Source organism: Micromys minutus, assembly GCF_963924665.1.
Source record: "Micromys minutus genome assembly, chromosome: 15".
Lineage (NCBI taxonomy): Eukaryota > Metazoa > Chordata > Mammalia > Rodentia > Muridae > Micromys > Micromys minutus.
This window is the reverse complement of record NC_137984.1, coordinates 17669334-17741422: the sequence shown is the minus strand read 5'-3', so window position 1 is coordinate 17741422 and position 72089 is coordinate 17669334. Positions and strand designations below refer to the sequence as shown.

The following is a 72089-nucleotide window of genomic DNA, read 5'->3' as shown; positions in this document are numbered from 1 at the left end:
AAATATTAGCTAATGTTTAGTATGTATGCTAATCCATATTCTTGTGACCTCATGCATCTGAGATGAACTTGGACCCAAGGAGACAGCACCAGGGAGCAACTCATACAGTAAAGGAACAGCTCAGACTCGCTTCAATGAGAGCCTGCCTGTACAACTAAAAGAAGCCTTCATTGCATGGAAGTTATATAGACCCTCACAACCAAGCAAGGAGAGTTCCAGGTTACAGTCCTTAAAGCAGCATAAGAAGACAAAAATAAACTTACTGAAAAACATATGATGTCTCTCAGCATCAGACCCTCCGACCAGCAGATCATACCTGAATATCAGCTGTGGTGACTAACATGATCCTATCCTATAAAATACCTCTCTACTTCTCTAGATTTGTGTTCTTAAAACAAAAGGCAACTGTGACAGAACAATACAAAGGCTGCTGTGTTATAGCAACTTGGATGCTGGAGACTGACTATGCTAGGGAATTGGGGAGGACTTGTAGTAAGAGTTGTTGAGCAAGAGTCAGCCCACAGTCATTACTCTTGTTTGCTGGCACATGTGCAAGTTGAAATTTGCAAATAGATTCTTACAAAACAAACTGATATTCCCAGTAGAGAGGTGGGTGTGCACTTGCTTATTTGCTTATTTGCTCAGATTTATGTTTCCAGGGCTTTTCATAAATCAGTGAATATTCACTGCAACTACATGTGACAACTAATGAATATTGTGCAATTTTAAACAACTGACCCTAACCCTTGTACTTAAATATTAGGTGAGCTAGAAGTAACATGTGACTTACTAATCCATTTGTCCTCTAAATGAACATAGCTTGCTACAGTTTGGAATCATTTTCTTCTATGAAAATATTGAGTAAAATGGTTCAATTTTTAACTGAAGTACAAATCTCATTTTTAGATAATGCTTGTAAGTTTTTAATTGTTCATCTTATATTCTACCTTTTACACTATACTTTATACTTTACCTTTTACTTATACACTACTGCGTATGAAAAGTAAATTTGGGTGTTAAGAAGAAACTGCTTGTCTAGCACGTACCACGTACTGGGTTTAATCTCCAGGACCACATACACCGAACAAGAGAATCACGAGCAAGAAGCAAGAGAATCAGCATTTCAAGGTTGTCCTTAGATAATCAAAGTTCAAAGCTGATCATATCATCAAAATATCAATACTTGCCTCAAAAGAATTAAATATTTTAAATGGAATTAAATTTTTAAATTTTGTGTGTTGGTTTCACTGTTAACTTTTCAATTTTTGGCCAAAATTTTATATATTTTAATGTTTGTCTGTATTGAGATAGGGCCACATATGCAGGCTGGTCTTGAAACATGTACCCAAAGGAAGATTTGGATTGCTGATCCTTTAGACTGTCCCTCCTGAGCACTGGTATTATGGAAACCATAAAGCCCATCAAAGCTTTAGAATATTTTAGAAACAAGTGGGTTTGGGGGGCATTTAGGAAATCCTGTCAATAGTTGACAAATTAGCTGAAATTTTTCATAATTAGTTATTTTATTAAAATTAAGCTCAAAATATTTGGGAAGTAAGTTAATTTTACTTATAAACTATGTTTAGTTTTTATTTTATCCTTTGCCCAAATATTCTAGAACTGAAAAACAATATACAAAAATACCCACCAACTCTTAAGTCGTCTGTTTTTATATGGCCTAACACTTTTAATGATATAAAACTCATAGTTTATATTTAGTCACTTAAAAATGGCTTTGTGAAAGCTGACTTTAAATGTTTAAGGCTTTGGTCTTAAGTGTCATGTGTCGCCCTTCATACCGCTCCACCGCCCTTATGATGTTCAGAGATGGAATGAAGACTCTCAGCCTCCTGTAACCAGCTTCTGGGGCCCCAGAGTAAGTCAGTCATTGATGTACAGTTGTGGTGTGTAGTTTTACCTACTGCCTTTGCTCCAGGATGGCTGAGCTCCCAGCTCCCATCTAGTTTCCCTTTTACTTTACCTGCCTTTGCTCTGGGAGGTGACCATGCTACCAGACCCCTCCTGAAACCCTTTAATCCAAACATAAAACACACACACACACACACACATGCACACACACCATTTGTTCCTTTACAATTTGCCTTCTTGGCACAATTGTTGGGTGCTACTATCTCCTGCCTGGAAAAGTGTGCCCTTATCAATTTCTTAACTCAGTCTCTTCCCCCTCCCCTAAACTGCTGATAACCCCATCTGGCTCCCACCAAACCTCCGTGACTACCCACGTGTAGTAGTGGCCCAGGCCTCAGCTCCTCCTCACATAGATGCTGCATTCTTCTCATTCCAAAGCATGATTAAAAAAGCAAAACAAACAAAATAACTCCTCTCCTTCCACACATCCCTCAGTCTGCCTCCAGCAACTCAGAAGCCCATCTTCACACAAGCCATGACTCCCTTGATCACCACAACTGCCCTATGAATTATGTATAATTATTATTTTGATTTCACCATAAAAAAGTTGGGGCTCTGGAGAGACCTTGAGCTTGTCTAAAGACAGATAGGCAGGCACTAAAACAATATGAGAATTTCAGTTTTTATAGCTAAATCTGAACCCTTAATTCCCAAATAAAATTTCTTTGAGATTCAGTCATGTTTTCAATATATACATGCATATGTACATACATAATGAAAATGTAATTTTACTTTATTACAACTTTATTTGATTTTTCGTAAATTTACCCAGTGTTCTAAACTATTTCAAGAGGAAAAACTGTACTTTAAAGCAAAACAACAAAGTAATCGATGTTTAGAATACAACATATCACAAACGTTAATACTTATTGCTTACTATCAATTAAACTTTTGAGCATGACTATGTATACCCTTGACCTCCAGAATGTGGTAAATTCCTCAGTGGCTCTGGATACTGAAGTATTTTATAAGGACTATCATGTTTTGTTCTGCAGTATAAAATGTACGTGAGGTTAGAGGGAAATGAATTACTTCTCTAAGTTATTTTTAGAACAGAAAAAAATGAAATTAATGTTCCTTTGCTCTAAGAACAAATTAAAAATACTCTACCTATATATCAAAATATTACTAATAATGCCATGGGCCTTGAGGCTGCTGACACTGTGTTTTTAGGTTGTCAGGTTTGCAAACAACCCCTAAAGAATCCTCTGCCCCTTGACTCTGTATTCAAACAGGGAAATGAAATTCAGCATGTTTGCCTACTCTTAAGCCATGTTCCACTCAGCCAGGCTCACCTACTTGATGTAGTTAGAAAAACACCTGAGGAAACAGGTATGGGAACGTGGAATCCTCACAAGAGACAGACTGCTGAAATCTTTCCACAGAAGAACGAACAGTGCATAGTTTGTGTAGGTTGATTTGGTCAGGAAGGTGTATCACATTAGAAATACTACAGATCTCTTCCAAATCTGTGGAGTGGTCGTTTCCCAACAGAAAACTGAGATTTGGTGCTGGGATTGTAAGAAAGATAGGAGAGAAGCCAGGAACACAGTCCCTAAACCCAGTGTACAATGTGTGTTCCCTTACTATGCTGTTACCTGTGTAGTACACATTATTTTGGCTCCATAAATTTATTAGATTGGCTTTAAGAACACATTTACTACATATAACAGTCATAGACCCCACACCCCACAGGCTCAGGTAAAAATACTCAGCTTTTTAAGACAAACACTCCAGAAAGAGAATGAAGACAGACAATGCACCCATGTAACCCACTCCTCAGCACTCACCCAACTCTGAACCTGGTTTTTCACATCACCTTCATGGTCTTCCTGCTTTATACACGGTAGGCCATCAATAAATACTTGCTCATTGATGCAGAAAAGACATTTGTCAATAAGATAATTCATTTTTGTTCTCATTGTTGGCCATTTTATTCTTAGGGGGACAAACGGGATAATTTGTAGAAATATGCACAGAATGCAGCAGAATCACAGAAGGGGCAAAACTTATTTAAACGGCACTGGTGTTCCTTATTATTTTCCAAAATGTTTCATTTCCTGAACTCTATGTGTGGAATCAATCCAACTAAAGTAATATGACCAGGAACAAAAACATCAGATTACAGCTGATAGAAATGTGAGGAGGGAAATAGAGATTCCAGACTAGTGCAGACATCTGGCCTGCTGTGTCTGAACTATTAAGATGTTTGAATACTGTTGCAGCCTTTGAACATGGCTCTCCCAGCACTCAAGATGTTGAGACAGGAGGATCATGAGTTCAACGTCAGCATAGTTTACATAGTGAGATCCTGTCTCCCGGGTCAGGGGTATGTGCTGAGGTGGGAAATTTAAATGAACCGTATATGGCTCCACTCATGTTCCATGAATGTTTAGAGAGCTTATTACCTGAAAATACTAAGAAAACTCTCATTAGAGTTAAATGAGACCTGGATTGTTGAACTTCAACAAGTCCCTTAGAAGAGCTTGCTAACTCTTTCTCCACCTGATGGGTTTGAAATTCTTTTTACTTACGCTCTTCTAATCTGATGTGGTAAAATATGACCAATTTTACTTGAGACCCTCTGTCATACAAAATGTTAACTTTACAATTGTTCCCATTTTACTCTGTATCATAATGTTATGAAAATGGGATCTTTGTGTTTTTCCATTTAGATCTTGAAAAGGTACACATGTGTGGATTTAGGAATAGTAAACTTAAACTGCACCACTGTTCATGACTTGAGGCATTATAGCACCCATTAAATCATAACATCTGTGATCACCATGCTGTGATTGTACAGACCATCCCCGAATCTGTAAAATTCCAATATGCAAAACTAGTAAAAGACTGGGCATAAGTAGCTCTCGGGCTTGGCAATTCTTGAGTTTGATTCTGCTTGGCAATAGTTGAGTTCTTAGCAATGCTTTTAAATCTGACATCTCTTACTGCTCTGAATGCAGGTGGTGATACTTCCCTAAATGCTGCAGTATAGAAACCTTACCCCGATAATACTCTGGGCTAAAGGAGAAGACAGAAAACAAAAACAAAAAAAAAAAAAAAAAAAGCATCTAATGTGGGAATCGACAACACTTCATTTTTATCATCAAACTAGTAAGATTTGTCATTGCTGAGTCATGGTAGTTATTTATTGCTAGTCTCAAAGAATTTAGAATAAATCTTACAGACTCTATTCTGAGTATGCGGAGATGTGTGTACAATGCTACATTTGTGCAAAAGAAAAAAATGCATTCTTTATGATGGGACTTGTGAAGTCCCCATCATGAAGAAGTTTTCAGAGTGTGTGGTGGAGAATGAGGGTTGCAACACCAGTTCACTATGTAAAAATTTCAAAACACAAATAAGCTTAAAATACAATTAAAAAAAAAACCAAATACTATTTCACAGAGTGTGAATATATCCAAAAATCTCATTATACCCCATAAATACAAAAATGTTTATCAGTTAAAATATGCATATTTTAACTTAAATATATAACATAAAAATTCTCAAATTTTTCTGACCCCCAAAATATTAAGATTTTCTTTATTGTATTGTAAAATTTTATACGTATGTATATGTATGTATTTATGTATGTATTTATGTATGTATGTATGTATGGTGGGTTAAAGATACAGACAGAGGAAGCTGGAGAGATGGCCCAAGGGTTATGAAAAAGCACTGGCTGCTCTACCAGAGGACTCAGATTCAATCCCAGATCACATATACTTGCTCACACCATCTCTAACTTCAGATCCAACACTTTTATCTGGATATTGTATACGAGTGGTGCACAGACATACATGCAGGCACTCACACATATACACAAAACAACAAAAATGACATAGAAAAACGTGAGTGAAGAGAGATGCAGAACTCTCAGTTTGCAACTATATGTTATAGACCAGTAAGACTGTAGAGATGTTATATATTATTATCTTATTCTTTTGTAATTCACTTGTTTTATTTGTCAGTAATTTATGAATAATATTCTATATAAAAAGAATGTTGATTTCTTTAGAAAAACAGAAATATTATAAAAATATAGTTTCTTTTTAATCCCAGGTATGGTATAAGCATAAATTTTTTTGTAGCCTATGTTAATAAGCGTTCAACACCTCGTCTAACCTATCACCCATCAGAGGTAATGGAAAAGAAAAGTTATTAGGATATAGGCGAAGTGAACCTATTTAGCACTAGGTCATTCGGGGCAAGTTCAATTTTCTTTGTCAGCAGTTCAGTCCCATAGCAAATACTAAATACAGATCAGCAGCTACAGATCAGTCTTCTTGGTTGGCAGACACCACATACATGAACCAGCTGCTGTAGTTCAATCCTGAAGAAATCACAAGGCTCACCAACCAGCCTGAGGCAAGCTCAAAAGAGCCAAGCTGCTGCAGGAACTTCAAGAGCAGAGTTTCTCTCTGGTGTCATCACTAGTGGAGATCAACAACACTATGTAAATCGAACCAATACATGCATGTTGTTAGCAAAATATAGTGAAACAGAGCAAACCAAACCAATGTTCTATCTCCCACTGTCTGTGAAGTCATATTAACTAACATTCTATCATGTGTTCTTTGACATGTCTACTATGGCAAAGTATCCTTTCACCTGTGTCTGCCCCAGACAAGCATTCCTTCATGTGTCTGTTCCAGCAAAACATCCTGTCACCTTATCTGCTACAGGAAAACGTTCTTTCATGTGTCTATTTTAACAAGACACACTTTCACTTGTGTGTCCCGGCAAATCATCATTTGACATAATTAACTTTACAAAGAAACAAGAAGTTTCCACTTCAGTGTATGGTCGTAGGGCTGCTTCAAAGAAGGTGATTACAGTTTGCCTTGTGCTCTAGCAGGAGAATGGTTTTGCCAACTGCAGATAGTTTCTGCATGTATGAGACACTTGGAATTTTTGGGACTTTTCAGAAGATATATAAATGATAGAGATCCGTTGGGACGGGTGATTGATGGTTAGATGCTATTGGTTGGGAGTTGGTGTAGATTTTCAAATAGTCGTGTGTGAAAAGACAAAAAGACGGAATTAGATATCTTGAGAAAGAAGATCAAAATCTCCCCAAGGTACTTGATGCCCTTAATCAGCTGGAAGTAATCTAAAGGGAATGATGCCCTATATGCCCTCTACCTTTTTTTCTTCTACCTAGTCTTAGGAGGCTGAAAGGGTACAATAATGTGGAAGAAAAGGGAACCCATAAAGAAGCCAAAGTCTGGCTACATTTCTATATCAGTTAGTACAGTTCTACAAGTCTAATTTTTAATAACAAATTAGTTTTCTTTTTTGGGGGGGAGGCGATGTGTGGACTGGGAAGATGGTTCTGTAGGTGAAGTATTTCCAATACAACTGTGGGGTGCTCAGGTAGGATACTCAGTACCTATGCTTAGCATGCATTTGTAACCCCAGTTCTGCAGAAGCAGAAACAGGTAGATATAGGCTTATATTTTCCAAAACCTACTTTAATAGTGGTTCTTAAAGCTTCACTCAAACTCCCCCTTCTAGCCCATTGTTCAAAGGTAGGGAAGAAAAGATGGTAAATAGGACAAGGGGATGTAGACCTGTTTATAAGTAATTCTTTGGAGGTGGTTTCAGTCTCTGTTGTTAGGATACCAGTAGTCCAGTTCAGTAGTGTCAGGATACCAAACTTAAATGAGTAGCATCTGCAAAATCCTACAGAACCTGCCAGACCTCCACCAAGTCAACACTAGTCAGCAGGATCAAGCAGGACCAGCCAGAACACCAGAAGTTTTCTGCCTTGCCTCCCTCGGTGGAGTGAATATCAGCAAAGATTCGAGATCAACAACTGTCTAGACAAGCACCCGATCATTGTCACTGAGCCCTATTTATACTCTCACCAAACGTCACATGTCCTCTCATGGGTCTTGCCTTAGCAAATCACCAAATGAATCTGTATCAACGACACAACCAGAAATTTCCACTTCAGGCAGGTGCCTGATGCTCACAGGACAGTCAACAGGCTCTGAGCCCAATACTGAGCTCCAGGTTCAATGATAAGCCCTCTCTCAAAAATCAAGATGAACAATGAGAAAGACGCTCAGCATGAATCTTCAACACACACACACACACACACACAGAGAGAGAGAGAGAGAGAGAGAGAGAGAGAGAGAGAGAGAGAGAGAGAGAGAGAGAGAGAGAGAGAGAGAGATTCTATCAGAAGAGAAGATAAGCTATGATTTATTCAACAAGTCTCTTTAGGACATTTAGACATTCTCATTGTTACCAACACTTTCTTGCAGCAGTGAATTCGTTAAACCACAACCCCCCCAAGAGCACTCTGGGTTCCTGAATGAAAAACCTCTAAGTTTTTATTTAATCTTTGTTGCCCTGTTACCTTCTCGGCAGTCCTATAGGGCTGCATTCCCTTTCCACCTACATTGCTGGACGGTTTCTTTCCTGCAGCTCTTACATCTGACCCCTCTGCCTCTGAGGCATGGGGATTCTTAGCTTCTTCCCCACTCTCTCCCTGTCCCTTGCTGTTCAGTCTAAAACTCCCACCCCATTTCCCTGCCCAGCCATTAGCTATATGGCAATTCTTTATTATCAATTTAAGCCAGCTGGGGACAGGGCCCCTCGGGTCTGGAAGTGCAGCTTTTGTGAGCCAAAATAAAACAAAGCATTAGAACCAGTTCTCAGTACTTTCCTCTTGTTTGGTCAACTTCATAGCGATAATCTTGTAAAATAAACAAACAAACCAAAACACTGAAAAATGGTATGGTTGCTTGATTTTGTTTTCCGAATGTACAGAATGATATAAGAATATGCACATATGAGTACAGGGTATGTGGGTCAGTTGATAAAGTGTTTAATTTGCAAGAATAAGAACTTGAGTTCAATTCTCCAGAATCCATGAATAGGTCACTTGAGACTTATGATTGCAACCACAGCATTGTGGGTCCTTAGGGTTTGATGGCCAACTAGACTAACATGTTAGTAAACCCCAGATGGATGGGAGATTCTGTCACAAAAAAATAAGTTGGGCAATTCCTGAGTAGCACCCAAGGTTGTCCTCTCATTTCACCTGCACACAGAAAGAGAGGGGGAAAGAGAGGCAGCGGGCATTAATTTGAAAGTCAAGCCTAGAGAATCAGTGTTCTTCCATAATATAATCACCCTTTATGTTACTCAGAGACAGTCAACCAAAGTATACCACTTTTTAATGAAGACCATCTGCTTATGAAAAATTAACATGGTAGAATAGCATTATTTACCTTTCCTAAATCTCAAAAGCAAACACATCCATAGGCTCATGTTTGACCAACTGTGCAGGTAAAGTTGGTGGGCAGTAGGGTCCCTGTCACAGCAGGGTTTTAGGAACTTTATCCCCTGTAACTCCTTATATATACTCCTTCTTTGTTCCCTGCTGCAAACAATACCTTTTGTCCTTTCTTCCATCCATATTGTCTTCCTTGTTAAGTCACTCCTAGATGACTTGGCTCTTCTGAAGAAGACACGATTTGGAACGCCAAGGATCAGAAAGTAACTGCGAGCAGTGTTAAGATTCTAATAGTGGTTTAATATGTAGATAATCAAGAGAAATTGAAGGACAGAAAGAATTCTGTAGGTCAGAAGTCACACAAGATTCACCTTGTGCTAAAGTCAGTCATCAGCAGGATAATTATCTTGGCTGGCTCTGGGGTTGCATCCTTTTCTCTGGCTTCTCCAGATCTCGAAGCACTCCAGATCCACTAGCATTCTTTGGCTCATGCCTGGCTTTTTCCATCTTCAAGGCACATGATACAGCTGAGCCTTCTGACTTTACCTACCTTTCTCTAACCATAGCAAGGAAAGCCTGTCAGCTTTTAAGATTCCTGTAGTTGCATTGACTAATCTATCTGTATAATCTGTATAATTCTAGTATCTCAAAGTATGAATCTTTATTTCCATCTGGAAAAGCAATTAAAGTTTATTTTGGTTCATAGTTTGAAGAGATATAGTTTATCGTAGTGGGAAAAGTGTAGTAGTTGGAGCATGGGTGCCAAGGACCAGCGTCAGGTTAGAGAGATCCTGAGGAGTATTTGAAGGTTCTTATGAAGTGCAAGCTGATGGTTCCTGTGCTCTGCTCCCTGACACTCTAGATTGCTTGGCTTTCTGTAAACCAAAGCCCAGTCTTTTATTTACCTATCAATTTAATCTTCACCCCAGGTTCCCTTTTGATTAGCCCACAGATCAGCATTTTATAACTGTAGACCTTTAATTATTTTCTTTCATAAGCTTTTCTACTATTTTTATTTTATTTATTCACATTCCAAACATTGCTCCTCCCATCCAGCCTTCCCTCCCACAGTTCTACATCCCATTCCTCCTCCATTTTGCTTCTGAAAGTGTGCTTTCCCCTCCCCTCTTCCCTGGGGCCTTGGACACATCTCTCCAGTTGAGGCCAGATAAGGCAGTTCTGTTACCTATGTGCAGGAGGAGAGGGGAGGGGAGGGGGAGGGATTGGTGCTGGTACAACCAGCATATGCTTTTTGGTTGGTATATTAGACTCTGGGAGCTCCCAGGGGTCCAGGTTAGTTAAAACTTTTGGTCTTCCTATGGGGTTATCATCTACTTCAACTTCAATCCTTCCCCTAACTCTTCCATAGGGGTCCTATGATGATAAACCTACATCTGAGTCAACTGCTGATAGAGTCTCTCAGAGGAGAGCCATGCTAGGCTCCTGTTTATCAGTACAACACAGCATGAGTAATGGTGTCTGGCTTTGGTACCCACCCATTAAATGGATCCCCAGTTAGGCTGGTCATTGGACAACCTTTCCTTCCATCTCTGTTCAATTTTTGTCCCTGCATTTCTTTTAAATGGGAATAATTCTGAGTAGGAAATTTTGATGGTGGGTTGGTAACCCCATCCCTTCACTTGAGGTGGTGTCTTTAGGTTTCTTCTCCCAACTGTTGAGCTTTTTCTACTAAAATCACCCCCATTGACTCTCATATATCAGGACTCTCTGACTTCTAGAGGGTGTCTCCAGACCCCCCCCCACATACTCAGAAGCTTTGTATTTATTAATTCTTTTTGCCCTCTCGACTTCTTTTCTGTTCCCCAAACATACCTGATCCTGCTCCCCTTTCCTTTCCATTACCCCCTTCCACTCTGGTCCCTTCCTCCTTCTGTATTTAAAGGTTATTTTATTTCTTCTTTTAAATGGGATTAAAGCATCCTTGAGTCTTTTTTCTTGCTATACTTCTTATAGTCTGTGGGTGGTATCATGAGAATTCTGTGCTTTTTGGCTAATATCCAGTTGTCAGTGTATACATACCATGCATGTCCTTTTGAGTGTCAGTTACCTCACTCAAGGTAATATTTTCTAGTTGCATCCATTTGCCTGCAAAATTCATGATGTCCCTGTTTTTAATAGTTGAATAGTATTTCATGGTACAAATGAAACCCCACATTTTTTGTATCCATTCTTTGGATGAAGGACATCTGGGTTACTTCCACATTCTGGTTATTAAGAATAATGCTGCTATAAACATAGTGTAGCATGTGTTCCTATGGTATGGTGAAGCATCCCTTGGGTATATACCCAGGAGTGGTATAGCTGAGTCTTCAGGTAGAAATATTTCCAATTTTCTGAGGAATCACCAGATTGATTTCCAGAGTGGACAGCATTTTATTTAACATAGCAGTTGAATTCAGAGATCTGCCTGCCTTTGTAAGCACAAACAATAAACTTAGCTGGGTGGGACCCTGCCCTGCAATCACCATTCCCCAAATCTCTTTATCTCCGTTTCCATTTTAAATATTTTTCTGACAAGCTGGTTCATAACGCAGCAGCCTCTGTTTCTTTCAGGTCTGCGAGGACCCTCATATAGTTTATATTTCATCCTTATATTTTTCATACTTGAGAAATTATAATTCTTGAACTCATGTTTTCAAAGTTCTTCCCCACAGATTTAAGGGCTTTCCTGGAGGCCACAGTGTTTTACCATTTTGCCAAGAACATTAGACATACCCTTGCCTCCCAGACTCCTGCTGTCTCCAATTATCATGGAGTTATTATTGTTGGCAGAGAGGACATTCCCCAAAAACCTTGGCAGGGAGAATAATTCCCAATGGAGGAACATAAATTGTGTCCATTATTATACAAATAAACCTTGTGTCTAGAAACCATCAATGCTCATGGAGGCCTGCACCCTGCTTACTCTGCTCCAGGGGCAGGGACTATGTCACCCCGTCCCTCCCACCACTGCCACAGTCAGGAAGCAGCACTGAATGCCTGTGCTCAGCTCACTTTCTCCTTTGTATTCAGACCAGTTCCTCAGTCCATGGAACGGTGCCCCCCACATTTATGGTCACTGGGTATTCTACCTCAGTTCATCTAGTTTAAACATTCCTTCACAGATAGGCCCGGAGGTTTGCTTCCATAGTAATTCTGTATCCCATTAGATTGTTCATCAGGATTAACCATCACATCTGTGAAGCCCACCATTTCCAGATTCTGAGGACTAGAATAGAGGCATCTTTCTGGGCTATTTATTCTCCACAGAAGAAAGCCACAGTTTCAGAAACCACTGCTAAAATGGGGGTATAAGCTCTATTCTGTGCTCATTCCTAGGCCTTCTCTGGACATGTGTTCTAAAAAGATTCCTTCTGCTCTCAAAATTAACACCTGGCTTGCATAGCCACAGCCCAATGCCTGCTATTGATCAATGCATTGATCAAGCCCAAACTGACTTTAACAGTCATTGTTAGGGATTGCTGTTTCCCTGATGAGCAGATGGCTTCAAGCGTGCTTATTCTACACCTTTGGAAAATGGTGTCAGAAGCATCGGATGATTTAGACTTGTACTGAAAGTTAAGAAGGTGCTACATTACACACCATGACGATAACACCATAGAAGGACTGGGGATTGACCTGTGCTGTCTCAGTCTTTAAACTCATGCAGAGGTTTCTCACCACCCTCTTCTGACTCTCCTGCACATCCTTTATCTACTAGCTATGTACCTTGTTGATGGAGCCAATCAATAACTACTCCCATGTCCCTAGAGGGAAGAAACATTACACCATCAACAACAGGGTTGACTTTTGTTTCTGTAGAATCTTTAAGACCAGCACCCTTGGTAGGCACATCATGAAACCATGTGCCCCCTGGAAAATCTTCCATCATCTTAAAAATTACCATTCTGGATATCTGGGAAAAAAACATAAAGTAAGATAATTCTTAAATACTGTAAGGGTTCCATGCCATCCTTGGGTAGTACTTCTACTCAATGCAGAAAATGTATCCTGCTTCCATAATACTATTAAATTTATCAGGTTCACTCCACTTACTCTTTGTTTCTGGATGACTACTGTCCTTCTGAGTAGAGGCATACACTGGGCAACTGGCCTCTGGACATCTCCCTGGTCTTCTGGCCATGTGCCTCCCAGTTTCTTATGGAGTAATCATTGTCTCTACAAAAATCCTTTTGTGGTGACCTCCGACCTTGGTAAAATGCCAGTTGACAATTTCAGGTCACTAATAGCTTGCATCACATGGAGAAACCTGAGGCAATCCTAGCAAACACTAACCCCAAGGGCAAGAGATGGGCACATACTGAAATTAAAGCTTGCCACACACCATTCTTCTATTTCTCCTGTTAACCTCTGCTGAGTCTCCCTCTATGAGATAGTAGCTGAGGTAGAGGAGAGACACTATTGTTCTGCTAGTCTGGAAGTCTAGAGAACAGGCTGACAGTGATAAAAGCTGAGACTTCATATGTATGTGTACATATGTATATATATTTATGCATGTGCATGTGTATGTATTTGTGTATGTGAGTATATGTTCTTAAGTATATATGTGTATACATGTGTGAATGTGCACGTCTGCACTGTGCACTTTTGTGTCTTATGTATACTTGTGCATTTGATCATGCATATGTATGTATGCATGTATATTTGAGTTTGTATATGTGCATGGGTATGTTCTACAAATCTGTATAGCGTTGTATCTGTATGTGTGTTCATGTGTATTCATGTATGTGTGCATTTATTTATGTGCCTTCTATGACAGTGTAGTGCACTGTGGAGCAGCTACCCATGGCAGGACAAGGAGAATCTGAATTCCCTACAGCCTGTAAGAGCACCCTGGACTTGTGTCTCTGATGGTAGAGCAAAGATTTGCTGTTTAAACACATATTAATAAAATAAAAAAATTATACTTAATTTCTTTATCTTTACTACTTAATCTTTTAAAATGTGACCATACACCGAATCACATGCAAAAGATTACATTTAAGAATATTTTTCTATTTAAAAAATTAATACATTTTATGATTTTCACTATTTGCCATTCTCCTTCAAAAAAGTTTTCAGACATTGTCATGTCAGAAAAGCTGTCACACTATTTTGTGTCTCAGTGTCCATCACAGCACCAGACACACAACCAGGATGAAAGACAGTCGACTAAACAGATAGCAAATATTATGAAACAGTCATTGTTTGCTTTCCATTAACCAATAATGTATTTACGCTGGTGCATTCATTCTCAAATACTCATCCAGCAATGACATCATCTGAGCGCTGTGACAGTTTTGAAGTTACAGGCATAAAATAAAAAGACATCTGCCTTCAAAGAGCTGAGCCCAGAACAAGTAGGAGCTGTAAAAACAAGAACAGCAGACATGATTATAAGCCAAACCCATTAGAGCAGGGATGTAGCTCATAGGCCCTGGGTCAATTCTCCGTGTTGTAAAACAGAAAGGAGAGGCGAGCAAAGTGGTAACGGGGAGGGGAAAACAAAAAAGAGTAAAGCCAGCAAAGCTGGCAGAAACATGTCTCAGAGAGCAGGAGGTTGACTGGCTGACTGCAGAGCCACACAAGGCTAGCTGTCCATGAAATGTCAAGAATTGTGACCAGGAGGGACCTGACCCTCCAGTGATGGAGGAAGATGTTCAGACTCTTGTTATCAGAAGTTGTAACTCTCTTAGGGTTCTGTTGGTTGGGCCTAAGAAAATACATGTGGAGGAGAAACCCCACCAACCCTATGTTCTGGTGTATCACAATGGTCAGCGCTGACTGCAGGTATAACTTGTAGTCATCTTCTTAGATTCTAATTGATGATGAGTAGTTCAGTAGCATAATCCCTTCTGTGTCCCAGACAGACCCAAGCTTGTCCATTTTTCTCTGCAAGAAGGCAAGTGAGCAACTTTAATTAGAATCCTAGTGTCCTCTACATCTCCTAACAAATCTATCCTTGCTTGCTCCACTCTGAAGGTTGGCATCTATGTGTTACCACAGACTGAATGCCTCTGCTCTATGAGAAGAGAGATTATCACCTTCAGACACTGTGTGACATTCCTCAGCCATGTGCCGCCATCCTGCCTGGGTGATGTCACTTGAAGGTGAAGAAATAGAACAATGGCTCCTTGTTCTCTCTGCTGAGCTTGGAGGCAGAAATGACAGCCGAGGAAGGCCAATTTTACCTCCACAGTATAAAGTGTGTGGACATTGGTCCAGCTGAAATGTGTAGACACCCAGCTACACCCAGTTCTTCCTCTTTTGGTTCTCTCCTTGCCTTGCCCAACTCATGAGCATAGAAATAAATTAACCAAACTTTGCAACAGCAAGATAGACCAGAGCTTTAAAATCCTTAAATGACAACATAGTAAGGGTTGGTGGTGTAGAAGTGACATACAAAACAGTGTTCCTTATTTCAGTTTTCTGTCTTTGATGACTTTAAAACTGGTATCGACAAGAGTTAAAGCACACTAACTTCTCTCCAGTGAATGAGCAGGGCCACTTGAACTATTTCCGATTTAAATTTTAGATTCAAGATGTCAAATTGAAAACCCAGTTTTCAGGTTCATGGCAGCTCCTAAAATTCCAGGCTATGAGTCTTGAACTTCTAGGCTGAGGGTCTGTTTGTTCTTCTATATGGTCCCTAAACACCCTTCCTAAGTAGCATTGTTCTACATCAGACTTCCTAATCTGAGATTGGTTTTCCTCACCCACTGTTGACCCTGGATTGAGTGGAAAATTCAGTTCCATGGGCTTAGCCACAGTTTAGTTGCCCATTTGGAGTAAGGCTTTCAATCTTCTTTCTATTTTATCTTATTTCATTATTTACTTTAGTTACTTCCTCTTGTTAGGAAAAAGGTGAAGAGAGTAGGGGTTGGGGGATATGCTCCAGGAAGTATGGCAAGCCATGGGGGTGAGACGGATGCCTCTGGGAGACCCCTGCTGGGAATGCCTTCCCCCTAAGGGACCAGCCACATGACAGTATAGTACAGAATAGAGTTTATTCAGGGCATGGGGAGGGGAGTTAAGAGGGTGGTAGAGGCAGAGAGAGAGGAGTAGAAAAGCATAGGCCAGTCATGAGCATGTGGAGAGGGAGGGAGGAATTGAAGAGGGGGAAAGTAAGAGCAGGAAAGCAAGAGGGCACGAGGCCAAGAGAGAAAGGAGAAGGCAAGCAGCCCCCTTTTATAGTGTCAGGTAACTGTGGAGTAGGTATACCTGGTGTTGCCAGGTAACTGTGGAATGAGGTTTACAGAATCCCAACACCTTTACTTTAATTCTTTTATTTATTTAGGCTTTTTGAGTCAGGTATTTATGCCAGGCTGGGTATAAATTCAGTCTGTAGCTGGGGATAGCCTCGTTAGGTGTATACCAACATGCTCAGTGACATCTTCTTTTAAAATTAATATACTCAAAATGTATTAATGTGTCTCTAGCTTTTTAATGCTCTGAATTTCTTGTACATTTATTTGAGTTTATTGTTGTTTACATTTTTAATTTTTTTAATTTTTACTGTGGAGATATGGGTAAACTTATATGGCCACTGGCATTATTAAACAAGACAACTTTTGAAATTATCCTTAACAGACAAATGCCTGTGCTCTCTACACTGAAATCTACATTTGGAGATTATCAGTAAAGAAATGTTAAATAGCTGCTCATAGCAATATTGTCTATGGCAATAGAAAAAAAATGAAAGATTTGCGAATCTCATATTTGAATGGGAAAAAGAAATGGGAAGAAATGGACATGACTGCACTTAGGTATTGTGAAGGAGAAAGTTTATTATAGATAAAAGGAAGGTCATAGCCAGAGGCAGTGTGAACATGAACAGATGATCTGGGCCATGTAAGGAAGTAGGAGAGAGCGGAGAGCCAAACCAAGAGTCCAGAAGGGTGAAGAGTAAACAAATAGGCCAGGTAAGGAAAGTCAAAGGATCATACAGAGAAGGGTATCTGTGAGGGCAGCCCAGGCCCTGAGCTGGACAACTTAGGGTAGGGGGCAAGGTATGCCAGCCGAACCCTCCAACAGGTAGATACCAAGAGAACCTGGAGATCAAGTCTGCTTTGGTATGTTAAGTAGGCACATCAGCCATTTGTCCCAGCGTTTGAGACCTAACAACATAGTGAGATTTGAAACAGTTTGCCATGAACTCCTCCCTTTAATGAAGTGGTAAACATACACTAAACACAGAAATACTCAAGTTTTACAGAGAAGCTGCTGTAGAAGGAATGGAAAAGGCAGCGAGGAGACATGCTGTGTGCTCCTTACACATTTTTCCTCCTCTAGGAAGCCCTGACTGCTTCTTAGACATGCTGAAGACACTGGGGGCAGAGTATATGCCTTGCTGTGAGATCCTGTCAACAGTCAGCATGTTAAAGGGGCAGCACTGTCAAGGGACATGAAAGGAGACGGAGCACACGTGTGGTATGAGTGCATACAACTGGATAAGCATCTTTAATTCAGAAAATCAGAGTGGTAGTAGATTTAAAAAAGAATGCTTCACCAGTCCCACAGTCTCATTTTATAAATACATCTGCATAAGAGAAATGCAGTTTTAGCATGATGGCTGCTTTGCAAGGAAGTTACCCTGGCCTCCCCTGGCACTGCCATTGTAAAGTGGGGTTCCACGTGGTACCCATGCTTCAGGTCCTGGTGTTTTGAACAGTGCCTCATGGACTTGGATTTCCATTTGTAATCTTGTCATCCACATACTCAGCGGAAAAAAAACTCTCAAGGTATAAAGTGCAAACTAAAGAGACAGCATGGCCCATATTCTTGTTTTATTCTCAACAGTTTCTCCCTTACATTAAAGTGCAGAAAATGCAGAGAGTGTCACCCCTCCCAAGCAGATGCATTCACTGCACATAACAAGGCAGACAGGCCGGCTCATGGGACACTTACCCTCTCTTAGTACTTGCTAAAGAGCCCTTATGCCCCTTCTAACACCTCTAATGTGATTCACAAAGGCTACATTCCTCCTGAGTGCACACTGCATTTCTGTTATAGAGTGCCTCTAGCCATGTTCTCTAGTCACATTCAAATTGGATGTGGGGTTTAAATAAAACTTGAAATATGTAGATTTATAGTAAGACGATATGTGATTGAACAGAAGAGAGATAGGTGGAGAATGGTCAAAGAGCAGAAGTGGAGACAGAGAGGGATTGGAGGAGAATCAAGATGGAGCTCACGAAGGAGGATCTAGATCCAGGTGGCCATAACTGGCGATAGGTAGATATGAATATTTTTAAGGGTTTCTGTAGGTCATTTTATCTCATATAGAAGGGCAGTTTGTATCTTTGTCCATTGGAGGTAAGTGTGTTGTGTAGAGGGTTTCTGGATTGAGAATTTAAAATATAAACCTGCTTGAAAACCTACTGGGCTTTGGAATCATTTTTGTGCCAAGCAGCGGAGGAACGGAACATGACGGTTTGGTCGGATCCACCCGGGACAGGAACAACAGGGCAGAGTGAACCACATGGGAAGGGAGCCATGTGAAGAGTAAGGCTTGCGAACCATGTGACAGAGTCCGTGCCCTTGGCTCCACACTAGAGTAGTGTCCAAGGAGTGAGACCTTGGGGGCCGATAAAGGGATAAACCACATCATTTTAATGTTTACCTCAACAGAAATATATGTGAAATAATATGAAAACTTATAAAACTATATGCAAACTTAAAATTCTATGAGAGGGGGAAAATTCTTATTTTTATGTCACCTGACATACAGTATGTACAGTAGGACAATTCATTTTGACCTGTTTTTTTTCTTCTCCAGTTCCTAATTTTGCTGATATCCTCTTTCCATCTCCCCTTCCTGCTCTAACTTTTAAACAGAGTCCCTTGTTTCCTATCTCCACAAGTAGCAGGGGCTTCTTAAATACAGTATCTCCTTTTGTATCAACTTCCCTGAGTCAAATCCGCATTCGACTGGTGTCTAAATATCTTGATTAAAGCCTCGCAGATGTGCTAGCACTCTTGTTCTTTTAATTTGTTTTTCAAGACATGCTCTCATACTTAGTCTTAAGAGATTAATATTCCACCCATCCACCTTTCAGAACATTACCGTCGGTCGCTATGTACTGAATGTCAGTAGTGTTACCTAGTATCAGAATCTAACGAGAATCGGGCATCAGACAGTTCTTGGCTCCTGTGACTCACTGATTGGCTGCATGCACGCATGCAAATGTAACAGGTCGTGTTGACTACGCTTCTCAAGCACTGTGGTAATCGTATGAAATATAAAGTGATGTAAATCGGCGGGAGTAGCTGATAGAACTGTGCTGAGATGTCCCCCTAAGGAATCATGTCATGTGATAGACCTACTATAAAGTTTTGTTGTGGGGGAAGGGAGAGGAAACCTGGAAAAGGGATAGAGGAGAGATAAAAAGAGAGAACAGAGAAGGACAGGAAGAAAGAAAAAGAGAGGAAGAGAGGCCAGCTGGGAACATGAAGGAACACAAGGAAAGAGTGAAGGAGAAGGAAAAGCAGAGAAGAGACGAGAGGACAGGGGAAGAGAAGAGGGGAATGGAGGAGAGAAGAGAAGAGAGGAGGAGGAATAAGAGAGGCTGGTATAGCAAGTAGTCCTCCTATGCACTGCTGCCCTGGCTTGTACGTAGCAGTGTTTGATGATGCAAGCTGTTGCTAGGTAGCTGTTGGGCAGAGCCAAGCAGAATTGTCTGTAAGCCAATAGTAATTGCTTGAAGAAGGATGCCTTCTGCAAGATAACAGGAAGTATATGAATCTACTTTGATGCCACCACCATCCCACTTTTATGGCCAGAGAATGAGACCTGGGAGTGCTGAGAAATGCGGTGGTATTTGCTAGCTATTTTACGTGATACATCCTCCTTCTGCCGTGGCCACTACCGTTAACTTCAACTTTAAAAGTACTCGATGATCAGGGAACTGGAGATGGAGCTCAGTAGTTAAGGGCACTGACTGCTCTCTCAGAGGCTTTGGCTCCATCCCCGGCACCCACAGGGTGGCTCGCAACCTTTTGTAATTCCTTTGGCAACACCCTCTTCTCTCAGAGGGCATGAGGCACGCAAGTGGCGCACAGACATACATGCAGGCAAAACACCTCTACACATCATCGTCGGCATCATCATCATCATCACGGGTAAATAAATAAATAAATAAATAAATAAATAAATAAATTTTCAAAAATTCCTACAACAGTGCTCAAAGCTGCCTTGCGAGTCTCAGTTATGGGTCAGTTAGGCAAACCTAAAGGTCTCTCAAAGCAGGATACATTTATTTGGAAAATCGAAATTCCTGGACTTCCGGGCTACAAAATTATAACCAAATTCCCAGAAATATTTTATGTCTGCTTTCTCTAATTCTAGAAATGTCTTTTTAGGAGTAGAACTGTGTGGATGGGTGGGTGGTTATGTGAATAGGACTGTGGGGGTGAGGGGCAAGAGGGGTTAATGTGAAGCTGAGAGACTTGGAGCTCTGACTGCAAGGTTTTGGTCTGGCAGAGAAAACTGAAGAGCCCCTGCTGAGCCTAAGACCATGAGTCAACAGGAGCGCAATGTACCAGACAGTAGAAGCATTGGAGAGAGTAACCCTTGGCGATGGTCTGTGAGAAAGAAGCCTTCAATAAATGAGCCTCTGGCATTCACCTACATAATCGCTTCCAGACCCTCGTTTAACCCAACTCAAGCATAAGTCTCCCTTCCATTTGTAGAAAACTTGAGGAAGAATTGTGTAGTTACGGGGCCCCCCTCCTAGCATTGAGGGCAGGACTTAAATCCACTGGTTTCTACCTGAGGCCACTCCCCTTAGTAAACTCTTCCCCATCCCCTACCCCATGCCCCAGGGGAGGCCACACAGGCTGTTTACTGTTGATGAACTTTTTCTCAACCTCTCTCCTCCCTGGCAGCTGCAGAAGCAGGGTCCCCTGGGATCTGTGTGGCACCCGGAGGACTGTGTGGTACCAGAACAGGTGGCAGGCTGCTCCCTGAGGAGGAGGATGGCCAGGAGATGCACCTGGAGGCAGGAGGAGGGAAACAGATGAGAGCAAAGAAATTACAAGACACTAAGTGTGAGCTGATTGAGTTACTAATGAGCATCAATGAGACAGTCCCTGGGGGTCTTAGCGATATAGAGGAAATGCTGTCTGGAAGGAGCTGGGAATCTGCACTGACCAGAGTGGTTTTAGCTGCCTTCCCTACTTTTCCACTTGCCTGTCCTGCATCCTCCGAGAATAACAGTTTTATACGCCAGCAGTGCCACCTTCTGGTCACAGTGAGGACAGAACATGGAGGTTTTTTTTTTTTTTTTTTTTTTTTTTTTTTTTGAAGAAACTACCTGGCTTTTCTTGACCCCTGTTAATGTTTCCTTAACTGGTGCCAGATTAAATTTACCGTTACTTCCTGTTCTCATTTTCTACAAGGGTTACATTCGCCCCTGTCACCGTCTCTTCTGGAATATGTCTCTATGATGCTGTTTTGATAGGTTATGGTATAAGGAAATAATATGTTCCTTATGCTGTAAAAGCATCCACAGCAGTTCAAAATATTGAAACAACACTGAAAATAGTTTATAAACTTATGTATTTCACATGTTTGTGGATGCAATAACAACTTAAAACTGTAGTATCTTCTGAGGTGTGGTTGAAGAAAACTGTGTGTGTAATGTATTAGTAAAGCTAGCTAAAATAAATAATAAAGAAAGAATGGGGCGATGTTGCATATCGTGACAGTTCCAGCACTCAGCTCTCTGGACAAGGAGAATCATTGGTGAGTTCACTGCCAACCTGCTCTATACAACAAGCTCCCAACAAACAAAAAAAGAAGCTGACATATATTTTTAAAATTTATACCTAGTCATCTATAAAAGCACAGAACTAACAGAAATTCAATTATACTGCAATACGTATGTTCATTCTTTTCATTTATTTATTTTTATTTATATGTGTGGGTTGATGTCTATATGCAGGTGGGAGCATGCACGAGATAAAGCAAGGCCTGTGATTGGTAATGAATAAGAAAGGTGGGCACAGTTTTGAGAGGCAGGAGAGATGGGAGAAGACAGAAGAAACCAAGATGGAGGAAGAGAAGGATGACCCAGATCTGTGTAGCTTTACAGAGCCACAGGTAGCTATGAATATCTTTTTTAAAAAACTTTTTAAAAATCTTTTATTGGATATTTTACATATTTACACTTCAACTGTTTTCCCTTTTCCCCTTTTCCCTCCTCTACCATCCTCCTCCCAATCCCACAAACCACCCGACTTCCAACTCATCGTTCTGACATTCCCCTACACTGGGGACATGCACTTTCACAAGACCGAAAGTTTCTCCTCCTATTGATGCCAGACAATGCCATCCTCTACTACATATGCGACTGGAGTCCTGGTCTCTCCATGTGTGCTCGTTGGTTGGTGTTTTAGTGGAGGTGGGGGTGGAGGTGATTTGCTGATCTTCCTAAGGGATTGCAAACCCTTTGAGCCCTTCAGTCCTTTCTCTAGCTCCTTCATTGGGGACCCTGTGCTCAGTCCAATAGTTAGCTGCAAGCATCCTCATCTGTATCAGTATGGCTCTGTCAGAGCCTCTCAGGAGACATCCATATCAGGTTCCGGTCACCAAACACTTCTTGGCATCAGCAATAGTGATTAGGTTTGGTGGCTGCATATGGGATGGATTCCCAGGTAAGGCAGTCTACGGATGACCTTTACTTCAGTCCCTGCCCCACTCTTTGTCCCTGTATTTCCTCCTGTGAATATTTTGTTCACCCTTCTAAGAAGGACTGAGGCATTCACAATTGGGTCTTTCTTATTTTTGAACTTCATATTGTCCTTGAACTGTTTCTTGGATATTCCAAGCTTTTGGGCAAGTATCTGCTTAACAGTGTGTTCTTTGGGGGTTGGGTTACCTCACTCAGGATGGTACTTTCTAGTTCCATCCATTTGCCTAAGAATTTCATGTAGTCATGGTTTTTTAATAGCTGAATAGTACTCCATTGTGTAAATGTACCACATTTTCTTCATTCATTCCTTTGTTGAAGGACATATGGGTTGTTTCCAGCTTCTGGCTATTATAAAAGAGGCTGCTATGAACATAGTGGAGCATGTGTCCTTGTTATATGTTAGAGCATATTTTGGGTATATTTCTAGGAGTAGTATAGCTAGGTCCTCAGGTAGTACTATGTCCAATTTTCTGAGAAACCACCAGACTGATTTCCAGAGTGGTTGTACCTGCTTGCAACCCTACCAAAAATGGGCAAGTGTTCCTCTTCCTCCACATCCTTGCCAGCATCTGCTGTCACCTGAGTTTTTAATCTAAGTCATTCTGACTGGTATGAGGTTGTTGATTTGATTTGCATTTCCCTGATGACTAAGGATGTTGAACATTTCTTTAGGTGCTTCTCAGCCATTTGGTATTTATCAGTTGAGAATTTTTGGTTTAGCTCTATATCCCATTTTTAATATGATTATTTCATTCTCAGGAGTCTAACTTCTTGAGTTCTTTGTAGATATTGGATATTATCCCTTTATCATATGTAGGATTGGTAAAAAAAATCTTTTCCTAGTCTATTGGTTGTTATTTTGTCCTATTGAGAGTATCATTTGCCTCACAGAAACTTTGCAATTTTATGAGGTCCCATTTGGTGATTCTTGATCTTAGAGCATAAGGCATTTGTGTTCTGTTCAGGAAAATTTCCCCTGTGCCCATGTGTTTGAGGTTCTTCCCCACTTTCTCTTCTATTAGTTTTTGTACATCTAGTTTTATGTGGAGGTACTTGATCCACTTGGACTTGAGCTTCATTACAAGGAGATAAGAATGGATTGATTTGCATTCTTCTTCATGCTGACTGCCAGTTGAATCAGCACCATCTGTTGATGAGTCTGTCTGTCTTGTTTCCATTGAATATTTTTAGCTCCCTTGTCAAAGATCAAGTGACCGTAGGCATGTTCATTTATTTCTGGGTCTTCAGTTCCGTTCCACTGATCTACCTGCATATCTCTGTACCAATGCCATGCAGTTTTTATCACAATTGATCAGTAACACAGCTTGAGGTCAGGGATGATGATTCCCCAAGAAGTTCTCTTGTTGGGAACAGTTTCCACTATCCTGTGTTTTTGTTTGTTTGTTTGTTTGTTTGTTTTGTTATTCCAAATAAATTGCAAATTACTCTCTCTAATTCTATGAAGAATTGAGTTGAAATTTTGATGGAGATTGTAGTGAATCTGTAGATTGCTTTCAGCAAGCTGGCCATGTTTACTATGTTAATCTTGGTAATACATGAGCATGAGAGATCTTTCAAGCTTATGAGATCTTCCAATTCTTCCTTCAGAGATGTGTGGTATATGTCACAGAGATCCTTCACTTAGTTAGGGTCACACCAATGTATTTTATATTATTTATGACTATTGTGTAGGGTGTCATTTCTTTAATTTCCTTCTCAGCCTGTTTATCTTTTGAATAGGGAAGGCTAATGGTTTGTTTGTGTTAATTTTATATCCAGCCACTTTGCTGAAATTGTTAATCCTTATGTTTGGTCTTCTCGTTGTATCCTGGATTTCCTATGTGTTTTGTGTTAGGAGCTTTTTGCTTTTTGTATTTTTTTTTTTAACTATTGAGTCAGTGTTTTCCATGGTATCTTCTGCCCCTGAGATTCTCTCTTCAATATCTTGTATTCTGTTTGGTGATGCTTGTGTCTATGACTCCTGATCTCTTTCCTAGGTTTTCTATCTCCAGGGTTGTCTCTTTTTGATTTCTCTATTGTTTATATTTCCATTTTGAGATCCTGGATGGTTTTATTCAATTTTTCATCTGTTTGGTTGTGTTTTTCTATAACTCTTTAAGGAAATTTTTTTATATTCTTTTTAAGTGCTTCTACAAGTTTACCTGTGTTTTCCTGTATTCTTTAAGTGAGTTATTTATGTCCTTCATAAAGTCCTCTCTCATCGTCATGAGATGTGATTTTAAATCTGAATCTCACTTTTCTGGAATGTTGCTGTGGTAGGAGAACTGGGTTCTGATGTTGCCAGGTTCTTTGTTTCTGTTGCTTAGGTTGTTGAGCTTGCCTTTTGTCATCTTGTTATCTGTGATGTTAGTTGGTCTTACTGTCTCTGACTGGAGCTTGTCCATCCTGTGGGCCTGTGAGCCTGTGATCTTAGGAGTTAGAGTGTGCCTGGGAGACCGGTTCTCTCCAGGCAGATTTTGGGTCTGGTGGTCTTTTTAGACATCCTAAGCTCTGGGCACAGATAGACACAGGAAGGGTCCTGTCCCAGGCCACCAGGCAGCTTTCACACCTAGCGCGCTCAAGGCGGGTCTCTCTGTGAACAGTCAGTGGAGGAAAGTGGGGTCTCATGTGTGGGCTTAGAAGTGAGAGCGTTCCTGGGAGACAAGCTCTCTGGAGGCAGGTTTTGGGTCCAGAGGGCTCTGGGACAGCCCCAGCTCTGTGCACAGATGGATTCTGGCTATGAATATCATATAAGAGTTGGATTATTACAGGAGAATTTGTCTTATCTAGGTGGGCAGTTAAACTGAATTGTCTCTGAGTTTATTGCATGGACGTTTTGTGGGGTGAGAATTTACTGATATAAATCTGATTGATGAATTAAAAGTCTCTAAGTTTTGATTTTACCTGGTTACTGGAAATTGTGGCTATAACCACAGGGAGCAGGTGCTGGGAATGTGAGCGAGGTCTGCAGCAAGAGAGCTGCAAGATAGGCAGCCACTGCATGGGGCTAGCCACGGAGGCTGAGAGACGGCCAGGGACAGAGAGTGGCTATTAATAGTGTGACACGTATATTATAACATTTATTGATATTTACTACAACAAATATGAGTACACGGTAGCTGTCTTCAGACACACACCAGAAGTGTGCATTACAGATGGTTGTGAGACACCATGCGACTGCTGGGAATTGAACTCGGGACCTGTGGAAGAGCAGTCAGTGCTCTTAACCACTGAGCCATCTCCCCACCCCTCGCATACTCTTTCTAATGTCCATCAAAAACTTTGTTCATGAATCTGTTGGTATTTACTGTGTGCTGTCATGCTAGAACACTAGTTAACAAAATAAAACTACTGTCCTTAAGAAAGACAAAGAAAAGGGGTGGGGGAAGAGGAAGCATGGAGACTGGGAGAGGGGGGAGAAAAAAGGGAGAAATACATACGCTGTTAATTTTACTGTACCATGAAAAAAAGGTAAGAAACTGGGGTAAGAAAAACAAAAAGAAACAGACAAGAACACATCTTCAGGAGCAGAGGCCCAGAAAGTCAGTTTGAGAAAGTAGCATTACAAAGAATAAGAAAGAGGTCCAGATAAATTGTCTCGAGAAAAATACTCCAAGGGAATATGAAAAAGAATATTCTAAAAGCAAGAAGTGTTGATGAGGTGGCACAGAGGGTGGGGCTTGGGGAAGGGAATGAGCAGAATTATGAGGAATTCTCTAAGCCACAATCAAGACTGTCTACGGCCAGAAGTCAGAGTGGTACTCCTTAGTGTGAAGACCTTTGACCTGCTGGTAAGAATCCCGCGGGCTACTACACATAAAGTGTGCAGCTGCAATGGGCAAGACCAGCTGTCAGCCACATGTTAAGGAAGCATTTATAGAACTCACTAAAGACGTCTATATAGTTTCAAGAGAAAACAGGAAGAAGACTGTGAGACCTAAGCAACTAATGACACCCTTGATGTGGAGAGTTTGCAGGGAGGGCCAGCATTTCCAGAGAGAATCTCGGGGGCGGGGGTGGGGGATATGAGTACTACTGAGAATTTTGTTTGGACACATTATTAAAGATCCCTGGGAGCCATCCACAGGTAAGCAGATGTGAGCTCAAATTTCAAGGAAAGGAGATTTAAAAAAAAATATATATATATATATATATATATATATTGTCTGCTTGAAACTTCAAGTATACTAAATTTAAACATGTTGAAATAGCTATCTCCAAGATCCTTTGTCTTAGGAAGAATCAAAGGAAGCATATCCTCTTAACTTTCCAATTTCTCTGAGTCTTACCAAGGAAACTTTTCTGGCACTGTTTATGACAAGGAGCTCTTTGTTCGGATGACCCAGCCTGACTCCATCTTAAGATCAGTAGCCACCTTGTTACAAGGTCAAAATAGGTTTTCTTTTGTTTTCGATAAAATTTAAGTTTCTATGTCTTAGCATTTGACCAGATCATAACTTGAACCTTTCTGGGATTCAACTTAATCTACACCTGCCTGAGACTTGACTGACACCTACCCTAAGAAGATAATGTGTTCTGCCAAATAATTTTGATTTATTCTGCCAAGATCCTGTATGAAATCCTCTGAAAAATCCCCCAATCATTGTAAAAAAAAAAAAAAACCCCAGAGTTTTTTGAGACATATGAACCATTCTTTCTCCTATGTTTGATGTTTTTTTCTGACCCGAGTTTAAGAAGACAGTCCTATCTAATGGAAAATAAAGCTTGCTTAATTCAACTAAAATTTTGGGTAATGATCTTGACTCACATTCTGTAGGATGATCACATGAAGTGGATCTTCACAGTGGAAAAAAATGAAATGCGTTTCCTCTCTCTCAGCACTGGTGGGTTGTCCTTATGGAAAAAACTCACCCAGCGCTCACATCTCATATTGTTGTAAGTAAGTAAACAGTTCTATCCACATGCTTGGCGTAATGACATGGTATTGACAGAACCTTTCATTATGAGGAAGGAGTCCACATAGTTTGATTTTTTTTCTAGAACATTCAAAAGCATCTATCTACCTTGTAGCAAAGAGAGAGGCAGTCTTCTGAGGATAGGAGGTGTCAAAAAGAGAGCTGAGCCTTAGAGTGCCTGAGTTTTCCAGACAAACCTACAAACTGCCTGATTAAAGAACACTATTGAGAATATATGGAGAGACCCCTTGGGACCAAGTGCAGGATTTTCATGGGTCTCAAAGATTTCACTCGAATGAGAACCATGAAACCTGCCTACAGAACTCTTTACATCTATTAAATCTCCACTTTAGTCAGAGGCTGTGATTCCTCTGGCTGGTAATTTTTGCCGTGGGGGCTCCTCATCTGTATTTCACCTCGAGGAGAACAGAATGCACCCAGCTGAATCCGAAGCAGGGTTTCTTCAAAATTCATCGAAACAGAAGAGGAAACAGTGATGAATCTGACTGCATTGAGACTTTTTATCAACTACTTTATTCTCTTTGTGCTGGCTTTTCTTAGTTGTCAACTTGGCTACATCTACAATTAACTGGAATCCAGAAATGGACGGCACACAAGTGAGGTCGTTTTGTTTTGTTGTTCTGATTTGTTTAGTTTGGTGGCCCCACTTCTAGTCCAGATCTTTGAGGTAGCAGTACCTATGCCTTTAATCTGGATCTTGAAGCAAGACACACCTTTAATCTGGGCCAGACCTTCTGCTGGAAGCCTATTTGAGGACATGGAAGGAGGAAGCTTTTGCTTTCAGCCTGCTTGCTCCCACCTTGTTAGCCCTACACCTTCAGAATCCCAGTGTGTCCTTAAAACTATCTGAAACATCCAGGCTCACTGACTGAGAAACTTCTGGGTTCTTGGACTTGACATTCATACACAGCTATTGCTGCATCAGCATAATCACAGTGCAACACATTCTAACACAGTGCTTCTCAACCTGTCGCACTGCACCACTCTAACACAGTTCTTTAGGTTGTAGAACCCCCAACCACGAATTTACTTTTGTTGCTCCTTTATAAATGAAATGTTGCTACTGTTATGTGTTGTAATGTAAATATCTGTGTTTTCCTGTGGTCTAAGGTGACCCCAATGAAAAGGGCATTCAGCCCCCAAAGGGGTAGCAAACCATAGGTTGAAAACCACTGATCTAATAAATTCCTCCCTCGCTCTCTTTTATAGACTCATTCTGTAAGTTTTGTTTCTCTAGAGAACACGAAAACATTCTTGTATGACAACACTTTTTCTTTCATTCACTCAATAAACACATTAAAAAATACTGCTTTCTGTCCTTGAGGACCCTCATGAAGCTTCATGCCCCATTAAACAGGAGTGTGAAATCCTACACCAGAGCAAAAAAAAAGTTATTAATTAGGCATTAATACATACATTATGGATAAGAGTGGAAATGACCCTCAATTTGAAAGCTTTGAGTGGATATGGTCATGTGTTCAGTTAAGGAAATGCTAACCGAAGGGAATATCGCTTTTGAAAAGAATAGATAATTAAGAAGCTTACGGGAGTAGAAACAACCTCTCTAAAAGTGTCATTTTCTCTGCAGAGCTCTGATTTTTATGAACTGACTTTGTTGTTTATCTTAACAATTTTAATTTGTCCATTGCCAAGAAAATATTTGCCAGTTAGCTACACACATCTGGATATCCAGAGTTTGACAGCTTCTGTCAGAAGACAATGCTTCATGAAAATAAGAAGAAGGTAGTTAGCTCAGGGTCCCATTCAACATAGTTGCTAGGCGTGGGTGCACAGCAGACCTTCACACTGCTGCCATATTTGTTACACTGAAAATTTTAAAAAGAAGCAGTCATGGGGTTGAGATTGAGGACAATTCAGTTGTTACTTTAAAAAACAATGAGAGCAATGAATTTACTGAGAATTATAGGGAAGGAAAGGTTGAGCGGATGAAGACCCACATGAGTTTACTAAAAGAGGATATGGGTGAGATAGTGATTGCCAAGGTTCACAAAACTATACACTCACTGACTGTATGTCCAAAAATTTCTAAGACAACTTTCAGGGTTTTAAGAAGACCACGGAACGCTGGTATTCTGGCTGGTTTTGTGTCAACTTGACACACGCTGGAGTTATCACAGAAGAAGGAGTCTCAGTTGAGGAAATGCTTCCATGAGATCCAGCTGTAAGGCATTTTCTCAACTAGTGATCAAGGGGGGAGGGCCCGCCCATTGTGGGTGGAGCCATCCCTGGGCTGGTAGACCTCAGTTCTATAAGAAAGCAGGCTGAGCAAGCCAGGGGAAGCAAGCCAGTAAGTAGCATCCCTCCATGGTCTCTGCATCAGCTCCTGCTTCCTGACCTGCTTGAGTTCCAGTCCTGACTTCCTTTGGTGATGAACAGCAATGTGGAAGTGTAAGCTGAATAAACCCTTTCCTCCACAACTTGCTTCTTGGTCATGATATTTGTGCAGGAATAGAAACCCTGACTAAGACAGCTGGTGAATCTCATTCTCTGTTATGTGCTTTTCTGTAGTAGTGAGTTCTATCCAGAATGATTTCTTGAGAGTACTGACAGGCATAGGAAGTTCAGAGAAAGCTTGGGATGAATAGACACTCATCTGCAGTCAATAAAACCAATTATTGGCCTGTAAGAAGAAATGGGGAAATCAAAAGCAAAGATACTTCTAAGTTTTATTCATGAAGCTATGAAAATTTTTACTAATTATAGGAATTATAATTATAGATGGCTTTTGTAAAATCATGCTTGGGTGTTGATTTAATAACCACTGTCACCGTCAATTTTGACCTTCCAGAAATACATCTCAATTAATGGCTAGAAAATATAAAAATACTAAGACAGCAATGTTTTTCATGGTTCCTTTAAAACGTTTGGTTACAAAAGTGGACAGTGAGTTCATGCTTAGCTCCGTCTTGGTTATTATGATAACCACAAAATAAATGCATGAGCTATCACCTTATTCCGAATAAAGAGAAGTTTATTCTTTTACAGTGTGTGATTTCTATAAATAAAATTGTTTAGAATGCATATATATCCATTTAAATAATTGCAGCATGTTTGGATTAGGGTCCCTATTCCTCTTTTTTTCTGCAGATACAAATTTTCCAATTTATACACCAATAGGAGCTGCTTGTATAGTTGGTTCTTGCACAAAATCTCTAGAAAACCCATGAGCTCTTAGTCTCTTGCTCTCTCTTAGCCTCTTGGCCTCTTGCTACCCCCTCCACACCTCTCCTCTCCCCCTTCCCTTCCCCCATCTCTTTCCACATGCTCATGGCTGGCCTCTGCTTCTCTACTCCCTTAACTCTTAACTCCCCTCCCCATGCCCTGAATAAACTCTATTCTGTACTAAAAAAAAAGAAAGAAAGAAAAGAAAAACACCCATGAAATGGATTCGTAGCAAAGATTTAGCATTTATCAAGTAACTGGTTATTTCCTCCAGAAAGATACAAACCCTAGCTTTGGCTTATTACAGCATAAGTAAGGCTGTATTGCTGGGTGCAGTGTTTGATTCTACGGCTTAGGTGTGGGATTGAAGCCTGGAAGAACCGCGCTTCTTTCGGACTTACTCTGTGGGGCAAAGGTCACAGTAATTATTTCTGTTCTTTATGCTCTGTTACAAAATGGTGACTAATCACTGTTGAATTGATAGTGTTTGTGTGTGTACTTCTGTCTTTCACATGCATGCTTGGTGAGCTCAGACTCCAGAAGAGAGTACCTATACCCTGGCACTGGAGTTATAGGTCCTCCTCAGCCATCCTTTGCTTATTAGGAATTGTACAGGGTCCTTTGGAAGAGCAGTGAGTACTCTGAGCCTCTGAGTCTGTTAAAACCTATCACAACACCTAGCTATCTAACTTTGGAATGCATGAGCTACAGTGACTCAGTTCCCATTTTAATAACATTTCAGTGTTTTTGTCTTTGTTTTCTTACTAAATACAGAGTTAGGGTAAATTAGAAAAAACAATCAAAGGTTCACATTTTCCAGCTGTACTTTATTTTCTGAAGATCTTTATAGTTATTCATTAATAATAATGTAAATACAATTTTACTTTGGTCACGATAAATAATAAATTATATATTTATTAATAATATATAACATATTTTATATATTTATAAATATAACATAAAAAGAACACCTGGTGAACAAAATATGCAGACATGTTTGTTGTTACAGTCTCAATTTCTACTGAGAAATCAGCAGTCTTAGCCAACCTTTCTTAACCAGAAGCACATATATCAAACCCAAGAACACAGCAAACAATATTTTGGCCTTAGTATAAAGTTATGCTGACCTCACTGACCCCCTGAATGTGTCTCTGGGATTATCCTGGAGGCCAGCAAACCTCTCAGAACTGTTGGTTCATGACATTCCCCTCACTGTCCAGAAGGTGGCAGTGTGTTTGACTCTGCCATCGGTGGCCTTAGTGGAGCAAAGCTCCCCTCTGGTTTATCTTGGAGTAATTTCACAATTGCCAAGGCAGCATTTCTTTAGCAAGCAAATTGCTTGTGTTTTTACTGGAACAATCTCTATATTGCAAACTGTGCTAGTCTTAAATGTAATGGGAGCATACTTTCATGCACGTGTTCATTCACTAGTATTCAACAAATTTTTTCTCCTACACCTCCCTCCATTCTTCCTTCCCTCCCTCCCTTCTTCCTTCCCTCCTCCCTCCTTACCTCCCTCCCTCCTTCCATTCATCCAGTCTTCCCTCCCTCCCTTCCTTTCTTCCTTTCTTCTGTCCTGAAAGGGAGGCATGTTGGCATTAGAAGTGGCTTTAAGGACAGCCTCTGAACCCAGTGATGATGTCACCCCTAGGTGACAAGGACCCTTTTGAGCCTGTTGCAAAGTCAACTGCCACACACTCCTGGCATGCTTCTCACCTTAGGTCACAGCCCAAATAAAAGGCAGAGACCCTAACTCATTGCCCCTTCTTCCTCTTTCTTCTTTTCCTCACTTTCCCCAAATAAAATCTTTCTAGTAGGGCTGCGTTGGTCTGGTATGATCTGTCCGGATGAGTTACCTTCTAACACAACACTCTCCCCCATCTCTCCCCTCAGTAGCCTTGGCTGTCTTTAAACATGCAATGATTCTCTGCCTCTGCTTACTGTCTTCTGGGATTCCACTGGTGCTTTTTGGGTGACATATAAGGACAGATCATTATCAGAATCCATGCTGTTTGCTGAGTTAAGTTCAAAGACATCTAAGAAAGAGCAAGACAGATTCAGTAAGACATCTCCTTCCCTGATCTCTGTCTTTCCTTGGCCATGGTGGCTTGATTAATTACTGGGAAGATTTGTTCTGGGTCAAGGAAAATTCAGATCAGGTACTTTTTAATACTTGTGAACATAGAGCCTGTCTGTCCTTTGGCACCAGCTTGGTTCACAAGAAAGGGAAGAAGCACATTATCTGTCCTTAAGAGAACTGCCAAGGGTGTAGGCAGACTGAGTCTTGATCTTGGCCCTCTGCTTTGCCATTACAGAAGCCAGATTACTGTTTTGGTTGTTGTGGTGGTTGGTTTTTTTTTTTTTTTTTTAATTTTAAAATACATGCGTTCTATGTCTATGCTTATTTTTCTGACATGTCCCTGTCCTACGTGTGCCCTGTGCCGTCAGAATCAGAAGAAAGCAGCTGAACTATCTAGTCCTGGAATTACAGATGATGGTGAACCACCATAAAGGTGCTGGGAACCAAACCCAGGTCATCTATTTGCAAGAGCAATGAGTATTCATAAGCACTGTGTGTGTGTGTGTGTGTGTGTGTGTGTGTGTGTAATGGAGGGCCTACGAGGTTCACTATACCTCTAGCTTCTTCTGTCACCAGTCAACCACAGGCAACTAGAACTGCCTGCAGAAAGGTAGTTTTTTTTTTGTTTGTTTGTTTTTTCCCAAAAGTCCCCATTAAAATAGAGGCCTTTGTTAACATTTTTAGAAGTCACAGCTCCATCAGAAACTTGGGGCTGAGTCCTTCTGACCTCAGAAGACATAAACTCCCCAAGACTTTCTTCAGCTTTCATGCTGTGAGCACAGCTAAGAACAAACTGCTGTCTCTGCCCAGTGTCACTTGTACTGAAGACACTCCACTCGTTGGCAGGGGTGTTCATGAACCCACACACTTCACCGGGAGATTAGCTCTAAGAGGAGCAAAGCAGACAAATATGAGGCTCTGTCAGAGAGACTCCTCTCAGCCCAGGACAGGAGCGGGGGATTCATTTCTGCTATAATCCCTGTTTGGAGAGTCAGACCTCAGGTTTCAGCCACCCCATAGAAGAAATATCTTAATCTGATGCAATGAAAAGTATTTTTCACTTAAACACTGAACTGTGCGCTCTTCCTTCACTATGCAAAGCATGAAGGCACTGGCCTAAGAAGACTGAAACTTTAAGGACTCAGAATGGCATCTTACTTTAAAGAATTCAGGGAAAATGGCTGTGTTTTGCTTTGCATCAAGCTTGACATTATTTCCTTTTAAACAGTGTGGAATATATAATCAAGTTCCACTTGTTGCACATACAAAACCCTGCTACTGACAAGTGTTTTTTCTATTTTTCTTTATTTTGGTTGAATCAAATTCAAATTATTATATAAAACACTTAAGAAGCATGAATCCAGTGGGTGATGTGGGAAATAAGAGAGCCAGATGAGTGAGTCGCAATCCTACTTAATGAGAGCACTATGACAATTTTACATCACTCACCTTTGCCCACCAAAGACATACTCATAGGCTGATGATCGCCAAGGAAACCAGTGCTAGGTGGATGCTTTAGCCCACTGTGGAGACAGAGCTGCACTGAAACCATGAGTTACCTATTGGGTAACACTCAGATGTTATTAGAGTCTCCACCTTCACACATTCCAGAATCTGAGAAAACACACTCCCTTTCTGAATAGAAGGATTCCCAGCATGTGTTTTCAAACTCAAGAAATACTCCCCTCCCCAACACTGATATTTTTAAAACCATTTTTAAAGTCTCTTAAATAAATACAGGACTTGTTCGCTTCGTTGATTTATTATTTTTTAACTAGAAGTGAAAAAAGCTGATAAATCTGAATTTTTTTATTAAATTATTTTATTTATTTATATTCCAAATGTTGTCCTCCTTCCCAGTCCCACCTCCCAGAGTTCTTCACCCCATCCCCCCATCCCCTTTGCCTCTGATAGGGTGCTCAAACACACACACACACACACATATCCCCCTCACCCACCCCCTCTAATCCCACCCCCACTTCAGCATCCCCTTTTCGTGGGGCATCAAGTCTCTACAGGATTAAGCTCATCCTTTCCCACTGAGACCAGACAAAGCAATTCTCTGCTACATATGTGCCAAGGCCCACAAACCAGCCAATGTACGCTCTTTTGTGGGTGGCTTAGTCTGGGAGCTCTGAGGGGTATGGGTGAATTAATACTGTTGTTCTTCCTATGGGGTTGCATCCCCTTCAGCTCCTTCAATCTGTCCTCCAACTCTTCAGTAGGAGTCTCAGACCTCAATCCAATGGTCTGCTGTAAAAATCTGCATCTGTCTCAGTCAGTCTTAGTCATCAAGGGAAATGCAAATCAAAACAACCCTAAGATTCCACCTTTCAGCAATCCGATTGGCTAAGATCAAAAACTCAAGAGACAGCACATGCGGGAGAGAATGTGGGGAAAGAGGAACACTCCTCTGTTGCTGGTGGGATTGCAAACTGGCACAACTACTCTAAAAACCAATCTGGTGGTTCCTCAGAAAATTGAAAATAGTTCTACCTGAAGACCTATACCACTCCTGAACATGTACCCAAAAAAATGCTCTACCATACCACAAGGACACATGCTCTACCATGTTCATTGCAGCCTTATTTATAATAGCCAGAAGCTAGAAACAGCCCAGATGTCTCTCAACCGAAGAATGGATACAGAAAATGTGTTTCACTTACACAGTGGAATACTATACTGCTATTAAAAACTGTTTTTAAGAACCTCTGGTCATAAAATGTGGAATAATAAATATTACCTTTTAAAAGCCTCCAAGAGACATCTATTTTACTTGTTAAATTTACTTGGCTGCATTCCATCTCAGATAGATGGCAGTTATCAAGATAATTAAATAAATACTTTAAATATCCAGCTCATGAAATATTTGTGGTATGTGGGTCCTCCTCCAAGCCTTAGGTTGGACTCTGCAGGTAAGAACACTAGCTAAGGTGTTCATTCTAATCTAGGGGTTCTCATCTTATGTGACAGTGGACACTGTCATTGTACAATTTACTCAGTTATTCTGCTAAGAAGAATATGAAGAAAAGTTTCAGTAATTAACTTCATATTTAGAAGATGAGAGAGATCTGAAATAAATGATTAAACTTGAGAAACCAAGGGACACAGTCTCACAAACTCCCAAAAGCATACCAAATATTCAAGTCTTAAGTGTGGTTATTGAGTTAATGATAGAATCACCTCATAATGGAAAAGCAAAAGGAACATGGTGCCTGTCTGCCTTCAATGAATGCAAATGAAAACCTCTCCAGATAGAATAGGCCAAATTTAGTACCAAACGGCATCTTATAAAACCACGTAACAGCCTAACTAATGTGCAATGGGAAATAAGCTCTCCATAGAAAATGCACTGAATGGCATAGGCATTGGCTCATTTGTTTCACTGGTGACAGAATAAACTAGATACAAAATGGCATCCTGCTCTGCTAACACCCAGGGCAAACGTGCGAGCCTGTTCAGCTCAGGGCAGTTCTGCTGCTGTGGTATTGTGTACGCTGCTGGTCTGAATCATGCTAATGCCATGAGCCAAGCTCAGTGTCAGTTATCACGCTGGTGGTCACTAACATTCTCATGTGGAATTAACATATATCACATGGAATTACAGCCTTAAAAAGCTGTTTGTATCCTGAGGAATTTTTCACTAAAACCGTAGGTTAATCACAGGAGTAGCCACTTTATTCTATCTTAATCTCTGTGTGTTTGCATGCTATATTACAGTACATCAAATGAGAACCTGAGAAAATGCATTAAAGAAAATATATATTCTTGATTAATCAGAAAACTATCAAAACTCTAAGAACTGCTTTTTAGGAATAATACCATTACGAAGTGAATTTAAAGTTTTTATCAAACGCTATTTAGAACGGGATAGGCTCAGCCAAAGCCCATAACGTAGTTTAGTAAAGTCTGCAGGTTGTAAACTTAGTAAAGGCTGGCATTATTTTCAGGAAGGCTGACGCAGGTGTACTTTGTGATTTTAATATACGCCCAGTATTCACCCATTGGACATCCAATGGGGCAAATCTGGGAGTGATGATGAGCTTCTTTCAGACCTCTGGTTTTCTCTGTGGTGCCAAAACTGCTGGGCAAGTGGAATCCACAAATGTGAAATTCCTGAAAAGCAATTAGTAGGAATGTCTGAGCTCCACTGTCTCCTCCATGTCCCATGGACTGTCCCACCGGGAGCTGCTAATAGAAGGGTGCTCTCACTCTGCGGCCCTTCAGGGGCTGTGGTGGACGGTGATTGCTTAACAGAAAAGCTGCACTCTCGCCCTCAGCTGTGCACAAGAGGCTTCGGAATCTGGCCAACTGTTGAAAGTTAGAGCAAAATTAATTTTACCACAGAAAGTCACACCAATCTCAGTGAGCTATGAGGAAAAGATAAAAGTCACAGTCTTCACCCTTCCCACGGCTAAAATGAATGCAATGTAAAATCTCTAAGTTATAGGTCACCGATCATAAAGAGTTGTTCTATTAGATTCTCCCTGCTATATAAATAACAATGAGTCCAAAATTAAGTATATAAATATTATCACTTGAGGATCAAAGTTGAAAAAGTCAGTTGTGCTCTGAACAGTACAAACTGGAACTTGTTGAATAGTTTTCCATATGACCCCTCTCTACAACATACATCTGATATATTTTATTATAAAAATGTGCTCAAATATACCTCATGTTTGAAATCTCCTTTTTCTACATAATATATACTATAAGCATCTTTACATATCAATAAATAGAACTTTACACACTACTTGTGATTGCTGCAAAGCTCTACACACATAGTCTGTTACAATTTTGATTTCTAAAACTCCAGTAATTTGGAAAAATTCAGTATTGTTAAATAGGATTTAGCAAAATCCACAGTGATAAAGACTGGACAAATTCCCTGGAAAAAAAATATACTGCAAATTAGAACAAGGTTTGCTGTTTCTTTTGATTTTTGCGTTGCTTTGATGAAGACAAATTAGTAAACTGTTGAGAGCCTTCATTCTCTTCAAATGTTTGGTCCCCTAACCTCAGGCCACCTCAGGCAGACTTACATCCTTCTTTGTATCCTAGACAGTATCAGACAGGAAGGGGGCAGAGGAGAAAGCTCTTATCATTAACACAGTACTTTATATCCATGGCCTGTGGATGCAGAATCTGTGTTCTTGCAAATGAGATTCTGCCATGCCTTTTTAAAGAGTCCAGAATGGGAACAAGGGGACAAATGATCATAACTTATGAATTGTCATTTTCCCTAGAGTAGATCATTCTAGTTTAAAACAGGTAAGACTTATGAGAAAGAATTCCTGGTGAAATCCACTGACACAGGCTAAGGTCGTGATTCCAGTCAATGTGATGGTGTTGGGAATACAGTTCAATTTCAAGACAGTCATCTATGGGCCTCCCAGGACAACATGCCTCCTCAGGAATGTCACTGATTGCTCAAAAGACCACACACACACACACACACACACACACACACACCATTCAGTTCTTGGAAGCTTGTCATAGATCCCTACCTCTGTACCCCTTTATCCTCACCCATGCAGAACTGCATCTTGCTGTAGAACTTTCTTCTACCAGCTTGCACATTTGCCAAGAGCCCTAAGCCCAAGTACATGCCAAGCCCTGCTGAGGTTAGTTTCTTTTGGCTTCATGACCTGCCTGGCTGGCTCAGATATTTTATTCCGTCACGTAGGCACAGGCTGATTCAGGAAGAAAACTTGCCCCCTTTTCAACAAGGCTGACTCAGCACACAACCCTTCCTGGCAGCTTCTTCTCAGTACAGCCTGGAGCCCACTTGCCTCACCATCTTTAAGAACTCTCTCTCCACTGCCAGCCAAGGTTGAGTAACAATAAAAACGAGCTCTCCTCGGGGATGCAGAGATCCAGACGCTGTGCTTACACCACGCTATTTAACTTAATCCCCCAAATGACTACAGTGTGGTGGTCAGATGAGAGAGAAAGAAGTGGAGCAACTTGAACATGATGGAGAGAGATAAAACGGAAGATGCACAGGCAGAGAGGAGTAGCCTGTGGTGGGGGCCAGCCCTGACCTGCTACTGAGGGGCATGTCTGAGTCCACTAGACTTCTAGCGGGCACATAACTGCACCTGCCCCTCACAGTATTCTGTGCTCTGAAAAGCTGGCCCCATCTCTCACAGGAGGCAGCACTCAGGAAAGTGGGACCTGCACCTCACCCCTTCCAGCATAGTAGAGCTAGCTGTAAGAGCAGGGGTGTGGGTAGCCGGCCCCAAGGGCGTAAGTGTAGGATGCTGACCCTGCCACTATTTTACCGGGATATGGCACAGGCAAATAGGTGATATCCCCCTGCCTACCACCATCGCCTCTGGCAGTCGGAAAAGCTACCCAAAAGATCATGAGCTCAGGAGATCCAGCCCTGCCTCACCACCCGCAGCACTGGGGAAAGCCCTGTAGTTCACCTGCCCTGAACAGCAGAGGTGGCCCTGGCAGTGGAGGTGCGGGTGAGCCATCCCTTAGTGTGAAAGCTCAGAGAGCTGGTCCTGCCACTCTTCCCTCATTTGCCATCCGGTGGCATGAGTATGGGATAATACCCTCCCCCTCCTCGTCCCTCACCACCTTTGATAGTCAAGGGAGCTGAAGACAGGAGAGCAGGAAATCTAGCCCTGCCCACTATAGCATTCAGGAGAGTGGTACACCTTGACTGGGCAGCACACTGGAGGCATGGGTGCCTCTTGCCAATGGCAGCATTGGGTGGCCTAGCCTTAGCAGTGCTGAAGAATTCACCCTGGGGGTGCAAGTAAAAGAAAGCCTGCACACTGACCAACACACCCCGAAGTCTGTGTCACCAATGAACATTTGAGACAATGTTCAAAAGGCCAGTCCTGCTGTTTCAAAGCTTCAGGATCTCCATGACACAAGGCAACAGCAGGATAACTAGGAGAAGCCCTGGTGAGAACCCAATATTAGTGCTGTCACTGAAGCCAGATTATCTTGAACCAGACCAAAGACTCATGGGAGTGTGGTGGGGGGGTAGTTGGAAGGACAGCTATGAGGGGACAGAGAGATGAGTAAAACTGGGGTGCAGGATGTGAAACTCACAAAGAATCTATTTTAGAAAAAAGAAAAAAGAAAAATACCATGTTGGGGATGGGACTATGGCTCAAAGGGTAAAGGCACTTACTACACAACTATGATGGTGTGTGTTCAATCCCTAGAACCCACAAAGAGGTAAAAGAAGAAAGAACCAACTCCTCAGAATTGTCCTTTGATATCCACATGCACACTGGGGTATACATACATACATACATACACACACACACATACATACATACATACATACATACATACATACATACATACATACACAAGCAACATATACATAGAGACATACACAGACCTCTCTCTCTCTCTCTCTCTCTCTCTCTCTTTCTCTCTCTCTCTCTCTCTCTCTCTCTCTCTCTCTCTCTCTCTCAGTCTCTCTCTCTCTCTCTCTCTCTCTCACACACACACACACACACACAAACATACACACAGGATAATAAAAAGAAGTAAAATTTTTACAGAAAAAAGTACTTTTGCTGAGTAATTTTTAAAATCAAAAATATAAGACAGTTTGTCTCAATATGAAAACACTGATCAACTGAAAAAAATATTCCATAATTTGCAGTTTTATAAGTTTTATGTTTTAGGAAAAATTTAGATTCACAGAACTATGGCAAAGAGACTACAAATATTCCCCACACTAGCTAGTCTTCATTAATTAAAGTTTCTGCCTAATAATGATTTCTATTTACTCTTCTGTTTTGCAGCATTGGGGATTGAACCCAAGGTCTTGCAGGGCACTAGACAAGTGCTCTACCATAGAGCCCAAAGAGGCGGATCTGTTGACATTCCTTTTTAGTTTTTCAGCCTCCTTTTGCTTTTGCTAACCTTGTCATGTTGGAAAGAGTCCTAAGTGTTTTATGGTATGGTTCCCAATGGAACTTTGTCTTCCAGTTTTCTTTCCCCATGATTAAAGAAACTTTTTAAAGTATCTTTTTTTCTATCCCTTAAATCTTAGTGGTGATTCGAATGGTTATTAAATATCTCCGTCAGTCTGGTTAAGATTGAAACAGCTGACAGGGTCCCAGCTGCAATCAACTTAGGCTAATGTTTCAAAGGAAATTGCCAATCCATGGGAGCTCTAAAATTAAGCAATTCTTTCTCATACTCAGACATGAAAAGTCACATTGACAATTTTTGTTCAATGAGCCTCAACAGTGAATGAATTCACCATGGAGGCAATTATAATCTCTAACTTTGCAGAGAGTTACTCTTAGTAAGGTTCATTTTATTCATTTTAAATAACCAAATTATATATTTTGGTAAGGCTCTTTTCTAAATACTTCATGGAGAAAAAATAATAAAAAACTATTTTCCAAGCATCTGAAGAATAAGAATGTTCTTAAACATGAGCCATGAGCCATTTTGAATTTATAGTAATTAACTAAGATTGGGAAGTTTAATAAATGGATAAATGTAAAGAATTTAGCAAGTGAAAGGAAGATAATCAACCCTATTAATAAGTCTACTGAATCAGTAGCAGGCTTTTTTCTTATTATATGATGGACAAATTTATAGGGCTCCTGACTTTTTAATGTTTACTCATGAATGCATTTAATGTACATGAATTTTTGTCTGCACATATGTCTGGGCACCGCCCACTTGCCTGAGTCTCATGAAGGCTCAAGGAAAGCACTGGACTTCCCGAGACTGGACTTGCAAACCACTCTGAGCTGCCTTGTGGGTATTGCAGCCAGTACTCTTAAAATACTTATCCATCTCTCCAGCCTCAGGAGTCCTGGATTTTATCCAGGCTTTCTTAAAGTATTTTAATAACTATGCACTAAGTTGTTATTTTTCTCTAACCCTAAATACAAAGGCAGCAAGGGAAAACACTCAGCACAAGCCCTTACCCCAAGGGAAAACTTGTCCTGAAATGACCTTGGAAAGGTTAACCTGATGGAGCTGAGGTGAACACCCAGCCAGGCAGATGCATAGGCCTAGAGCAGGAAGGTGGACTAACTCACTGCAAAAATAACTAGGTTCCTTTGCTGTGAAGATCGTAGGACCTAATTATAAAAAGCTCAACAGACATGAGAAAAGCACCTATGAAGAAGCTCAACATTCAGGGACACATTTCTAAAGACATGGGGCATTCTGAGAATCTATATCCTGTGCCTCATTCTGAGGACCCAATAATCATGTTGCAGAGAAAAAAGGAGGCATGTGGTGGAGTTCAGTGGCCAAGTGCTTGACATGAGCAAGGCCTTGTATTTGATCCCCATCAGTTTTGAGGGAAAATAAAAATTTACAACAACAACAACAAAGCCAGAGTAAATGCTTTACCAAGGAGGGCACAGGTCGCTGCAGGCCCTTAGCAATATTCCCTTGGGCAGACCCACACACATTTTGTTAACAGAAGCCAAAATCCAGCTTTCATTAAAACAGTAGAAACTAAACATTTGACAGGAGATTTATGCTCCTGATGCCTTAAGTATCCATCATTTCCTCTTGAGCCAACTGAGAGCTTGTTTCTCATTAGTGAATGTCTGATAGGAATGGTCACTTCTGAATCTGTGGAAATAGGCGTCTAGGGACTGAGGAGAAAGGAGTGGGTTCTCTTTCTTGAGGCCCCTCTCTCTACTAGCTGTCCTCTCTCTACAAACCTATTTCTATCTCAAATAAAACAAGCAGCAAAACAAAAACAAAAACAAATAATCAGGCCTTCAAAATGATGCTTCATCATCAACTATGCTTTAACCAGTGATTTTCAACCTTCCTAATGCTGTGACCATTACTACTGTTCCTCATGTGGTGATCCCATTCATAAAAATACCTTTGTTGCTATTTCATAACTGTCATTTTAAAACTGTTACAAATTGTAATATAAATATCTGATATGCAGATATCTGATGTATCTCCCATGGTGCTGTGAACCACTTAAAATTTAAGCACCTAACATTTCTGAGCAGCAATTCAATTAAGGGCATATCCCAAAGGTCAATTAAGAAAGGGATCAAAACCATGTTCCTCCAATGGTGGCACATATCTGTAATCCCAGTGCCTGAGAGACTAAAGCAGAAAGATCCCAATTTCAAGGCTAATCTAGGCTACATAGAAAGATCTGATAGAAGAATGAAAGAAAGAAAGAAACAAAGAAAGAAACAAACAAACAAACAAAGAAACAAACAAACAAACGAAAGAAGGAAGAAAGAAAGAAAGAAAGGAGGGAAGGAGAAAGGGAGGGAAGGAAGAAATGAAGGAATGAATGAAGGAAGGAAGGGAGGAAGGAAAGAGAGAAACAGTCAGAAAGGAGAAAACATAAGAACCTTATCTAGTCCAACTATTCACCTAACTAATGAAAGCAGTAAGACTCCAGCAACAAAAAACAGTGTTTTAAAAATGATTTAAAAGTTTTATCTGATCACAATTAACTTGGACATACCTGTTGAGAGCTGATACTTATAGGTTGTTTTAAAACAATCCATGTGACACTCTCAAGAAGAGGTGGAACTGTCAGAGAACCAGGGTACGTCCAGTAGTCCCAGGATGATGGAAGCAAACATAACGGATCAAAATTTGTGAACCGTGTTTGTTTACCCTGGAAAAACAAAGAGAATTGCTGCAGATTACAAATAAGATAGCTACACACACACACACACACACACACACACACACACACATTCACTGTGTGATTATTTACTATCATCCAATAATATTTTAGTAAAAACAAATTTGTTTTAATTCAAAACAGAACAGATAAAGTGGTGAATTCTATAGATTTATTTAAGAAGGACCAGAAAGTGAGATATACCCACAATCCCAGGAATCAACAGGTAGAGGCAGGGGTCATGACTTTGAAGGTCAGCCTGGGCTCGAGGAGTAACAGGCTAATATAAAATATGGATTGAGATCCTGGGTCAAAAAAAACTTATTTTACATGAGTAATCTTTTAAATAAGTTATAACTTAAGTCTATTTTTATAAAATTGTGATATTAATACTTAAATCTGCATTGGTGACTACTTTAGACAATATCAGGCTCTCCGCAACCCTGAAAAGGTGAAAATAAATTATTTTTGTAGTCTGGATCTAGTAAGTTGAAATTTGCTTCAAAGAATGCAGGACATGATATGTCTGCTGTGTAAGTGCTCAAAAGTCAGGACCGTAGGAAGATATTGGTCATTAATAAACAGTAACTAATTTTACCTTTTCCTTAATGGAATCCAAAATGTCAGTGATCTTTTGCAGTTGAGGATTGTGTTCCCCAATCTAAAATGGTAAAGTTTCAAAACAGGCATGATTACAGGAGTAAACAAGCAACAAGCATTTCACTGCAATCCTATGTCTGCATTATTTTCTAACAGCCAGAGTGTTAGAAAATAAATAATGTTTGCATTATTTTCAACGCCTACAGTGAGTGTAGAACAGGACTCTCCTCTGCCTGACAAGCTAGTTGTACCTGAAGAGTATGAACAAGATAACATTATGGGAATCCCAGAATGCACTGTAGGTTGGTTCCAAAGCCGATAATAATAGTTTTATGGTTCAAACATGCATGTTTGTGTGTGTGCATGTGTGTGCATGTGTGTGCGTGTGTGTGCATGTGTGTGCATGTGTGTGCATGTGTATGGGTGTCAGCCCTGCTTATGTGGATGATCACAGAGACCAGAGGAGGGTGTCAGATTCTCTGGAGCTGGAGTTACAAGCCCTGATAAGCAATCTGACTAGGGTCTGAACTTTGGTCCCCAGGAAGAGCAGCAAGAACTCTTAATTGCTGAGCCACATTAACTTGTAAAATGCAGGTTAATTTGTGAGAAACCCTGCTTAGGAAACTGACCATTAAACCATTCAGATCCACACTGACTGAGCTGCCCTCAAATCTTACATGAAATTTTAGATCTCTTACTTGCAGCCCAAAGTTTCTTAAAGTCCCAAATCAAGGGGTTCCGCCCTGGAGAGTATATACATTGCAAATACACAAATGCATAAAATTTATACCTCTCATTAATAGAAACATTTTCAATCAACCGAAAGGTTTAAAACCCTGTAAGAGTCAAGCATCTACTGCCATTCCTGGATCCTGTTGCTAGCACACAGATTTCATGGATAAAATCCTGCTGCCTCTGCTTGGCACACCATTCCCAGGCTCTGCCGCTCAGCGCCACTCCAATTCCACAAGTTACAACATCACACAGATAATGAGGCATGGAAATAGTACACACCCTGTAAGAAACTGTCCCCAGGTGAGATGGCAGAACTTGTTGTTCACATGCAAATATTAGAAAAGAAGTGCAGTAAGTACTCTTTTTTTTTTTTTCAAAGCAATTGATCAGTAGTTCTGAAATAATTTGCCAATGTGGTCAAACAAGTGCCTCTAGAATCACGAAACTGAATGTTCCTCTGTTCTAGGGCTCTAAATGTTGAAATCGGGAACCAGAAGACCCCAGGTTTCTTCTTGGATTTCAGCTATTACTGCTCCTGCTTTCTTGCTGGTGTAGCAATTGCTATTCACATACTCAACTGACAATTCAAAAAGAAATGTGACGCTTTCTCCAAGCTATTATGGAGCCTTTTAATGTTCACTGCAAAAGGAAAATACTAGATTTAGATCTGGTTTGCTAGTTAAAACTCGTTGAATGGCTGTTTAAAATCAAGCACTAGATTCTCACCTGTAGAAATACTCCCAAGACAGCCAGCCCATCGGACTCATGAGCTGCCTCTACAAAGCTGGGGTATTTATCTGAATTCCAGTGGACAACATGGAGCTGAAAGGAAAACACACAACATAGTTCAACATTTGTATAAGCATGACCAAAAATGAAAATGCTAATTAAGTACTGATGTAACTGCTAAATGCTCAGGTGCATAAGGAATCCTTCAACCAGACACCATCTTCATTCCCCCAATCTACTTTTATATAAAATAAGGCCAGGTAGATTATGGGCTACTAGTTAGCTGTGACTCATACCTGTTTCCCATAGAGCCCACTGAGATGCCTGGACTTTACAGGTGCAAGAGGTCACCTTCCTATAAAGTGACAGATGAGGGGAACAAGGTTGCACTTGAAACGGACCTGTTAGATGCTCCTAGTGGCAGTCTCTCACTTTTCTGGCTGGGGAATTTGCATTTTTCCTATGAAAAACTATTTTAGATCTAGCCATATGCTTTCATTATTAGATCATTTGTACTGGTAAGTGATAACTGTATACATGTGCAGTAGTTTGTTTTTATGCGCAGTGTTCTGATGTCGGGGTACATCTTTCCCATGGTTATATTGAGCTGACATAGGCAGTTTACATTTTCTACCTTATATCAATAGACTCAGATCTTTTGCCAAGAATAAGATATGGTTGCTGTGGGTCAAAAAGTCAAAGGTGTCCAAGCAGGAAAAGAGGTGGCTGGTCATAGGAAGGAGGGAGAGAAAAGTTCGAGAACCTGAGACACTGAAAGGCCTCTGCCTACTTTACAGCTTCCTTCTCACGCAAGCAGAAATTTGCAAAACCCAAAGAAAGCGTACTCGTTAGAGCACATGAGGTCTAGTGTATCCCAAACACAGAGGAATAGGAGCCAAGGCAGAGGAACCACTCTGACTTGAGAGCAGGACAGAGAGAAGTAGAAGGGCAATATGACAGGCCTAGAAGATTTAGTTTCTGTGGTAAATGCTGCAGGCACAGCCATGTTCTTACAAGCAAGAACCTGGGGATACCGGGGACCACCTCAGATAAGAATACTAATGGATTTGCTTTGCAATCCACTCAGCCTTTGTGCTCAATACATCCTCATAGCCTATTGTCACAGAGACAACTTAGTATATTCAAATAAATACTTTCCCCTTCATCCTTCAGAATCGTATTCCACATCTTAGAGGCAACTAATATGAAGAGTTTCTGGCTAGATAAAAATTATCACACACAGCCAACTATAAAATTATAAAATAGTGCAATGACCGTGTATAATAAAGGGATACAATGCGATATCCAGACAGAAACATACAAAGGTGGATTCTGTATCATGTTGGTGTGAGATAGTTGGGGGAGGAAAGAACCCAGAAAACATGATGATGAAACATTTCCCGCAGCTCGGGGGAGATAAAGAACGTTCCATCACAGGGATGGGCCAGGGAGAGTGCGCAAGTTGTTTCAAATGGCTCTGTGCCAATTGCAACAACTCCTTAAATAGCTCACTTAGTGAGAAATGGCATCAATGGGTCATGGATACAATCAGTTATAAAACAACTGTATAAATACCGAGAAGGAAGTCTCCTGTGTAGACAGCCTTTTAACTGGCTAAGCAACAGCTGTTTGAAATACGATGAGAAAACAGAACAAGAAAATCTATAAAAAAAAATAAAAAAAAACAAACAAACAAAAAAAAAAAACCTTCTCTCTCATATAGTCTTATAATACCTTTCTAAAGAAATTGGTATCACTTTTATATATTGGTTTCCTTTTTTGCATTAAAAGTAAATAAATTAACAAACCCATACTTCCTAACTAACAGAGACATTGATCTGAGATGAAGGGCAGGAAACTAATCCTCACAATAATCAGAATGTGATTCTTCCCACACAGTGTAGTAGCACAAATCTGTAATCCCCGCATTTGATCCCCGGCAGATACAGGTAAATTTTTATAAAATTTAGGTCACCCTAATCTATACAGTGAGGCTCAGACTAGCCAGAGCTACACTGTGAGACTGTTTAAGAACAAAACAAAAAAATATTTTCCCTTTGTGGTGAAGTTTTTTTCTAAATAATAGTATTATTTAACTTTAGCATTTTTTTTTACGCTTAATGTTGTGATATGAAAAATATGCTGCCAAGTGCATTTTTCAATATGGACTATTAGCCTAGTCTTTATACTTGCATGTGTATGAGTTACTTTCTGTTGCTATAATAAAGCACCACAACTTCCTCTTTAAAACCCTGGTTTGTCCATTGGACTGAGAACAGGGATCCCAATGGAGGAGTTATGAGAAGGACCGAAGGAGCCGAAGGGGTTTCAAATCCTACAGGAGGAACAATATCAACTAACCAGATCCTCCAGAGCTCCCAGGGACTAAACCACCAAACAAGCGTACACATGGAGGAACCCATGGCTCCAGCTTCATATGTAGCAGACGCTGACCTTATCTGGCATCAATGGGGAGGAGGCCCTTGGTTCTGTGGAGGCTTGATGCCCAAGCGTAGGGGATGCTAGGGCAATGAGATGGGAATAAATGGATGGCTCAGGGAGCACCGTTGTAGAGGCGCGGGGGGGGGGGGGTGGGAGATGGAATAGGGGGGTTGTGGAGGGGAAACCAAAAAAGGAGACAACATTTAAAATGTAAATAAATAAAATAACCAATTAAAAACAAATAAAATAAAGTCCTGGTTTTGGTATCCACAGCTTACTGCAGCTCGGCATCCTGGGTATAGGCAAGTCCCGTTGGTATGATCTACCAAGTATGTCTTGGATCTCTCTAGTGTCTTTACACTCCAGCCCAAGTTACCGTCGCTGCTCACCTCAGCTCTTTCACAGCCACCTACTTCGTCTCCCTCTTTCAACATATGCCCCAGGGCAGGCAGTTCTCCATTCGGCAGTCAGATATGTTTCAGATAATAGAAAGCAGAACAGGTCTTTGCTCTCTCTGCAGGACAGGGTTCACTCCTTTCTCTCTTACCAGTGCCAATTTTATAAAGAAAGCCTTTCTCTCTGTGAGCAAGCTGACCTCATTCCTACCTCTCAGCACGTTCCCTTGCTATTGCCCTTCCCTGGAAAGGCACTCTGAGTCTAGATTTTTCTCACAATGCTTTCTCCTTGGCCATTTGGCTCAACTTACATACCATCCTGAAGAAGGCTTTTCTAACCCCAAGACCACTCTCCAGATCCCCCGCTACCGCTGCTGCCAGGGAATGGACCACCTGTCACGTTGGCCCTCTTCTCCAGAGGACAGAGCAGGTCCTGCGACACAAAACACTAAGATAAAACTGAAATAACTGGCAAAGGGGGCAGCTGGATAGCAACCTCAAAGGCCAGGTACACAGAAGAGTGGAAAAGAAGTTTCATTTGCTAGATCTTCTAAACAACAGAGCTAATTTGAGTGTCTAACCTCATCTCAGAAACGCTGAGAAGCTGAAGACAACGTGTAAGGTCTGGTAACACTCAATCTTGTCCAAACAAATCACGGACCAGGACTGTCTCACTTAAGAGTCCTCGCTGATACGTGGCTTTCGTTTCTGGGTAAAGTTCAGTGCTACTTAGCAGTATTAAAATGAGGTACATCCCACTGACTAGACCAGGCAGAATATTCCTAATGAATGTCATTATAACAAGGAGGAGTACCTTGCCAGCAAAAAGTAAGCATGACAATGATCAGTAAGTTTGTGCTGTTTATTGCTGTTCTGAGCACTGTGCGGAGGTTACGTTAGGAACCTACAAATGCAATCTGGAGTTTGTGTCCTTGCAGGTTATCCCTAAGTACCACTGATGTCATGTACAGAAAGTGAGCTTTATTTATTTCTGGGTATTTGTCCGGATCAAATATCCACAAAGCTGAACGCCATACAAATGTTTGTCTTCTCCTTGGCCTTTCAGCTAAAGTTTAATGTCGCAAGACATGGGTTGTAAATGGGGTTTCCTAGCTGGGTAAATAACATACTGTTTTCTGGTCTCCGATCCCACCCCACCCCCTCCAACAAGTACTTCTCGTTATTTTTGGTGTTATTGCCATTTGATTTTGTCTGATCGGATAGAATCTTAGCATATATCCTAAGCTGCTGGTCTGGAAGTCCCAATCCTCTCTCTCTCTGCCTCCGCAATGCTGGGATCACAGGCATGTGACAGCATGTTGAGCTCAGTCTACTCATTTTAAACATATAACACATAGCACTCAGGTTTGGTTTAAGGCTATGGAAGGCCCTTTTGGAAACTTTCCTGCTGGGCTAATGAAACTGTTCCCTACACTGGGATGCCTGAGTAGCTGAGGCTCTGCTGGGGCCATGGAAGGTTCCCGCATTGATTAGACTTACCTCTGCAGCATACCTCACTCCATCTACCACATGCTCAGAGCCATGGTCATCTGCTGACCCCCAGTGCAGATGGAACTGCCGCAACCTGTAGCTTCCTGTGAGAGGACCTCCACGCAGAACTAAATCCAACACATGAGGTATGAAATTAGTAAACCAATCACAGTTATACATCCCATCAAAACCCAGAACTTCTCCCCGAACTACTCAGTACATTCCTGTCCTTACAGATGTGCCATTCGGTTAGCCAACAGGGATACAACTTTATATATACAAAGAGAGAAAAGGAAATAGAGACCACCATTAACTACTTGGAGAATCACAACACACCCACAGACAGCAAAGAGAAAATGTTTGAATTCTCAAAATGGAAAATCTACTCTATTTAACTGGGGACAAGCCAGAGCTTCTGAGAAAGAATTGGAAATACAAAAAAACAATCAAACAGCAGCAACAACAAAAACAACAACAACAAAAAAAAAAAAAAAAAAAAAAAAAACAGTTCAGTGTTAGCTTGGAAGAGCCAAATAGATTATATGACTAGATACAGGCTCTACAGGGTGATCTTAGACATTCTCTATCTTCTAAGCTGCCACTTACACATCTAACCACAGGATAGAGTGATGTAACTGCCTAAGACTGCTGTGAAAATGGAAGAAATGTGATAACAAGACCCGGGACAGAACAGCAGTAAGGATGTACCACCCACTGCTACCATGGCATAGTTGTTGCTATTACCATAAAGACTGTCCTTGGAGTCTATATTTATGGAAAAAAATTACAGCATTTTCTAAAAACTTCTAGATGTCTTTGTCAGGGCTAAAGAGATGACCCAGCAGTTAAGAGCACTGGCTGTTCTTCTGGAGGTCCTGAGTTTAATTCCCAGCAATCATGTGGTGGCTCACAACCGTCTGTAATGAGATCTGGTGCCCTCCTCTGTTGAATCTGAACACAGAGACAGTGTACTCAAATAAATAACAATTAATGAAAAAAATTTTTTAAAGATGTCTTTGTCACTTTGGGGAAGTAAATGTCAGTGTTTTCCCTCAGCAAATATCTCTAAGTTTGTGGTAATAAAATCATGTCACAACTATATAGAAACACTTTAATATAGAACTGTGCTAAACTAGGGATGGTGGCACACACCTAGAATCTTGACACTCTGGACTAACCAGTGAGTATGAGGCTAGCCTGTGCTTCAAACTTAAGAAAAAGAAAGGGAGGGGGGAAGGAAATGAGGGAGGAAAGGAAGGGAGGGGAAAGGAGGGGAAGAGAGGAAAGTTCTAAACTATTTCTGCCTAATTCCTTTGTCTGCTGAAGACTCAGGGATGGAAAGAAAACAGTGTATGTTAACTGAATACACCATAATTATAACTAAACTCCAGCATACAACAGAGTTGTGTGAGAAAAGGGAGACAAACTTAACAACAGATATTTAAATTAGTCTTAAATTTCAAAATGTATCCACCTTATTTTTTTTAAAAAAAGATTTTTTTTATAATACATAAAGGTGGGAGAGAAGAGATGATTCAGCAGTTAAGTGTGATTGCAGGCCCTTCCAAAGGACCAAGTTCAGGTCTCAGCACTTATGTCAGATGGTATACACACAGAGACACACACACACACACACACACACACACACACACACAGACACTCACACACACACAGACACTCTCACACACACAAACAGAAACACACAGACACATTCTCACACACACAAACACACACTCTCTCTCTCACACACACACACTCACACACAGTCACACACACACTCACACACACACACTCACACACACATTCTCTCTCTCACTCTCTCTCTTTCTCTCTCTCTCTCTCTCTTTCTCTCTCTCTCTCTCTCTCTCACACACACACACACAGTCACACACACACTCACACATACACAGTCACACACACATTCTCTCTCTCTCTCTCTCTCTCTCTCACACACACATACACACACACACACACACACACACACACACAAATATTTTCAAAGTTCTATGAACAGTGAAAAAGAATAGACCACCATGTAGGTCAGTCTGTGGGCTTCCTCTTGCATTACTATGTGAAATGGCACTTGGACTGCCTCTCCCTGTACTGGGCTGCGCGTATAAAGGCAGAAACTGAGATTCTGCTATTGCACCTCCTAGCATAGCAACTGTCAGAGGAGATTCACAAATATCTGAAGAATAAACGAATAAGATATCTGATTTGTCTTTAAACAGTTCCAGCATAATTCCCATGAGGGACCCGCTTCGTTACACAGCCCGCATTGACCGAGGATGAAAGGACAGCTCAAGGAAAGAACTCAAGAGCTCCTTTGTGCTTTCTTCTTGCTGTTGCATAACAAAATCTGAGCTGGGTGAAAAGTCATTCCCCTGCAGATAGAAAGGAGATTAGAGAGCTTGAGTAATCAATGTGGAATTGACTTTGGGAGGAGTCTCAGGCATGCTGGCTCTGGAGAAGGAAAGAGATACAAGAAACACACATTGTTAGGGAGACATCCAGGAATAATGGCAGCAGAGGTCACCATTAAAGTTAGGTTAGTAGGCTTTGTCTGGCTGTGCCGCATGGGTTATTTTACAGGTTACAAATTCAGCATTCGAAGGTCAGTGTTTTGGTAAGTTTATAATCAGTAAATGCCTAATTGTGAAAGGGACCATCCTGTTGAATGATCATCTTTAAAAAAAATCAGGTCAGGAGAAGGTGGGGATAAAACATCTAGGTTTTTAAGGGTTTTCAATAAACAGCTAATCTGTGGATTTGGATTTCTTTTTGGTTTAGACAGACTGGCTCATGACGCTCCTACTTCAGCCTCGTTGTCAGGACTTGCCCAACAATGGAGTCAGGTAAGAAGTGTGAGCACTTATGAGAAAACTCCAAGAAAACAAGGCAAGAGACTTGTGGCCTCAGTTTCCTCAAACACACACACACAAAAAACTGTTTTTAAGATGTGTGTCTGTGCGTTTCCCAGGTGCAGTGGAAGGAGTGAGTTTACCTCAGGTCACTCATTTTCACGTGCTGCTGTGAGCCTCTAGATGTGCGGCAAAGCATGGCTTTCCAAGTGAGGCTTGCATACCACGTGAGGCTTGCCTTTGCAATTAGATGCTTCACTCATGTGTCTCCCTTCAGCATCAGAGTAAAAACTGCAGGATGCTACGAATAAAGTTGGCTATTTTGTGAGACCTCAGTCCCCCTCATTTATCAGCTCCATTCTCCCAGGTCCCGCTGCCAACTAGAGCGGTAAGTACCTCAGAAGGGAAGGAACTGCACGTGTGCTCCAGAGCAGTAGGCAGCAGTTCTGAATTTTAGAGAAAATGATTTTGTGTTTCCACGTGACCAATTTTCATTTTCCTTTCCATCCCGGATCAGCAAATAATAAGCCATTGTCTTCATTTTATTCTTTAAAACAAGTAATGATTTCTCCAAACTCAAACCTACTTTTATTTACTTTCACTTAGAATTTCCAGAAAGAAATCTCTTCCAAGGAAAACACTAAGGTAAGAGGTTAAGAGATGCTGCCTTGCAATTACAACACTTCTGGACCGAATCATTCCAAATCACTTGGGGAACCAGGGTCAGGTGAAATTACCAGATAAGTGAGATGCGTATCACAAGCGAGAACAGCCCCAGCTTGTCTCCCCTCATCAGCCCTTCTATGGTTAGTGAATATTCTTCCTGAGGAATTGCATGCCCATTTGTCCCCTTTCAAACAACTATTAACATTTTGAAGGGCAGATCCCTGCATGTTAGCCAAGGTCTAGCCAAGCAAAACCTTCAAGGACCGTGACGGCAATTTTGTGCCTGTGGTGTGTTCACTGCTAAAACTCAGAGTTAATTTTTGGTCAGGAATGGCCTCTTGGAGCTGGGGAGATGGTTCAGTGGCTAAGAGCAGCGCTGCTAAAGCACGTGGGCCCATTAAAACAAAAGCCGGGGCGGGGAGTGATCGCTCCCACCTTAAATCCTGGCAGGCTGGTTTACAGTCAGCAAGGACTTCACAGGGCAATTCTGCCTCAGAAGAACAAATAAACACAAACACAAAAACAACAACAACAACAAAAAACATCTAGTTGTGTCCACGAAGCCAGTAACCCCCGTGCTGTGGTCAGCGTGAGAACGGGAAGATTTGCAGGGCTCCCAGGCTACCAGCCTGGATCCAGGTTCAGTGAGAAACTGTCTCCAAGGAGTTAAAGAGTGGAGGGGAAGAGGAAGAGAGGGAGGGGACTGGCAGGACTGGATGAGGGGGTAGGGAAAGAGGGTGGCAGAGAATGAGAGACCTAGATTACTGCAGAACAAATTAGAGGGTTTTATTTTCCCCAATAAAAATACTAACATTCACAAAGAAAATGTTTTTGAAGAATAATCTCAACGCTTTAATATTCGATGTGAGTAGCATTAGACCTTTTATGTTTGAAATATTACAAAAGCATCCTGTAACAGATCTGAGTGGTAGCAACTTAACTTGGGCTGTTTTTCCAAACTTGTCAGCACACTGTGCACGCATCTGCTAACAGACAAAATTAAAAGCATGCAGGAAATAAAGTTGAATCCATATAATAAGGCAGGTGATCCGGTTCTGCTTCACGGAAAAGGAAACATTGTTGCTTTTTCTTTTCTTTTACACAGGCCTAAAGGAATAGATCTGTGTGTGGTTATCTGACAAATGTGAAGAAGAAATTTGTATGAGCTTGCAATGTTTACTAACAACAATGCCTTTACAAGAGCAGGATCTTATGATGTCAAGTATAAGTTCACGGAGGAAGTGATTAACTCTTCTAAATCCTTGTATTAAATCTTATAAGTGACATGACTCGGGGTGGGGGAGGGGAGTAGTTGCCAGGCAGACCTGATAACCTGAAACCTACACAAACCCCATGTGCCTTGCAGACACACAAAGGACAAGAATGTTTCTCACATATTTGCTTTTTCCAGCTACATTTTTTTAAACATAGTGTCACCCATATTTGGCAGCAGATAGGCCCAAGGAGTATTCCAGAAGTCAAATATTTATTTTAAGTAAATAGCATTTTATTCTCCCTTTAGGTAATAGACTGACAAGTGAGTTAAAATTTTAATTTGTGAGTCCACTTTTCATTGTGAAAGATATGACCCATGAACAAGTTAAATGTAATTTTTATTACAACTAATAAAAAATACCAATAAGGATAGATGTTTTAAATACTTTTTTAAAATTAAATATCTACTTTCCTTCATAAATGTCCATTATTGTGACGATAATATATGAATTATGATTAAAAAGTAGCTGATATATTTTATTTATTAACAAGAACTATACATTTTAATGAAAAATATCCATGAAATATTTTGAATGGGAAAAATTTTCGGAGTAATATAGCATGAGCTTAAAAATAACTTAAAAAGAAAATGTAAAATAATATAGCATGCATGTGTATACATATGTGGCTACAAATTTAAATGCTGAAGAAGAATGGATTGCTGCTAACATAATAATAAACTATAGGGACAGCCCTAATTTTTATGCTACATTTCTGTGTGTCTTGTTCTTACACTCACATATCATAATTGGAAGCACAAAAAAGATTTAAAAACCAAATTTCTTATCACTTTAGGTTTGTAAAAATTAACAAGATATACAATAACTAACAAAATATGTATGACTAAACAATTTCCAAAACCAGGACTCGAGAAATGGCTTAGCAGTTAACATTAAGAGTATTTTTTGTTCTTGGACAGAGGACCTAGGTTTGATTCCCGGTACCCACACTGTGGCTTACAGCTACCATAACCTTAGACAGCAACACAGTACACATTCATACAGAAAAAAATAGTAACCTAAGACTGAAATATTATCCAGCATACTTTTTTCTAAAAAAAAAAAAAAAAAAAAAAAAAAAAACAGATTTTCTGTTATTTCATGGTAACATTATCTTAAGTTTCAAATATATAACATTTGAATTCACATGAAATAGGTGCTTCAATTTTGAAATTTACAGAGTGAAAAAACAGGAGGGTAAATCTAACCATCCAACAAACAGACAAGCAGGGTCTACCTGATTTGTCCTCTGTGTCGTCAAAGTCAACGTTGAAGGAATGGCCACTGTTGCTGATGATTTTAGCTGAGGCTGGATCATACTTGATACTGAGAGGGCGGAGTGAGGAGTCGTATTTCACCTCTTTGGTTTTAATCTCAATTGGAGACTGCTGATCACCATCCGCAATGGGGAACAGCTCATTCCAGTGAATAGGACCTGAAATGCATAGGACCAAAAGGAAAGGGCTGAGCTAAGTAAGTTCCTCATTCGGCAAATTAAACTTGGTAACAGGAGACTGGGGACTTGGCTTCATGGATAAATTGTGTGCAGCACTAAAGTGAGGATGAGGATGAGAGTTTGGATTCTTATTATCCATACTAAACCAGGTGGGTGTGGCGCTCACCTGTCCTCCAGCATTTAGGGTATCGGACGTAGATGAACTCTGAATATCTGGCCTCTGGGTTCAGAGAGAAACCCTGCCAGGATTCATAAAGTGGTAGAAAACAAAGAAGGAAGACAACTAGCATCTATCTGGCTTCCACACACAATAAAACATTCATACACACAAGCACATCACCCACATTTACAGTCCTCTGGGGAAAAAAAATTTAAAAATTAGTAAAAGTAAGATCCTTATTCTCAGGACTCTGGCTCTTTATGTTAACCACGGCTGGTGTTTTGTGGGGATGGACAGCCTTCTATTTGCTTTCAATTGTTTTCAGAATTAAGCTCTGCCTTGTAGGTGAGAGAATATTTACGTTTCATACAATACTTCTGAGAGTCACCCACCTACTAAACAGAAACAAAGGTACAATCCATTGTTGCAAACAAAGAGATTCCATCTCAAACCAAGGATGTTCCCTGGCTGCTCCAGAGGCCAGGAGGTTTCCCGTGACAAAGAGATGATGCTAAGCATCAAAGAGGACAGTCACTCCACAGATTCTGCTCCTTAGTTACAGAACTTAGGACATCCTCTGATGCCACTCAGCTCCGCTCAAGGACCTGTTATACATGCAACTGGTTTACCCAACACACACACACACCAGCCTTACACAGACACACAAGAATCTAGACAAAATGGCTGTGCCCTGTCAGAAAATACAACATCGTTGCTCACGTTGGTTTCTCAGGGAAAAGCCACACGATGAACAAATGACACGCTCTGCTTAAAAGGTGTCCTGCAAGTCAGGTCATAGCAATTTTGCATTAAAAATTTTATGAGACAATTACACTTGTCTTTCTGTGTACTCTTTCTGCTTACAATTTTGTCACCTCATTTAATATAGAAAAGCTTTCTGTCCTGCCACCACATAGGAGTTACTCTAACGAGGACCAGATTTCAAACATACAATACACGGGTCACAACATGCAAACATTTTTTACAACAGGCAAGGGGACTGATTTCTCTTCCTAAGCCCTTACTTACATCATCAATCCCTAACCCTTCTCAACGAGGGCTGCTCTTAGAGAAGTCAAATGTCCCCCAAATAAAGCCACTTGGGTCAGACAGCCAGTTTTATCTATTCACCTGTACTACTGTGCCTCTTTAAATAGACCCCCTTTGCATGTTTTATAGCACATTTGACCTTAAACTCACTTAAACCTGGTTCTTAAGCGAAAGGCACACAGTGCTGCCTCAGTGGCTTGAGGAATTTTTAAATATGCATAGTGATACATAATGCTTGGTGATGTCACACAGCCTAAACCTATAAAATGATCAGGTTAGCAGACACAGTCACAAACTGCTCTTGGGAACAAGCACCCTGTCCAGAGCCCCACCTCCCATTCCATGTTATCACTGCCGGCCTCAGCTTAAGTTCACTGGAATTTGCCAATGAGGAAACAAGAAAACAAAACAAAACAAAAAAGAACCCAGCACATCCCAACTGAGTTCTGCCAACATAACCTCATACTCTAACATCAAGGTGTGGTCCTCTGAAAACCACTGTTTCGGAAGGAACAGAATGGTTCTACAACTCCGAGCTAGAAAGTAAACTGGGGACTGGACAGACGGCTCTGCAATTAAGGGCACTTGATACTCTTGCCAAGCACCTGGGTTCCATTTCCAGGCCCACTCGGAGCCTGAAACCACCAGTCCCTGGTGACTAGATGCTCTCTTCTTACTTCCATAAGTACCAGGAACGCATGTGGGGCACATACATGGGAGTCACAGACATATTTAAAAATAAATAAATAAATCTTTTTAATTAAAAAGGAAATGAGTAAGATATAAAACAACTCCTCGTTATAATGTCCTTTCTAAGTTGAATTATTAAATTTTCTGGAGAGTTTTATTGAAACCAATACATTGATCACCCATCAGTGTACAACAGTACCCACTGGCTAACACAACCTTCTCCGTAACCTCAGAGAGAGGGCATCAATACTGGTACCTGATAACTGCCAAATAACAACGGTAAAAATGATGTCACCAAAGACAAAAAACGAAATGTGTGAAGATGGTCTTTCAAAAACACAAACTAGAAGGTAATGAAATATAAGGTTGGTACTGTGACTTCCATCGAAAAGAAACTCGCCTAAATTATAAATGCCATTCTTAAAAATGTAAACTTCCTCTGATGCCATTTTCAAAATAATATTAGTCACTGCAATCTCAGGCAAGCTGCAATAAAAATGAATTATTTCCATCCAAGAGGATGACTACAAGTCCCGCCCAGTCTAAGCTACAGAGTAACATTCGCCTCAAAACACAAAAGGGGGAAAATAAAATAAAAGAAAGGAAAACTTCGTAAATTTTCATAAAATGGACTATAGAATATTATCCAATAATGTATATGCTAATTGAACTTTTTGATATTATTATCCACAAACTCCATTTTGAAAGGCTATCAGTGCTTTCCTGGTTTCTTTTTGCAACTCTTTTGAGTAATTACTTGAAGCAATCTGTTCAAAAGACAAACAAGGATGTCTTATCCCTAATACACTTAGGCGATGAAGAAACGTACCTATCTCGTTGCTATGCTTATCGATAAATACACTAAACACCAAGTAATGGTTTCTATAATCATTTGCTTGGTCTCTGAAAGGATGATAGGAAAGGAAGACTGAAGAACTAGACTCAAGTAAACTTCAAGTCAGTATGCAAATTACAAGTTACCAGGATTGCTTCAACAGCGCCTGGAAGGCGTCCCGTGACTTAGAGATCAGCGCTCAGGCGGTTCAGAAGTTGACCTTGTTTCCTTACAAATGTGTCATCTGACTTCTGACCTCTTAAGCTGTCTCCTAAGAGCGGTGAGCTTTTCCAGTGACTGTGAATGAACACCGCGGTTTGCTCGAGAGAGAACCGCTGGGGACCGAGTCCCTGGCCCCCAACCCCCCGACCGGGCTCAGAGTTCCCGCAGGACCCCACCAGCCCCCTCTGGAGCCCGCGCTCACCGTTGTGTTCGCCGTATCCCCAGCTCAGTCTCGCCATGGTCCTCGATGTAGAGCCTGTGTTAGGGACACTGTGGACCTGTGGCAGGGCGCCCACGCCAAGGAGCTGGGCGGGCCTGGGTGGAGGGCGGGGCCGCCCGCACCCCGAACCCGGGAAGCCGAAACCCGAGGGCACGGTCGTCACCCGCAGGGGGCGCCCAATTGGGGGAAGGGATCTATGCTCGGCAGTCAGAACGGTTTCCAATGGGGATTTCCTGACTTCTGGGAAGTTCACCCCAGAAAGGCCTTCTGGAAATGACTCACCCAGGGAGCTGCTGGCTGGATGTGGAGATCTTGACTGAGAAATACAGGGGACCTTGATGGAGGTGGCAGTGGTGATTACGCACGCACACACATCAATGCTGATAGCAGTAATAACCACCACTTAAAATAACAACTACTAGTTATGAAGTGTTCACCTCCGGGCCAGCCCTCGCAGCCCCCACTGCTCCATCCTTGGCAGTCTACATGTCTCTAATTCCGTTTTGCTTACTCCCGCATCTTGCAGGCTTGGCCCTGCGAGAAAGCAAACTTACTGGATTCTTGGTTCTTAACTCCACTGCCGCTCTGACCTTTGAAGATTGTTAGTGTTCTAGCTACCTGAGGGTTTGTTTGAGTTGTGATCAGTTTCCAGTCCTGATTATGGAATGATTTCCAATGAGTGCAAACGGCTTCTTGATAGACAAGAGCCTGCCATTAAAATACGGTGAGGTTTTGGTAGTAACTCGGAGTGAAATTTTTAAAAATAAATTTAACTCACATATAAGTATATAAAAATACTGACCTTTATCACAGAGGAATTCATGCAGGTTATGTGGCCTCTGAGGTGCCTCAGCACTTACCCTTCAAGTCAGACCACCTGAATTCAACTTCTGAATCCACTCAGAAGTGGAGAGAATGGATTCCCCAACGTTGTTCTCTGACATCCACGTGCATACCCCGCCATGCAAGTACCAGCACACATGCGCGCGCGCGCGCGCGCACACACACACACACACAATAATACTAATACTAATAATATAATAAAATAATGATGATAATAATAGCTCTTTTAAAAACTACATCAGGGCTGAAGCGATGAGTTGGCAGTTATGAGCACCTTTGTTCTTGTGAGGACTGAGGTTCATCTCTTAGTATCCGCATAGTGGCCGCAACCAGCCATAGCATTGGTTCCAGGGCATGTGACACCCTCCCCGGAATGTCGTGAGCACCAGGCACATACATAATGCACATACATAGATGTAGGAAAACATATACATATAAAAGCAATAAGTCTAAAATAATTTAAAAGAACATACACACACTACGTCCTCGGTACATATGTTAGTTTTAGCAGACAAGAACATACTTTTATATAAACTACACACAAACTTCTATATACTTTAAAATAATTTCTAGTATCCGTATAAAGCCTTTACATGTTCTGTTCGGATACAATTAACTTCTGGATTCTTTTAAAAGTAGCTTAAATTCACACATCTCCCAGATAAGGAGAGTTGACTATGCAAGTACCAGCACACACACACACACACACACACATTTTATATGCTCACATACACATTATGGATTGTGTGCCCTATATATAGATATGTAAGATTATCATCTTGAAAAAGAAAACTTAGGTGTGTGATGGGTAATCTTGGTTGTCAACATGACACATTTGGGATGATGGAACCTCAAATGAAGAACTGTCCCGATTAGACTGGTGATCTGACTATGTATGTCATGGTAGTATCCTTTTGATTGCTAACTGAAGCAGGAGGGTCCAGCTCACTGTTGGCAGTACCATCTCTAAGCAGCTGTATAAGAAAGGTAGTCTGGGAAGAAAGAAGCCAGTAATTGCGTTCCTACACAGTCTGCTTCAAGCTTCTGCCTTGGCTTCTTGCTTCAGCTTTGTTCAGCGATGGTCTGCAATCTGTCAGCTGGAGTTTTCTTCTCAGTTTGCTTTTGGTCATGGTATTTATCACAGCAACAACAACCAGGTTGGGGGGGGGCGTGTAAAGTAGGGCACTAGGTTACTCAGCTAAATAAGTACCCCAGTTCTGTTTCAAATCTGTGGGCACGGACTTTAATTATAGTGTCCATAACTACTTATAATAAGTGGCCTAGTTTGCTTTTTATTGCTGTAATAAGCACAACTAAAACAACTTGGAGAGGAAAAGATTAATCTAGATTACATATCCAGATCCGTTCTGCCACTGAAGGAAACCAAGGCAAGACCTCAAGTCCAGAACCTGGAGTCATGAACTGAAGCGGAGACCACAGAGCAGCTCCCTTTACTCACCGCTGCTCAGCCTACTTTCTTACCCAGCCTTCTGCCCAGAGCTAGCACTGCCCCAGATAGACTGGACCCCTCCCCACATCAATCACTAATCAAGAAAACGCCCCACTTGGATACCCACCAATCCGGTGAAGGCATTTTCTCAATTGAGGTTCTCTCTTCCCAAATGACCCAAGCTGTCAAAAACTAACCAGCACAGTGTCTGTGCAGTGACAGAGTTGATAAAAACTCAGTTTCATGGACACTTTCCTCAGTATCTTTACCTCACCACAGGTTCCCGTGCTTCAAACCAGACAACTTCGCTATGATGTAACACATGTTCATTAATTCAAATGATTTTAGAGGTCACGATGAGTAGTGTTCTAATATTAGTTTTTGATAACAATAGTTGTCCAATGAATAGATAAAGGAGTAAACCAACGGTTTTGAAGAAGTTGGAATTCAAACATTTTTGAATTCTTCTTTAGGTAGTCTGTTCAGTTTTGCAAACTTCAGTATCTTTAATAGGGGAGGGGTGTTCTCAAAAGTAAAACTCACAGGAGACCGGTTAGATATCCAAAGATGTCTGCATGCTACTCAGCCATCCAGCTAGGAGCAAGAGAGAGAGAGAGCCAAAAACAATCCCTGAGCAATATGGAGTGAGTCCTGAGATTACTACCCAGGAGGGGGAAAAGGGAGAAAGCAAAACAATGTATATAACATATGTTTGTTCATTGGAAGAAGAGAAATAAGGTAATATACATTACCAATTTTGGGGGAAAAGCCTCTTATAACAAAGATTTAGTTTATGTTAAAGTATGAGTGTTTGCTTGCTTGCATGTGTGTGTGTGTGTGTGTCACATGCATGCCTGGTGCTGGGGAAGCTAGAAGAGAATTCTGGGTCCCTTGGAACTTTAGCTACAATCGTGAGTTGTCATGTGGGTGCTGAGAACAGAACTCGGGTCTTCTGAAAGAGTAGTAAATGCTCTTAAATTCTGAGCTATTTCTCCACTCCCAGCCAAACAGCTATGGAAACATAAAGCTATGAATTAACAGTATTGATTTGTCATATGAAGCAGATGTGAATGGAATGTATATATTAGGAAAGCATGAAACCATCTAATATATCTTCTTGCTAGTTAGTTATGTTTTGCATTTTATATACAAGAAAAGAATGAAATTGGTGAGGAACGGTAGCATATAGGAGGGTTCTAAATGTCAGGGCATCTGGGTAAGTCAGTGAGTTCTGGGCCAGTTGAAATGTTACAACACATTGCTTCAATAAAATAATAATAGAAAAGTAATATGAAGGCACATGGGTATTTCATTGGGTAAAGGTCTGACTGCCAAGCCTGATGATCTGAGTTGGATCTCCAGAATTCATGTGGTTTAAGGACAATATTGACTCCCTCAAGTGGACTTCTGCATTTGTGTGCCATGACACAGACTGCCCCCTCTCAATCTCTCTCTCTCTCTCTCTCTCTCTCTCTCTCTCTCTCTCTCTCTCTCTCTCTCTTTCACACACACACACACACACACACACACACACACACAAATACATAAATGTAAAAAATAAATAAATAAAATGAAAGCATTTTAAAGCTCTAAAATTGGATTCAGAGAGAAACAAAGTAAAAAGGTCCTGATTTATAGAAATTTAAGCTTTAAAACCAAAAGTGATCAGATGTGTTCTATGCATAGACGTGTATAGCTCAAAAAAAGAAATAAATAAAGCTCAACTTACATCAAGAATTTTACATTAGAAAATAAGACAGAAAGCCAACAAATATGAAGGAAATGCAGTATGTAGGTACAGTTAAAAGAAATTACTTTTGGACTAGAAAGTATTGTATATGGTAAAATAGACTTTTGTTCTGTCAGGTTTAGATGGGGTGGCTTGGCTCGGAAGGACACTGAGACGGATTTCCACCGTCTGTGCAGTTCATGTTAGAATTAATAATGTCATGGGAAGACAGAAGAGGACCAGCAGCATGGGAGGGGCTCCAAGGAGATCCCAGGCCCCTGCTCCAGAGAGAGAAAGTATGACAGGGTCTCTGAAGAAAACCAGAATGCGCATGGCAGAGGAGGGAATATTGTTTTATACCTTTTAAGGGCGAGAAAGGCTCAGAGCAAGAGCCATAGCCAGGCTTTGCCACTTTGCAGATGAGCTATCATGGCTCTGAGAAGATGCTGGGTCAGCATCAATGAGATCTGAACAGAGCCTGAACGCTAACAGTACAGTCTTAGAATTCCCACCAGGCACAGCTAGCTCTTCAGTGTTAGAATTAGGTCTCCATATGTTCATGTGCATTGTCTTGTCCCTTTTGTCGTCTTAGTAGTGATTCTATTAGTCTTCAAACTTTGTGTGCTCAACTGCTGCTCTGATTTTATCTCCTCTTGTTGATAGCTCATCTACATTCAAAAGGTCCTATTGCAGTCCAGTTTTATACACTGGGATCCCTTCACTTGTTCTAAGTTCTAAAAGTCAACACAAGTGAAACTCTATATTCCATTTCAACCGTAAGTACTCAGACCAACCCAGGACTCAGCTCAGAAATTATTTTAGGGACTCATCTCTTGATGGGGAGGAGCATTTGGTAGCCTTAATCCTGCAATTCACTAGGAAAAAAACCAAAAAACAGCTCCATTATTTTAGGTCAAACTTAAAGCAAGCATTTATTAAATATTAAATACTGATCAAGAGATGAACTTTGGTCAGGCCTATTCCCTGAAAGTTTCCAGCTGGAGTGGTCTCAAGACATATGTTGCAGGTACTTATGAGTCCAAGACTATAGGCCACTGTATTTTCCCATGATGCGTTATCATTTCTCAAGAACTACAATTCCCAGAATTCCAGAAAGTTACTTGGTGCCTGAGCAGGTGGGTCTTATAGGTTAATTTTTGGGCATTACGGTACCAAATTAGATATAAGCAGGATGGGAGCTTAACTGGAACTAGGACCTTCTTTCATAATAAAGAGCTTATAAAACTGAGGATAGGAACTCAAATTACTAATCATAAGAACAGATTCTCATTCCTCTGATGATCATTATTAGATAACAACTATCCAAACCTGGCTTTAGGAGGATCTCACTTCCATTATTTCTGTGTACCTGGTCATTTTTTTAGCAATTTGATAGCATGGCTTTAGCCTATCAAAACAAGCAAGCTTGCTGACCACTTGGATAGGGCACATCCCTCAGGAAGACATGCTTGTTCTAAGGCTGGAACTAAGAATAAACCTAAGATGAAGATTGGAAGAATGGTCCCCCTGACAACTGTGCACTTGTTCTAGCTTGTTTTTTTATTGCTGTGATAGAACACCACAACCAAAATCAACTTAGGGAGAAAAGGGTTTATTTTGCCTCATAACTTTATAGTCCAGCATGAAGGAACATGAAGGCTATAGCTTTATAGTCCAGCAAGGATTCAAGGTGGGAACCTGAAGGCGGGAACTAAAGCAGAGATCATGGAGGAATGCTGTTTACCACTTTGCTTCGCTGGCTCAGCTTGATCTTGTGTATAACCCAGAACTGCTTTTCCAGAAATTGAACCACCAGTGTTCTGGCCACTCCTACATCAGTCTGTAGTCAAGGCAACTCCTCCACTGACTGTAGTCAAGGCAACTCCTCCACTGACTTGCCTACAGGTCAATTTAATGAAGCATTTTCTCAACTGAAGTTTTCTTTCCAGAAGACCATAGTTTATGTCAAGCCAGCCAAAAAACTAACACAGAGAACTTAACTTTCTACAAATAATATTTTTCAAACCAGGAACTGTTGTGTTACATACTTAAAAAAGAAAAAAAAAATGACAATAACTCCAGCAGGCCTGGTCTCATCTCCTGGAGACTCTCTGAACTAAAGCTCCGAAATCTCTCCACACCTGACTCTCTAAGGTCCCACAGTGGGTCACTGCCACGGCAGCCCCACACATCCAAATTCACACGACTAGCTGGGGTGCACTTCTTCAACACCCACACTCTGCCGCTGAGTCGCAGCATGAAGGAAAACACCACATAAACTTCGTTTAGAATCAACCGGTAACACAATCGCTGGGCACAGCAACTACCATCCTAATTTGTAAGACATTCTAAATTAAATCCTCTGGTACTGAATCCTGGTGGACCTGCCATCTAAATGGGGACCCTCTTGTTTGCTACATCTTGTCCTCCCAGCTCTCCCCAACTAAAAGCAAGTCACCTCTTCCTGCCTCTTTTCCCCTCGCCAACCTGGAAGTCCCGCCTACTCCTCGTCCAGTGTTTGGTCCCATGAAATCTTTATTCATTAGGCAAAGGTCCTGCTACAAGGGAATTTAAGAATGACTCCAACAGAATCGTCCCTTTGGTCATTGTGACTCATTTGGTCTCATCTCTTAAACTCCCCCCCCCCCATATAAAGGGACCAAGAGATGGCTTGGTAGTTGAAACACACTTGCTGCTCTTGCAGTAGACTGGATTTAGTACCCCGACTTCAAATGGCTGCTCTCAACCATCTGCAACTCCAGTTCCAGAGGATCCAGTACCCCCGTGTGGGTATCAGCATGCATGCCCCTCTGTGGGTCCTTCATGCATGCAGTGCACAGACAAACATTCCGGCAAAATACCCATACTTGTGACATTTAAAACAAATCTTTGTGTTAGAGAATCTTCTCTTTAGAGACTCATTCTTGATAACCTCTGTCTATCTTCTATAGTATATACTTTTGTTTCTCATCTGAATTCTCTAAAGCAGATCACAAGAAACAAGGAGCAGAGGAGAGTCTAGACCAAGACCCTGGTGACACAAGACGCTCTTCAATTTATGTCTTGTTGTCATCACTCAGTAAGTTCGTGAAATGTGCACTTGGGACTGACTAACCATAGAATTATCTTATCTTATTGTTCATTTTCTGACATCTAGATTGTATAGAGTTCAATTTCTTTAATTTTCCATTTCTAATGATTTTCTAACATTAGGGTTGCAAAATTTAAGTCTCTCAGGGGAAAATTTGATTCTTCCAAAGTTGCTTGGTCCCATGGGCCCTCAACGCTGTGCTAAAAAAGATGGCAAGCAGGAGGCACCTCAGTCCACTAGAGCACCTCAGGGGGTCAGTTGCGGCATGCTCCTCGACCAGCAAGGAAAGATGACCACCACCAGAGGATTCTTCTCAGATCATGCTTTATTGTGGGAGCCTCTTGGTTGAAGGGGAGAGCAGGAAGCGAGGAGCCCGAACTACCCTAGCTGTCCGCTTATATAGGGAGAAGCGCATACGGGCTTGCCATGATTGGTTGTCACCAGTCTGCTGACACCAGAGGCCTCGGGATTGGCCGGAGATAGGTTAAGTACTGCGCATAAGCAGGGTGCAGCGCCTTAGCTGACAAGAGCATTACTATATATGGAGTTGTTTACCTCAAACCGTGAGGGAGCCAGCGCCATCTTGTAATGGCGTCCGAATTCAGCTCCCCACAGTCAGTGACGTCTACGGATGACGTGTCCTGGGTATGTGGTCTATCAGTGCGGGGGCTGTGGGGCTGCTGCTTTGGCAAGACCCAGAAAGTGGCACCGGAATATTTGAAAGACATAGACCTGAGCACACCAGAAAAATAACCAAGAATATTCAAAGCAGAGAAGCTACAGGAAAGGAACGGGGCTATGATTTTGGCTGTGCCAAGGCCAGGCTGCTTCCTCTGTTGAGTGGAGGCTGCAGACCTGTCGTCCCTGAAGACCAAGTCAGATGAGCTAGGTGTTTCTCCCTATGCTGTAGTGAAGGTGCAGATTAATACAGAAGTGAAGGACTCCCAGCCTTAGTTCAAAGGGGAAATCTTCCTGGATGAAAAGAAAAAGAACAAAAACAAACAAACAAACAAACAAACAAAAAACCCTATGATCCAGAGAGGCAGAAGATGATGTTCCTGGGCCTCATCTGTTTGGGTGTGTGGTACAATTCCTTCCCGGCCCGGATTAGAGGTTGCTCTGGAAACCTGGAAGGCAAAGGATTCATCCTTGGGAGTTTTGTGATAATATCTGGAAAACAGGGCATTCTTCTTGAGTACCAAGAAAAAGAATTTGGACACATATAGAGCCCACTCTCTGTTCTGGAGCTGTAAAGATCAAACCACAGACTCTGTCCTTGGAGAATAGGTGATTATTCACAGCTGCTGGCTGGGTAAGGCCTGCAGTGTTCAGCAAATTAGCTACGCTTTCACCATGGCCCCAAGAGCTAGGAAGCCACTGCATCATGTTTACTAGGACTTGGCAATGTATTTTAACATTGTCTTCAGTTTGGGCCCAGGCAGGCAGATAGGTCCTAGACAGAACTGAGTAAAACCTAACAAACCAGTGGGAGTTATTTGAGGAAAGATCTAGAAAATTCAAGGCTTAAAGTTTACTGCTACACCTCCCTTCAAAGGAATATGTGCCAAGTGCTGGTATTTGAAGTGAATTTTATTTTCTTGCCTAATTTTGAAAAACAAAACAAAACCCTGAAATCTGAGAAAAGTGCAGGAAGAAACAGCTCAGTGGTAGAGCATTTACCTGACATGCATAAGGCCCTGGGTGGGATACACACACACACACACACACACACACACACACACACACACACACACACCGTGCACCTCTAAGAAAAGTTTGTGACTAACTTGATAATTAGAGAATATCTGCCTTTGGTTTACTATGTTTTCTGTGAACTACTTGTTATGTAATGTCAGATATTTACCACATAAAGCCCAGCTATGCTGTGTTCTTGGATAGTTTGATAAAGGTAAGTTACAAAGTGAAGTTTCTCGTGCTCTTCCATTATGGAAGCAGAGATTTGTTTCACTGGAAAAAGCTGGCTCTAATAAAAATGTGCATGAGAAGAAGAAAAAAATCTCCCAAAGTTTAAAGGCTTGCCCAAGTGACCTAGATACTGTGCCAAAATGAGGATTCTCGGGCCAAAATTAAAATGGCACTTTCTTGTGAAGTTTTAGACTGTAGCTTTCAAAAGCTGAAGTCAAAGATTTCAGCTTATACCCTACATTGAACAATATATTACAGGAAACAAGAAGTGTTTCATCAAACCACACCGTTTTCTAATAGAAACATACCCAAATCCTGTTCTATAATAAAAGTAGGGAAAACATGAGAAAGAAGAATCTAAGAGAATCTTAAATAATAAATTCATATAAACATCAAATCAATGTTGGAAGGCACAGGTAATTTGGGACAAAATAATTAGCTATCAAAAAATAGCTAATAGTTCCTTGAATTGAATCAGGTAAGTCAGTTTTACTCTAAGGCTATCAATTCTTTTAACTCTGACAGAGAAGAAATAAAGGTTGCTTTGGGCATTTTCTCATCAATGCATATAATATTTTCTACTCATTTCTGCTAGGGCAGGGCAAGCTGTTCTCTGGAGGAAGTGGATATTACCTTCCTTCCAAGAAGCTTGCCTTCTGGATATGACCGTCCTAATCCTGAAGGCTTGCTGCACTAGTCTAGCAAAGCTCCCCAGTTCACACCAGTATACTTCTAAATCTTGTGCTACCTACATCACTAGCTCATGCCCTATGCACAATTCCCATTAACATATGCCATGTTCTATGCCTTTATCTTTAGGGGAGATAGCTTTCTCAAAATATACATCTTCCATTTGCTAACCACCCATTTTCCATAACTCTTCTGGGGTTAATCTTTTGGTATTCACTTGTATTTGTTAATGTTCTTTAAGAAATATAGTGTGTGAGAAAAGGAAAAAAACAGAAGGGAAGAGGAAAGATGAAATTGGAGGGAAAGAGGGGGAAATGTGGGAGAGGATGTATCTAAGGTATTGGTTCATCTTATTACAGAGGCCTACATGTCCCAACATGCGCAGGATGAATTTGTAGGTTGCAGGCTTGATAAGTCTGGCAGCCTTAAGACTTAGGCAGGAGGACTCAGCATTTCACTTTGAATGCCAGGATAGGAAAATGACAATGGCCATCTTGAAAGCAACCTGGAGCAGCAGTTACTCTTCCCAGAGGGCCAGCCTTGCTGTGGCACTCATGTTTTCAGCTGAAGTCCCATGCACACTGAGGAGAACACCCTATTCACATACTCTACTGAATCAAACACCAAGTTCATCCCAAACGCCCATACGATGATCTCTGTACTTCATGTCTCTTCCATCACTCCAACCTTTGTGTTCCGGAAGTGGGAGCTGCATCTCTCTTCTTACTGCATCTTCTTCAGTACTGCCAACAATTTCTATGCACACCATCTCCCCGGCTTTGACATTTGTTCCAGAAGCATCCAAAAGAAAAGGTTTGGGTTATGAAATCAAGACGTGTATGTATACATCTTTAAAGTGATACTAGTTACAATTCTGAATGCAAAAAGAGAAGTGAAGTTAGTCCTAATGGATTGTGTTATTTAATCCAAAAGATCCAAAATATTATCACTGTAATATGAACCTATATTTTCAAAGTGTTGGCTCTTTATTCTCTCAACTCATTTCTCTGCTCAGCTCGACCTCCAACGAATTAGTGATAACAGAGACTGGAGATTTTTCCTTTGGAGTAAGCACAGAGCTGAGCTTTCTTCTGTAGAAGGACATTGCAGAAAAAATGACCAGCTTTTCCTTATTGCAGAATGCTACCTTCATCGTTTCCTCTTGTTTTTACCACAGATTTTAGGATCAAAGTCCAAACCCTCACATCCCAACAAGACAGATGCAGCTCCTCATCTTCAATATGCCAATCAAAGAGACAAGTAGTAATGAAGACAGAGGAGGGACATTTACTCAGTGTCCCATGGCATCTGTCTTCAAGGTACTAGCATAAAGTGTAGGTTTAACTATCAAATTAATGCATTAGTAATTAAGTCTGAGTTACCGTTAACCCATTGGCTTCACATTAAGGAAAGAAGAAGAAGCACTTCCACATGGAGACGTTTAGGTCCAGTTATGAATTCTCTACCGCATGGCTTTCTGTGTCTTCCATCCTTGGTCTGGTATATCACTTTGAATTTGTGACTACCTGAGTGCTGTCTTACGAATTCATTTGTCCCTGTGTCTGTGTGTAGATCCCTACGTACATCTGTCTGTCTTGTGTGTGATTGCTGTGTGAGTGCTGTGGGGCTGCTGTATCTTTGTATCTGTGAGTGGTGTCTCTGACACAAAGCACGTCACTCTGTGTTTATTAAACAGCATAGTGAGCATCACACGGGGAAGGAATACTTTACCGAAATCTCTAACAGTTCTACAAGCGATTATGTCACTGGCTGTAACTTAATTCCAACTGAACCAGACAACACACAACCTTGCTTATCGACCTATGTGGTAGATTTTAGGAAGCTACTTTCAACTTCTATAGTTGCTGTTTGCAGCAAATGATGGGCAAACATTAGTCTAGGTCAGGGGCATGGTAGCGTGCATGACTTAAGACTGCAGCTATGTGTTAGCTTAGGTTGTTAAAATAGATTACCTAAGAAGCCTACTCTTACCTGAGGCAAGCAAGGTTGGTTGTTACATTGTTCTCTTAAAGGTAGGTTAAGCCAACAGTTTGAGTACATAGCAGGCTAGCAGTCTTAAGTGACTTCATGGTATATTATTAACTTTGAATTGAGACCCAGCAAAAGTTAATCTCTTAGAGTGTAAGAGATATTTTCAGAATATTGCATCGCCACAAAATATAGGGATAGAAAGAAGTATGCATGGCTAGACAGTCTCATCAAGTGTGGTCCTGTCCGTGCCTGACACATCATTCCCTTAGCTGCAGTCTCTCCTGCAAAGTGGTCTGCTACGTTGTCAGAACTCTGTGAAACCTCATTCTTGGAGGTAAGTTTCTCCTCTAGATGATACCAGGCTGCATTCTTTACTGTCCCCTAGCAAGAGATTCTTGGAGGGTGTATTAGTGTTTCTACTGCTGTGAAGAGACATCATGACCAAGGCAACTCTTATAAAGAACAATGTTTAATTGGCTTACAGGTTCAGGGAGTCAGTCCATTATCATCATACATTTTATATTTTTTCCCTTCTATTCTTGCTATGCTTCATCAAATCACTGTTTATTAGAGTAAACCAGAATACACAGTCTATGCTGGGCTTTCCTGATACTTCCTTTTTAATGCAATTAACCAAAATCTTTTTTACCTTAGCCTAAGGCAGACTCTTCAGAGAAGGGCAAAAAGCAACAATATTCTTCACCAAAACATCATAAGATCTCCAGAGTTCAAATCACCATTAGCACCAATGACTTCCATATTTCTATTAGGATGACCCATTAAGTCCCATTTGAAGCATTTCATGTGTTTCCAAATGTAAAGTCCCAAAAAAAATTCACATTC

General features: G+C 41.0%; 1 protein-coding gene and 1 pseudogene across 3 annotated transcripts; one reads left to right on the top strand and one right to left on the bottom strand.

Moving 5' to 3' along the window:
• Nucleotides 1-36979: 36979 nt before the first annotated feature.
• CA13 (carbonic anhydrase 13) lies at nt 36980-59572 on the bottom strand. Of its 2 annotated transcripts, XM_080929459.1 has the most exons (8): nt 59508-59572; nt 56130-56327; nt 50101-50219; nt 45761-45856; nt 44298-44360; nt 43535-43690; nt 37288-37386; nt 36980-37191 (listed from the first exon to the last, which is right to left on the bottom strand). In XM_080929459.1, exons 1-8 carry the CDS (start codon nt 59542-59544, stop codon nt 37000-37002), a joined length of 960 nt encoding a protein of 319 aa, XP_080785585.1. In that variant the 5' UTR covers nt 59545-59572; the 3' UTR covers nt 36980-36999. The 2 variants fall into 2 exon arrangements, with proteins under 2 accessions (XP_080785585.1, XP_080785586.1); XM_080929460.1 differs by having other exon boundaries at nt 37077-37386.
• A 7654-nt stretch (nt 59573-67226) lies between these two features.
• Nucleotides 67227-67864, top strand: LOC308430300 (peroxiredoxin-like 2A; annotated as a pseudogene). Its single transcript has one exon. The product of its transcript is annotated as a peroxiredoxin-like 2A (transcript).
• Nucleotides 67865-72089: the final 4225 nt, after the last annotated feature.

Excerpts from the sequence above, each read along its gene's own strand:
- CA13 (XM_080929459.1), bottom strand. The coding sequence starts at position 59,544 with ATGGCGAGACTGAGCTGGGGATACGGCGAACACAACG. Across the intron at positions 56,328-59,507 it reads GGGATACGGCGAACACAACG|GTCCTATTCACTGGAATGAG; the intron begins GTGAGCGCGGGC and ends TATGCATTTCAG. Across the intron at positions 43,691-44,297 it reads TGGATTCCATTAAGGAAAAG|GGTAAACAAACACGGTTCAC; the intron begins GTAAAATTAGTT and ends TTGTTTTTCCAG.